Source organism: Ambystoma mexicanum, chromosome 4p (assembly GCF_040938575.1).
Source record: "Ambystoma mexicanum isolate Mex_15411 chromosome 4p, UKY_AmexF1_1, whole genome shotgun sequence".
Classification (NCBI taxonomy): domain Eukaryota; kingdom Metazoa; phylum Chordata; class Amphibia; order Caudata; family Ambystomatidae; genus Ambystoma; species Ambystoma mexicanum.
In genome coordinates, this window is record NC_090927.1 from 919,661,277 (window position 1) to 919,733,365 (window position 72,089).

Below are 72,089 nucleotides of genomic sequence, written 5' to 3' on the forward strand. Positions count from 1 at the left end.
ATTGGGGACAAAGTACCAGTGATTACATGAACCGGGCTCTCAGTAGCTGCTTTTAGCAAAAGTGTTTCTAATGGGTGCGCGGACTTCAGGAACCATAGTGTAATAGCTATTATTGTTGGTACTACCATACTTAGAGAACATAGGACCAATGTCCAAATCAGTACCTTATTCCTTTTACCATGCTTCTTCCCTAAATTTACAGTCTTTAAAACAATCATCTTTTCAGCAGGGGTGCAGGAGGAGGCTCAAACCGGTCTTGATTTGTTCTTCATCGTCCTTCTTCTTGCTGGCAAAGTGCGTCGCAAATGTCTCTCGTTCTTGATGCAAAAAGTTCAATGAAAATGTCATAGTTCAATTCTGCCAACCCTTTCACAGCCTAGATCACTTATCCCCTTCGAGCAAGATTAATTGTTCTTTCTCCCACTGCTCACACGATTTCTGAACAGTTCTTTATTGACAGAGTACTATGTGCATCCAGCTTGTCCCGCTCTGGTTTAGGACACATGTACTCTATCAGCCTTAGTACTTATGTGCGCCCAGCTTGTCCTGCTGTGGCTCCTGACACATGTACTTTATTATAAGCGCACCGAGGAGCCGTGAGTCTTGAATTGTCCGACTTGCACAACTCTCACACTTCTCTCCTCTACGCCCCTGGTTCCTACTCCGTCTGTGAGTAGAACCAAAGGCAAAAGAAAAGCACCAAAGATCTGTGGATCAATTTGCCTGCCGAGGCCGCAAATTATACCGTTTCACTCCTGGTATTGTATGATCCGTGAATAGTGCCATTGCACTACCAGTATCAGGCTCAGTGTCAGCCTGCGGCACAATGATGGGTAGCGATGAGCGCCGTGGCAATGATGTAGTTTCTTTCTCTGGCTTTGGTGCATTTGCAGAAGCTGGTGGGCGCCAAAGGGGTACACGCGTTGTTTCTGCTCGTGTTTGCAATGCAGAGTTTGTGTCGTTCGGCAGTGATGTTGTTTCTGCTGAGCAACGTTGGGGCACTTTTCGCCCTTTCCCCTTCCTGGCAGCCTCCTCAGGCTCTGTTTCAAGTTTCACTTCTCGCTTAGGCTTTGTTTCAACTTTCACTTCTCGCTCAGGCTGATGCTGTGGCAGTGGACCGGCAACAGTTTCTTTAGTTTCTGAGACCGTTTCCTTTCTCTGGTCGTCGGAAGTTGTCAGCAGTCCTGGGAATCTTTTGGCATGTGTCGCATGGATCCATGCCTTGCAGCCATCCACCCGTATGGCCGTCTGCGTCGCCAGCAACACTTGATAGGGGCCGCGCCCCCTGGGTGCTAAAGCTGTCTTCCACTCAAAGTTCTTAATCAGGACCCAGCTTCCAGGTTCCAGTGTGTGCCCCGCTCCGGTGTATCGCACTGGTCACGCCTCCTGCACCTGCTGATGAATCAAACGCAACTTCTGTATTAAAAGGCCACAGTACATGCTTAACACAGGATGCTCGACCTCACATAATCTTTTGTGCTGCGGTGCGCACCATACATTTGCTGGTCTCCCCATTATAATTTCATAGGGGGAGAGCCCAGTTTTAGCCTGCACAGACGTGCGCATGCACAATAGCGCTAGGGGGATTGCATCCACCCAACTCAACTTGCTCCCAGCACAGATCTTAGCTACCTTTGACTTTAAGATACCGTTATGTCTCTCAACAAGTCCGGCGGAACTCGGGTGCCTGGAACTGTGGAATCGTTTCTCTATCTGTAGACCTGCACAGATCTGTAGTACTACTGCGCCCATAGAATGTGGGCCGTTATCTGACCACAGGACACGGGGCAGCCCGAACCGGGAGAAATACTCCTTCAACATTACTTTTGCCGTTGCCATGGCAGTACAGTCTTTTAAAGGATATGCCTCCACCCACTTACTAAATGCACAAATCACCACTAACACATATTTGTAGTTCTGGCACCTTTCCATTTCTATGAAATCAAAATGGATCACCTCGAATGGCATAGAGGGTGGGCCAAAACTACCTACTGGAGTCACGGTTCCCTTCCCTACATTGTGTTGCAGGCATGTAATACAATTCTGCACTAGCCTTTCTGCATTCTTTTTTATGTGCTAATTTTTCCATACTGTGGAGAAATGCTGTACCATTTTCTTTGTGCAGATGTGGGTAGGGCTATGCGCCATTGTGACCACTGCGGTTACGTAACAATTTGGCAACATCCAGTTCTTGGTCTCTTTGTCCACCCAACATCCTTCCAAATCTAACTCAGCAGAGCCCTCAGCCCACCGCTGAATCTCTTCGGTCGTGGCCTCAGCCTGCATTTCTTTGACTGTGGAAACTCCATTCTCTATCATACAAGGTACTTCCTCTGTTTGTACTGTCATCATTCTAGTACTCAAATCAGTGGCTGTTTGTTTTGCAATCCTGTCTGCAAATGAGTTTCCCTCTCCCACTTTGCATGTTACTTTTTTATGTGCCTCGCATTGTACTATAGCTAAGCGCTTTCGAAACGTGAGTGCAGACAACAATCGTACAATCAAAGGACCATGCTGAATCCTGGCCCCATGTGATGTCAAGAAGCCCCTCTCAGCCCAGAGTCGGCCAAAGTTATGAACCACGCCAAAGGCGTACTGGCTGTCAGTATAAATATTCACGTTTAAATTCTCAGAGAGTTCACATGCTCGGGTCAGTGCTATTATTTCTTCGGCTTGTGCCAAATTGTAGGGGATTCTTCTGCTTTCTACAACACTCTCTAGGGTAGTAATTGCATATGCGCCGTTGATGTGCCATCAGGTAATTTAAAACAAGAGCTGTCACAAAACAACTCCCCATCTGGCTCTTTCTGTGGGATGTCGCTCAAGTCAACTCTTCCCTTTGTTTATTCTTCAGTGACCATTAAACAATCATGGGGTGGTGATTCGTTGTCACCAATTTCTGCTATGGGCAGTGGCATTAATTCGGCAGGATTCAATGCGCTACACCTCATAATTTGGATACGGGGTGCAAACAAGATGAGCTCATATCTTGTTAGTCTAGCAGAGGTGAGGTGTTGCGTCTGTGTTCTGTTTAATAGAACATCTATGGCATGTAGCACCATCAGAATTAAAGTATGCCCCAGTACCATTCCTTCCGTTTGTTTCACTGACGCAGCAGCCACTGCAACAGATCACAAACATTGTGGTAGTGCGCGCACTACAGGGTCCAGCGCGGAAGAATAATAGCCGCACGGCCTATTTCTTCCACCTTGTTCCTGTGTCAAAACCGCCAATGCACACCCTTCAATCTCGCTCACAAATAGTCTAAAGATCTTTTTATAGCTAGGAGTGCCTAAAACTGGCGCAGCACACAATGCAGCTTTCAATTGCTCAAACGCTTTCTGACATTCTCATCCCACTGTAAAGGCATCACTGCATCCTTTTTAGTTAATTTTATCATCGGCTTCACAATCAACGCAAAATTACTGATCCACTGCCGACAATAAGAGGCCATGCCTATTACAGCTCTCACTCCCTTTTGAGTTTTTGGAATAGGCATACTAGAAATACTTTCTATGCGTTCTGGTGTTAATCTTCTCCCTTCATTCGAAAGTAGGCAACCCAAATAAGACACCTCCTTCTGATTATACTGGAATTTCTTCAAACTTGCCTTGTGACCATGGGTCGCTAGGTGTGTCAATAGTAATATAGTACTTTCTTTGCAGATCTCTTTTGTGTCAGCAGCTAGTAACAGGTCATCTATGTACTGCAAGAGTACGCAACCTTCAGGTAATTCTAGCATGTCTAGCTGCTCTTTTAGCGCTCTGCTGTAAATACTTGGGCTTTCTGTGTATCCTTGTGGAATGCGTGTGAATGTGAATGATCGACCTCCTAGAGTGAACGCGAACAGATATCTACTGCTTTTATCCACTGGAATGCTAAAGAACGCGTTCTTCAAATCAACCACACTAAAGTATTCTGCCGGTATCATTGTCAGTATTGTTGTGACATCTGGGACCAAAGGGAATTGTGGGTCTACCACTTTGTTCAATGCGCGCAGATCAATTATGAAACGATATGGTACTTCATTGCCTCCTTTCTTGTAAACTGGAAGAATCGGGCTGTTGCACGTGCTACCTGCAATTTCTTCAACCACCCCCAATCTCACCAGATCAGTAACAATACTCTTTAATCCCTTCTCACCTTCAACAGAAATGTTATACTGGGGAATTCGTGGTAATGCAACACCTTCTTTCAAAGTTATTTTTGCTGGCTCTATTTTCAAGCATCCTACATCGTTATCATGCATTGCCCATAGACAGGTTGGTACTGTACTTAGCTCTTCTGGTAACGCTTTTGACATAAATTCCGTCACCGGTGCATCGTGAGGCCAAATCGTGAGAAACACCCCATCTGCCGTACAATGTATAACTGCCCCCAATTTTCTCAACAAGTTTAATCCTAGCAAGTTCTCCCCACAATTTTCTGTCAGAAGAAATGGACACTGTTCCGTAAATGGTCCTATTGTAATTGGGACAGCTTCGGACATGGGGTTAATTACTGGTGTACCTGCGAACCCTACAGAAACATTCTTCTGCCCCGACAGTGGGATCTCCGGAACCAAGTGGTGGTCTATCGAACACTTCTGTGCCCCTGTATCTACAAGGAAACGGTGCTCCTTATTCCCGACTCTCATTTCTACGTAGGGTCCTCTCTGATTCACGGGAATAGACACTGGTTCCGACCCCTGCCGTGGGCTGTCCTATTGCGAAAATAACACATCGTCCGATGTGTAGTCACCGCTGCTACTATAATACGTGTTTGGCTGTGTATCAAAAATATTCCCATTTCCCCCTCGGTACCCTCCACTCTGATAATTTCTCTGTTGGCCCTGCCCGCCCTGATTTTGGTTCGGAACACTTTGGTTCAATGTCTGGTTCTGTTGAGCTTGGTTTTGACCATAGGATTGGTTTTAATTACCTCCATTGGTATATCCCTGCTGCTGCTGCGTGCTATTTCTGCTGGGGCCATTTGACCCCTGATGTCCTCTATGAGGCCTTCTCTGGCCAAACCCACTTCTATTCTGTAGGTGCGGGCATTGCGCTCGCCAGTGTCCTTCCTCTTTACAGTACGCACATTGATTTAATCCCAATGACACCCCGTGCATATTATTCAAATTTCCCCTGCCTTGTGCATTTCCTCTACCTCTATTGTATCCAATTACCTGCTGCAGTAACACTCCTACTATCGTTTGCATCGCTTCTTTTCTCATCTCCAATGGGTACCCATTACACATCTCACTTACTTTCTTTACTGACGTTTTCTTATTTGACATCCATCTCATCGTTTCCCTCACCCATGCCTGCAATCTTTGTTTATCACCTATTTGTCCCGGTGCCGGCAAATGCTTTGTACCACCTGGAAAAACTGTCGGCCGTGATTTTTGCATATACAACCTCGACGCCTCCTTCCTACCTTTCTTAATACACTCCTGACTATATTCAGGTGTAGCAAACATTTCAGCATATCTATCTTCCATTTCATTTTTCAGTTCAATGAGTTTGTACACATGTTTTCTTACATCCTCATCTCTTTGCTCACTGCGTGCTAACTTATTCAAATCTAACAATCGTTGTGGCGGTAAATTCCCAAGTATCTTTTTCCATTCTCCCACCAAAAATTCCCCCATGGATTCCAACACTACCTGTCTCTCGTTGCTTCTTCGGTACCCATATAATGAGGCCAATGCTGCCATCCCATCATTTCCTTCTATGTACATTTCTGCCTCTTGCTGTAATTCAATCTTTCTTTCTTTGCTGATCGCGCAGCGAGTTACCTGTCCAAATCCTGTTCCTTCAGCCCCGCCTCTCGCTTGCCCGGTCTCAATTTCGACTTTGGGAGGGGCGGATGGTGCTGAATCTGTCTCTGGAGCGGGAGGTGCGGATGGGACAAGTTACACAGGTGGTATCTGTGAAGGGCCTTCCTGGGTGCTGGGAAATTGCGAGTCTCCGGTCTGCGCTTGTGGGATGGCTTGAGCTGTGGGTGGGGCGTGGGTTAATGCTTGCGTGAGGGGAAGTGCTTGGGCTGCGGGAGGGGGTATGAGAGCTACTGGTTGGGCCTGCGCAGTCACTACTGGCGTGTTTGGTTTCGATCCTAGTTTTGGGCCTTGACCCGTATGGGTTAACAAATGTTCCATTAATTTGTCTGCTATGTGTAGTTCCCGCTGCGGGTATATTCCTTCTATGTTCATTTGCTCATGTCTCCCTTCCCGTCTTAGACTTGCCGTCCACTCCTCCTCCTCCTTTTATTCTGCTACCTCAAGCTTTGATTAGTTCCTACGCGCATGCTTCTCTCTACTCCTAAGTCGGAGCATTGCTTCCCTCCTCCAATCTTTGATAGTCTCAAAAGCTGCGGGACGTGCTTTTTCCCTTATCAATACCCTTTCTAGGTTATCTATCCTCGCAATCTCAAAGCTACCATTAATCGGCCACTGATGGTCCTGTTGCTTTCTAGTTTGCCTATGCCAAATTTCACAAAACATTATTGCACCCAGACCATATTTTGCATACATGTCATAAGCCGGCATTCCACCAGGCGGTGCACTTTGGTCATTTTCCAAGGACTGTCTACCGCAGCGGAAAAGCCCCGCTAAAGTGGACAGTACTCTAGGCATGTTTTTAACCTTCCCCTTGGTTAATCAACCTTACTCTGGATGTTTGAATTTGCAAAATCAACCCTCAACCAATAATCAGGGTTTCGTTTGAATTGGGGAATGACTCACCTGATAAAACAAGTCACCTGTTTCCTGACGCAACCTCTCCCAACGTCGTGTCTGCACTTCTCTGGCTTCTGCCTCGTTTTGGGACTCTCGCCTCCTTTGCCCTCTGGCCCGGTACGTCGATCAGGGATCAGATGTGTGCAGATCTGCGGAAGGAATCTCTCCTCACTTCTACAGGGCGCCCCGTACACCTCTTCATCCCGGCTCGATTGTCCCGTCCTCGCCGTTCTCCGCCTTTACTCCGTTACAACGTATACGATGGGGCAAGTGGGGAAGGGTCCCTATTTGGGCGCCATCTTGAAGGGGGCCCTTAGGGGTCCCTCGCGATATGGAAACAAGGCAATAACCATACACGAAAGGATGGGCCAAACACGAGGTTCAAATTCCCAATGCTAGGGTTTATTGCAAGCAAAATAGTCCCAATTGGCCAACTGTGGTCTCACGCCCCGCGACGTGTATTCTAGACCTCGAGGGACGCAAGAGAGCGAATTACGTACATCAGTTACATATATACAAAATGCATATCATACAATCAGCTATGTCATGTTTAACACCCCCCTTTTATTGAGTTTCTTTGAACTCGGGATGATGATGGACATTGCCGACGAGTATGACAATTATGACACTTTTGTTGTCTATTCTAGTAACAATGTGCAATTTAGAAAGTGCGGAGGCATCAATAGTTGTTGAACAGAACACGGTGCTTCTGTTCTTGGAAGCAAGCTGCACACGGGGGAAGAGTCACATTCCAAGTTTTGCTATCTATGAGGTGCTATTCGTGTCCTGGGAGCCGACACGCTCTGAAGGGTTTTGTGAAGGAGGGCCATAAGAAGAACATAATTCAAGCCTTTAGCTGCTTTATTCTAACATATTCTGTCGCAGTATGAGACTGGCTGGCAGCTGTGAAATGATTAAATGCCCTGCAGCTCTCCCTCAAGGCTACGGTGAGGGAGCGTGGGCATTCCTTTCTGGGCGGCTCATGAGGAGTTTCAACGAACTCCTCAGTCCCCCAGCCTTGCCCTTTCATATTCAGACAACAATGTTAACAGTTGAGCAGAGTAAGTAGAATTCGCAAGAATTGCAAGCTGCAAAGCAGTTTAGACAGAAAGCAATGAGCAATGGTTAACAAGCAAAATGACGATTCTTGCTATGTTTAAAATGGCCGCTTGTTGGTCAAGCATAGCAGTCTGTATTTCTATAATTCTGTGCCTAAAATGGTTGGCCTTCGGCCATCAAGATACGTCTATCATCCAAATGAAGGGTATTCATTTTTCCAGATTGACACAGGCATGGTGAATCCACCTGCGCTTGTACAACAGGGAGTTGCACAGAATCACACGGTGCAACAGCAAACGCCAGGAGCACAGCAAAGCCCACAACCTCAAAATGTAGTGAGTCTTCCAAAAGGACAGTCTCAACAGTCGCCTATGCAACTGTCACAGACAGTGAGTACAGGACAGGTAACAAAAGGGACAGCCAGAGATCGGGCAGGACATAAGGGCTGGAGAAATGTTGTGTACAAGGGGGTTGTCCTGTCCTCAAAGTAGTTATAACTGCAATTATTTATTGCAGTACTTATTTCGCACCTTCTAAAGCATCCAGCAAAACAATTAGCAAGGTTGAGTCACTGGGAAAGGAATGATCCAACCACTTGGATTTAGCTACTGTTGCTTTTTTTAATTTAGCTAAACATGTAGGTTTCATATATTTTTTAGAAAAAGAAAAAGAAAACAATTAGATCAAAGTTACAAAGTGCTGGGACAATATGTGAAAAACATATGCTTGAAAACGCAAGAAAGCTAAGAAAACAGTGCAGCTTGCTATGCATAGTAGAAGAATAGTGCGGCAAGCGCCACTATACATAATCTATCTCAAACAAAGGACATTATTATAAGTGTATTTCTACTTTGCACAAGAAGCAGAATCAACCCAGGTTACTAAAGGCCACATGAGAAAAGCTTCATATTTAGCAAAAACGAGAAGAGACAGCTGAAACGAAACTCAGTAGAGGTAACTCGTGCCAGGAAAGCCAAGGTCGTACCAATAGAAGAGCCGAAACGTAGCTACATTTAATTGAAACTAAGAACAGAATATCCTGCCTCTGAAAGGTTGAGATATGAAGGCAGGTAGTGGGAGAAATGAGAATCAAATACACGAATTGATGGAAACGAGGCAAATTCACGGTGTCTGAAGCACATGACCAGCCGAGCAGGACGAGAACGAGACCTCACACCTACGCATGGCACAATGCCAGGTGAAGATATCAGAACTTTTCCAGACAGAAGATGAGTCTCGAGGCCAACCACAGTGAATTATTGACACATGGCTACTAAAGTGATGATTGATCGTAACAATGAATGGAGGAAGGCCGGGTAACTTAGGGGCACCTCGCACCTGGCTGACCATTTGCCGTGCTGCTAAGCAAAGTGGAAAAGTATGCATGGGGTTGGTGCCAACCCAATCACAATGGACCAAATAATCTAGGGTCCTATAGTCAGTAGAACCAACAGGACGTTGTACTTTTCGTGACGTTTGCAGTAGTCATTTTGGAGGAAGGGCTTAGATGCCCACCTGACAGTGTTTACCCAATCCCCTCACTCCGTTACCATATACAGATATAGTACCTATATTAAAGTTACCTTTTCCTAACCAATAGAATTGCATTGCAACTTTTGAGTGTTACACGTCAATGATGACGAGTTTTCAGTATAAATGCTATAACTTTTATGAAGTTAGTTGGAGTTGAAGTGAGAAGGAAGATCGCGCCACTGCTGACATTCATAACTCCCTGTTTTTTGTACTTGTCATTAAACAGACTCCGTTTGCCAAACTGTTGAGTTGTCCTTATTGGTTGGTGTTGGAGTATTTAATCTGCACCCTATCCATCTCACAGGTGCCACTATCTTGTCTTAAAGTTCTTCTGAGCAATACCCGACTCTATGGGCCAATTGGGGGTCTCGGAGCAGATATGCAAAAGCAAGTGGGGTTCTCGGAGTTTCTCTACTACCAGCCTATATCCTGGGTTATAGTCTCAACCAGAGTATTTAGCTCACCGGGAGTCTGGGATGGTTACAAGGTTAGAGACTTTTGGAGAGGGATTACCAGCATGATGAACAAAGTGGTGAAGGAGGAGTTGGATCATGATTTTGAGACATTGATTCTAGGAGAAGAAAGGTTTTTGGATGACTTAAATCATCATCAAGTGACCCGGATTCTAAAAGGAGCTTTGGTGGCCAAATAACTAATCTTGCGGAACTGGAAGTCGACTTTATTTTAACATGGAACACTTGGGTGGAATACATTTATTCAGTGTGCAAAGTTGGTTTTCAGAATGCAGAAGAAAGAAACCATGTTTCGGAAAGTTTGGGGGGCCTTTTTGATCTTGGACATGGACTGAGATTTTGCCACAGGCAGAAGTTGTCAAGAAAGATAAGTACATTTTTGTTATTCTATTTTTTTAAGGAAAAGCTTGTGTATGTATATATATTACTGTAATCTAGTAGGTTGAAATGTAGCCTGTATGTATATATTCCCTTTATTATTATTCTTTTTTTTACTTCTCACTTTCCCTCTCAACCTTTTTACTCAGATTTTAATAGTGGACATTGTATTCTGGTTTGCATTGGGGGAGGGGTGGATATGGGTCTTTTCATTGTAAGAATCTAAGATTGTTCCGATTGTATTTTGTTGAAATTATTGTGTTTATATACTTTTTTTGAAATTCAAATAAACTAGTTTCAAATCATCTTCAAATCCTGCTGCTGCATCAGCATCATCTACAAGGCTGCCACCCTGAAGTCCCCAAGCTGCCTCACTGAGAAACTCAGCATTTCGGGAAGCCTACGATCCACCAGAAGTAATGACACGTGCAGACTTTAACTCTACTGGAGCAGGAAGGAAAGAACCAGAAGACATGCCTTATCTGTCTATGCTCACAGACCCTGGCACTCCTGCCCATCAACACCAGCCTCCCCCCTTGCTTCTATTTTTCAGGAAGGAGCAGAAGACCCTCCATTTCAAGGAATGGCTCCTCCCTAATACCTACCAATCCCCACGTAGCTTGAGTCTGGGTGACACCCCCCCCCACACACCCCAGTTCCACCTCTGCTTGCTTGTAGAACCCTTGCTGCCAAATTGCAAACCCTCCCCCTCATCCAGTTTTAGCTTCCCTCACCATATTCTTCCCCCTATGACTTGTAAAGCACTTTTTTGCTTCAAAAAGCTAGATCTGTGCTGACAAAACACCATAATAATACAATATTAGTTTCCCGTTATACTTTTAAAGTCTAAAAGGATAATGGAAAAGTAGAAATCCAATAAAGGAAAACACTACAACACATGTGCAATAACCTCACTTTTTTAATTTATTTATTGGACATTTGTATAGTGCCTATAAGCATTTGTTTCCAGGACCAGCCTGTCAGCAATACACTGGCCCCTTGTTAGTCTTTCTGGCCCAGCTCTGTTGAGCCTTTGCTTATCATCACTACTTAGAGAATCAGGAAGGTGAGATAGGGGAAACTAGTTTAGTACCTAACTGGCCAGATTACACTGGGGACGTCAACAAGCGCCGGCATTTCCAGTGCTCGTGTTATTTGACCACATAGCAGGAAGTAGACATGGGAGGGAATTCCGGTGAGGGAATCTTTTCTGCTCCCTTTCTTCTGCTATTTCACTGACTACTCAGGCAATGAAAGAGGGAACTACCATGGTCTCACTCGCCACCCGGTCACCACCAGTTAGGTACTCTTAAGTAAAAGCATTCCGAGGGCGTCATAGCCTGTGCCCCAGTCAATGTGGCCATGAAAGCATGAGAAAGCAAAAACAGAAGCAGTCCTGGGCAATGCCGCAGGGCCGCCCAAGGTGAGGCAGAGTAAATTATGTTAGCATCCAGCAGGCTAGGAGAGGGGCAGCTCTGCCCCCATGCCTGCTCCTCTCCCCCACAAGAGCAGAGACACGCAGTCTCTGTCATACAAAGCCAAGGAAGGGTGAGGTGCGAACAAACGCCTCACCCTTCCTCCAAACAACAAGGTGCTAAGCAGCTACGGAAAACCAACAGGCACGCAGGGCCCAGGTTCAAAGACCTGCCCCCACCTCAGGGGGCCAGACATGTCGGCTATACGGCCGGGGGCTGGCATACAGCCCCCACTACTATACACATCAAAGACCCAGGGCTTCCCCGGGTCTTATAAATAAGAGCAGATTGCTCTAAGAGAACACAATCTGTTTGTGGACCCTGAACGGGGACCCAAACTGACAGGAGGTTTGCTGTTCACTCAGCGTCTTCCACACTTTGCTTCTTTAGCAGTCTTTAACAGTTCACTGCTTATGCAGCGTCTTTTCTCCCCTCCTTTGAACATTGTACTGTTCAGAAAACTTTCAAGTACAGGCGAACAGCGAGAAACCGCTCTGAAACAGAAGACACCCCGGGGAAAACGCGTGTAGAAGCAGGATCCAAGTCCTGCACGAACAAGCGTAGAGGAAAAACAAACAAAGCACCCAGATGCAGGCATCCATGTCTATTTCAGCTTTGCAGACCTAAAACCTCCAGCACCGTCCCAGAAACCGAAATCACCCCACTTGCTAGCAGCCATGGAAGCAACGGAGCACTACGGCTGGGCCTGGGTCAGAGAAAATATGTACGGCTTACCAAAAGAAGGGGTCCCCATACCAACCAGTCATGGGGACGAGACGACACAGGCAAAAAGAAGGAAGTCTGCGGAAGGCATGTGAAAAGCTAACAAAAAACTGTCTAAATTGTACGAGAACATGAGTGAGATGCAGCAATTATTACTAGAAATTAGGGGCAAACAAACACTTCACACAGCCGAGTCCAGGAATGCAGACCCCACCTCACCACTAGTACCAGATATCACAGTTACCACCCCCACACCAGCAGCAGCTGCAGCTGCAGCAGCACCAATGCCAGCAAAACCAATAATGCACGTGCCAACAACACCAACATCAGCCGTCACAGTTTTAACTACGCCAACTACGACAGCTCATGACACAATGGGTGCTTTAAAAGCATGGTCAGTCCCCATTAAAAATACCCCAGGACAGTCAGGAGCAAGCAACAACAACCCACCAGAGTCAGTTATGATTAGTAGTTCCCAATTAGATCAAAAACTTAAATCTTTTCAAGCAGAAATATTGAACAGATACAAAAGGTGTCTAGCATGGAACATTGACATAACAATCAAAGAAGCCATATGGGCGAAAGAGTTCATCGAGATCTTTTCGCTGATAGAAGCCCAACGCAAAGGGAAAGATGCTTTTAGGGACCCCAAAAAGATAGAGGAGAAAGCCATAGCCAGAAACGCCCAGGTAGAACAGAATTGGGACAACTGGCTACAGGCTTTCGCCATCTTGGCAACTATTTATGAAGAAAAATTCCCCCACGATGGCAGAAAATTATGGGCATACGTGGACAAAATCAGAGAAGTAAAAATCGCTCAAAAAGGGAAAACCTGGCTAGCATATGACATTAGATTCAGGTGAAGCATGTCAGAGAAGCCAGCCATAGAATGGGACGAGGTCCAGAACAACTTATACATGTTAAACGCAGAGCCTCCTTCAGAAGAAGAGATTGCGCAGATAAGCCCCAGACAATGAAAACCACAAAAAGGGGGAGCAGCCCTTTCAGAAGAACCAGCCATGGGGGGCTAAAGCTAATACCCACAGGCAGAACAAAAATCATTCTCAGAAATCCAACACCCCTTGTAAAAACTTTGGGAAAAACCAGTGCACATGGGGAAAAGAATGCTGGTACAAACACACGTGCACAAACTGGAACAGTGACCATGCAGCAAGTAACTGCACCAGACTACCAGCCAAAAATACAAAAGAGTAGCATCAGAAGCATCCCGCCAACCCCATGCCTAACCCCGGGCTGCTCACCCATCAACCCAGACAATTTTAGAGAGGCCCTCAGGAATTATCCAGACAAAGAAACCAGCGAAACAATCCGGCAGGGTTTCACCAGGGGTTTTGTCATCCCGTTCAAGGGCATCGGGTTGTTGAATGTTCCAAACAACCTGAAGTCAGCCAGGGATAACCCACAAATGGTTGAAAGCAAAATTGAGAAGGAATTACTATTAGGCAGGATCGCGGGACCTTGGGACCGCATGCCTCTCAAAGAGTACATAATATCGCCTCTAGGACTGGTCCCCAAAAAAGAACCTGGGAAAATGAGGTTAATTCATCACCTATCGTATCCCAAAGGCCAATCACTAAACAGCGGCATTCCGCACACGGAATCCGTGGTATCATACACACACTTTCAAGAAGCGGTAAGACTCATACAGGAATGCGGCATGAACGCCCTGATGGCCAAACTGGACATCAAATCCACTTTCAGATTACTGCTAGTTCATCCAGACTCACAGCGATGGCTAGGTTTCACTTTCAAAACCAAATTTTATGTAGACAGGTGCCTCCCCATGGGATGCGCAGTATCTTGCGCCCTATTTGAACAATTCAGTTCCTTTTTTCAATGGCCTTTCAAAGACAGAGACCAGGGTCCAGGATAGTACACTGCCTCAATGATTTCATGGTAATGGGGCCAGCAAACTCTGAAGAATGCAACAGAGCCCTGGCGACGTTAGAAGAAATGGCCGCGCAATGGGGCATCCCCATGGCAGCCGAAAAAACGACCAAGCCAGCCACCAACATAATCTTTCTAGGCATTGAAATAGACTCCGCAGAGGGCCTATGCAAAATTCCAGAAACAAAAATAGCAGAACTCCTGGAAAAAATACAAAGCTTAACAACAAAAGACAAAGGCACAGTGAAAGAAATCCAGTATCTAGCTGGAAGCCTCAACTTCGCAGCCCAAATTATCCCTCAGGGGAGGGTATTCTCCAGAAGTCTGGAACTAAAATCAAATCTTACTTCAAACCCCACCTACACATCCAACTAGGCACAGAGGTGAAACAAGATCTGGACATTTGGGGAAATTTCCTTAAAGATTTCAACGGGACAGAACTTTGGCGTATGCCATTGAACACATCGACAACAAGGGTCCTTTTCACCGATGCAGCCGGGAGAAAGGGATTTGGAGCCATACTAGACACAAAATGGGTGGCAGGGCACTGGCCCATAACATGGCAAATGGCAGGGTGGACAAGAAACATCACCCTCCTAGAAATATTTCCTATCTGGCTTACTTTACACATCTGGGGCAGGCAGCTAGCGAACACGGAACTCTTGGTCTGGACAGACAACATGGCCGTGGTAGGCTCCATAAACAGAAGATTCACTAAATGCCCTTTAGTGCTGAAAGTTCTACGAGCCATTACAGCGGTCACACTGCAAGAAAACATTGTGGTCAAAGCAAAGCACATTGCAGGAGGAGACAATAATATTGCAGATGCTTTATCTCGCTTTCAGTGGCCAAGATTCCGGGAGCTAGCACAGCACGCCCACGAGCAGATGACGCCAAAACCAGAAGAATGCTGGGAAATAATGGGAACCAAAAAATAACGGCATCAACGCCAGCGCCAAAGAGCAATGGCCGGGTTGCCCAACAAGAACCAGGCACCTCAAAAACGGGTGCCAACAAAATAACAGCATCAACGCCAGCGCCAAAGAGCAATGGCTGGGTTGCCCAACAAGAACCAGGCACCTCAAAAAGGGGTGCCAACAAAATACCGACATCAACGCCAGTGAGCCCAGGCCGTGATGTCCAACATGATACAGGCACCTTTAAAACGGGTGCCAACAACTCGCTCCCCATAGAAAGTTCAAATCCTGGCCCAGGGTTCTTAATAGCGATGGCAGAGAGAGCACTGGCAAGCACTACTGCAACTCAGTACAGTAAGTGATTACAAACGGTGTTTAGAGCCACAGGGTTAAACCATGTCAAGTTAATAACGATTAAAGACATAGAAATATTCTTAAAATGGGCGCATGAGCAGGGTTTTAAGAGGGACTGGGCAAAAAGCCACCTAGTAGCAATCTCATATTTCTCAAAATTATGTGGTGACTTAGATCCCACCCAGAACGCCCTCATTTCCTAAGCTATGAAAGGATGGGCCAGAGTGGAAGGGTCCCAGATAGACTCTCGCCGCCCCCTCGATTTCGACAAACTGGTAAAAATAGAAGACCAGTTGGAAGCCATATGCTGGCACCCATATGAGATTGCACTATTCAAAACAGCATTTTTTCTGGCCTACTTCGGGGCTTTCCGGGTGGGAGAGCTCATCGCCTCTAGCACCAAGGCCACAAACGGTTTAGGCGTCATAGAAGTCAGGGTCAGACAAGACAGCGTAAACATAGAAATCCAAAAAACAAAAACTGGGGCCAAAAGAACCATTAACATTTGTTGCATCGACGATGCAACAAACTGCCCAGTATGTATCACCAACCTTTATTATGCACAAAGGCCCCAGGTTGGGGGGAGGTTTTTAATCCACCGAGATGCCTCGGCACTAAGCCGCTACCAATTTAAAGGGGTGCTGATGAAAGCGATCGTCAACGCCGGATGGGACCCAAAGGACTTTGGTACCCACTCCTTCAGAATAAGTGCTACCACCTCGGCGTGGCAGGGAGGCCTGGCACCAGCACAGCTAAAAAACATAGGGGGATGGAAGTCAGATTGCTACAAAAGATACATCAGACCACAGCTAATATAGTCATCCCCGTTTCGTTTTCTTCCTCTCACCCCCCCCCCTGCAGAACCAACAGGCGACGGAAAGACCTCGCTCAACTCAGCATAGATTGTCGGCCACTCATTCGTCTTCAGGACAGGCCGATGGGTGGAAGAAACTAAAGAAGGTCCGCTGTTTAAAAATACCATCGCTTCATGGTGAGTTACAGGGGACTACGGTGAGCCGACATCCACGAAACACTAGCAGAGCTGGTCGCATACAGAGACCCGCCTGAATTTCTCATAATACACTTGGGGGGCAATGACCTGGTGAAATCAGGAAGGAGAAACTTATTTGAGGAAATCTGCTCCTCCTTGGCTGGCATTTCCCACAACTGGAAGGAAACGGAAATATATTTTTCGGCCATCCTTCCCAGAAAGAAATGGCTGGGGGCACACTGTTACAAATCCATAGACATTGCTAGAAGAAAACTCAACATGGGAATAGAGAAATTCTGTGCAGAAAAAGGGCTGGGTTTCATAAAACACCAGACCATTACCCCGGGTGATCCGGATCTTTTTCACAAAGACGGCACCCACTTATCAATCCAAGACATGGAACATTTCTTTCGGGAAATCTCGGCAACTCTCACATCTAGAGGCTGTTACTAGGAGATACTTTTGGGGGAACATGGCCAGCCGGTAACCTGCCCGTGTGTGGCGGCACGGGCCAGAGGGGGTAACCTCAGGACCCGGTGCCCAAAAGTATGATATTATTATGATATGTGATTGTTTATCTGCATAACCATATCTATACAATAAAATCCTACGGCCTTTTATTGCCAACACTTGACAAAATGTTGTGAGACAAATCATTTCGGGTGAGGGTCGGGGTTCGGCTTACAATGATGCATGCATATGGGTTCGTCAGTTATGGGCAATGCCGCAGGGCCGCCCAAGGCGAGGCAGAGTAAATGATGTTACCATCCGGCAGGCTAGGAGAGGGGCAGCTCCGCCCCCACGCCTGCTCCTCCCCCCCACAGGCGCAGAGACACGCAGTCTCTGTCACACAAAGCCAAGGAAGGGTGAGGTGCAAACAAACACCTCACCCTTCCTCCAAACAACAGTGTGCTCAGCAGCTACGAAAAACCAACAGGCACGCAGGGCCCAGGTTCAAAGACCTGCCCCCTCCTCAGGGGGCCAGATATGTCGGCTATCCGGCCGAGGGCTGGCGCACAGCCCCCACTACTATACACATCAAAGACCCAGGGCTTCCCCGGGTCTTATAAATAAGAGCAGATTGCTCTAAGAGAACACAATCTGTTTGTGGACCCTGAACGGGGACCCAAACTGACAGGAGGTTCGCTGTTCACTCAGCGTCTTCCACACTTTGCTTCTTTACCACAAAACCCTCCCACCCTACAAATAAGGGAGAAGAACAAAGCAAAGAAGTACAGGGCACTGTACGGTGTCCACAATGAGTCGTGGGACATGAGAAGGCGGCACGGGCCAGAGGGGGTAACCTCGGGACTCGGTGCCCAAAAGTATGACATTATTATGATATGTGATTATTTATCTGCATAACCATATCTGTACAATAAAATCCTACGGCCTTTTATTGCTAACACTTGACAAGTGTTGTGAGACAAATCATTTCAGGGTGAGTGTCGGGGTTCGGCCTACAATGATGCATGCATATGAGTTCATCAGTTATGCTGGGGAATCATGGCCACGGCTTGGAGCCATTGTAACTCGCACACAGGTTGAGGGCCTGTGTTTCCCTCCACGAGTGATAGTTATTTCTATCTGGAATGTAATATTTTCCTTTGTAAACCCCTTTCATAGTTCATTGCTGTAGAGAGCGGCAACTAGCAGTAAGCTTGCTGGTCGTCGGCGAACGCTATGAGTAAAAAGACGGCTATATTCGAGGCACCATTCAGGGTCGATATTTGCCTCGAATGTTACAGATAAAACATGTTTTAAAGGCAATTTGGCTCAAAGCATCCAGGAAACCTTTTCAGATAGCTAGACTTCTGCAATAGTTGTTCAATGCCCTTCAAACTTAAATTGTCTTTGAAAGATGCAGGTGGTGATGTGGTACACCTGACAGATGAGGCACCTGGAGAGCTCGAGACAGCTCTCATACATCATCACTGGGCCGTGTGTTTCACACATGGACGCGCGTTGTACGGAAGGCTTCGATGACGTTTGTCTGAGAGCATGAGCAGTGGACCCCGCCTTGCTCCTCTCACAGGGCCTATGTGGGATTGGCTCACAATATACAGTCACTCCTAAATTCAACGTTCGCACAATTATTACCGAGCAAGGCTATGAATAGAGACTCGGGGTTTTAACAGCGCTTAGGCGAGGCAATGTGTACGTCTGTTGTGTTCGTATATTGTTATAAGTTTAAGATGACGCTTTCGAGAACAGGATGGCCAAGCGGAAAACGCAGTGCCAGGGGGCGTGCTATGCCAACTGGCTGCAGCAGTCAGCATCCAGCACACCCTGAAAATACTGCCCCTGCTGGTCGTGTGCTAGGCTTTTAACTGACTAGATTTTCCTCACTAAACAAAACTGCTACACACCCAGGGTTGTCAAAATGGCTCCTTAAAAGTCGTTTAGGATAAATATTGTAGCAAACCTGACCATTTCCATATTCCTACAAAGCATATACTTTCCCTCTTAAACATTTGGCTTTTGTTCCCCACCTCCTTTCTCGTCTGTCGGCAGAATGCCAAAACACATGTCATGAACGTGTATAGAGAATATCTGTATGAAATGGTTACCGGAAACCAGCGCCAGGAAATACCACAAATCCACACCACATTTATTTCCGGTAGAATATTTCACCCAAGGCTTGTCCTGTGGAGAAGAGTTAGGCCACATTTCTGAGCATCCTAGAATAGGACAAGGGCAGGGTCTCATCACAAGTGTTTAACATGTTTGAGCCACAGGCACTGCTGCTCCATTACACCTACATGTTAAAGAGAAGCGGAAAGCAGTAACCCAGAAATGTACTTTCTGCAAGATTATTTTCCACATAAACAATGTTTCACATTACCACATAGGCTGTACTAAATGCAATTAAATAAAATATGAATGAATGAATTAACTACACTTTATTTTGATTATTAAAACCACTTTAAAATGCATAGCAAATTACAAACAAAATTAGAAAGCAGTATAACAACGACTAAAAACATGTAACACATTATAATTTCCTTTAAAATACAATGCATCACATAAGTGATATTACCGTCAGCAAGGGAAAGCAAATATGTTATGGCTCTTATAATGAGCTTACAATTATAAGCCCTAAATAGTGGTACATGGCATTTGCTTCTTAAGCCTTTAGGAATTGAACAAAAGAAATAAGAAATGTGTCTTATCATCCACTGATGAAGCGTCACATAGAAAAGTTGATGGATGACTGAAGTGTCTGTTAGAATTCCAACTAGCAACTACAAAGGCCAGTGCAAGGTGATCAAGCAAACAGCCTTCATACATGACTCATGAAACCATCTACAACACTGATCCATATGATTGTGCAATTCATGATCAATATGAAGTTTAAGTGAGAGCTAGACACACTCTAGATTATTTCCGTCTGGAGCTTTGACACTAATGCATCCAGAAGGAATGTCTTCATATCCACTGAAGTTTTAAGAAGAAGAATAAGTGAGTAAAAGCCAATGCAGCAAATTCATGTCACAGGTATTGCAGCCACAGACTACAATGCAGATCGAGAGCAAGCAACTCATGTATAATCCAAGGCCGAGAAGTCTTCACAGGCATTGAGGAGAATACACACACACACACACACACACACACACACGCACAGCCATAACACACACATGCACACACACAGACATGCACGCACGCACACACACACACAACACACACACACACACACACACACACACACACACACACACACACACACACGCACAGCCATAACACACACATGCACACACACAGACATGCACGCACGCACACACACACACAACACACAAAACACACACACACACACACACACACACACACACACGCACAGCCATAACACACACATGCACACACACAGACATGCACGCACGCACACACACACACAACACACAAAACACACACACACAAACACACCCATAACAAACACACTCTCTCTCTCTAGCTCTCTCTCTCTCGCTCTCTTCGTTCTGGCCACCATGCTGACCTCTCCCAAACTCCATTAATATCATTATTGCATTTCAGGCATATGGAGTGCCAGATCAACATTTAGGGCCAGATTCATGGAATATTTGCCAGGGTCAAAGTGACTTTGCACTGCTGAAAAGTGACTTTGCACTGCAGAAATTGAACCGTGCAAAGTGTATTTTTGCCGTATAAAGTCTCAGCAAAGTCATTTTGTACTGCAGAACTGCAGAAATTGACTATGCGCTGACTTTGCCTGGACTTTGCATGGCAAAAATACACTTTGCACGGTTCAGTGAATAAGGGTTTGTGTCGGCAGAGCAAAGTCACTTTTCAGCAGTGCAAAGTCAATTTGAACCGGGCAAATATTCTATGAATCGGGCCCTTCGCCTCTTCCTAAATAGGGCAGAGCCAGGATTAAAGCATGGAAAAAGGCATTGCGTGAGTTTATCTGACCCCCCCACACACACACTTACAATACGATTCATTGCACAGTGCATAAAAATCACATGGAAAGTTCAAATGGGAGTTTCTGCATGAGTTCCACACCATGCCGTGGACATAAATCGTGTCCAATGGGATCAGTGTTCTAAGTGCAGCAAAGTGACTTGATTCCTGCAGACTGTGTTTGGTCTTCCTGCATAGGAAAAAGCAGGCCCACTACACATGAATGAGTGGTACACTGGCTGCCACTATGCTTGTCATGGTGGCTGCCATTACACATTTTTGCTGTTGACATGCCAGCACAGTGGATGTCAGTCAAGATTGTTGGCACGTAGGGCAGAAAGAAGCAGAATCCGAATCTGACAGGTTCTCATGCAATTAATGGATGCATGAAGTGAATCACCCGAATCCGGGTGAAGGAGACCAACAATGAATTGACCCAGATTCTTCTGGATCATTAGAAGGAGGCTGTAAGAGATCCTGGAGTGAATAAAGTGAGCTCTTAATTTGACTTCACATCACCATACTTTCTCAAGCTCCCTATTTCATTGATGCCACTCCCGATTGAAGAGTCCGCAATGTGCCCTGTTGAATATGTATTTTGTAGGTGGTGAGTGACATATTGATTACACTTTGGACGCACATGACACTTTAAGGGAGTTGAAACTTAATCCAGATATTTGCCTGCATTTTTTATGTTTTCAAACTCACATTCTTAAAGATATCTATACTGGCAGGACTCAGAGATATTGCTCTTTGGAGTTTTGGGAAAAAATAGCTTTGTATACATAAAATGTACAAGTTGATCCACTTATTTTAGATGCGCCATCCAAAAAACAGCTGGAAGTCAATAAAGCAGTTTCTAGCTAATCAAAATGCAAATTGTCACCTCCTGGTCAGTGGCTTAGTAGACTAATGCATCTACTACAGCAAGGGTCTGCAACTTTCTCCAGAGTTTTTTTGGACGACAACTCCCATAATCCATTGCCAGCATAGCCCACTGTGAGGAATCATGTGCGTCATAGTGCAAACCATCTGGAGATCCAGAGGTTGCACACCTTCTGTTAAACGGGCAATCATATTGCACCTCCGTTCGATATATATTGGCCTAAGCCTAGTCGCTCTGCAAAGAAAACCGCGTTGCAAAGTTCTGATTTTAGATCGACTTCGCCGCCATTTTAGAATCATCCATCATTTTGATTTCTGTTCGTATGTAAATCCTCTGTCCTAAAATGGTGGACTGTGTTTAACTTGCAGCCGAGCCTTCCCGAACTTTGAGCCCTCGTTAATGGTTAGACTGTCCGAGGGCAGACTGTCTAGGCTAGGTAATGCGACCTTGCACCAAGTTTGGCTTGTTGTCCCAGGATTGTCTGCACTAATAAGCTTCATCCATGAATACACATCGAGGACAATGTTATGTAAATGTCGAGCGTGGACAATGGCAGAACTACATTGTGAAGGGATATGTACTAAGGCTCACTGCTAAATCCAGGAATTCACTTCGCCATTGTAACTTGTTGGAAACACAAACATATGTAATCCATGTACATATTATTGTATGAGCTGTATGTAAACTCAGCACAAACTCTAGACCGCAGATCATTAACCTCTAGAGGGGCTGGACAATATTGCAGGATATGTATAACTAATGCGAATGTTTAGATGTCCAGAACCTCTCCCTCCCCACTGTGACGGGCTGGTACTCATTGCGGGGTGTCGAGAGCCAGATAGATATCTGTATCAGATCTGTGTTTCTTTGTAACTGCGCAGTATTAAAGATCTGTGAATCTTTATAGCCCATGTTTGGTGTATTTCCTTTTGTGGTACTCAGCCTCGATATTTCCTTGCTTTTACACTTCCACTATGGGGGTCTGAGATTGGCCTCATTGTTACATGTTCAAATCTAGGCAGAAGCACACAGCCATTCATCGATCCAAAATGGGTGCAGTGAGAACCATTGCTCAGGGCAGTATAACACATCTGAGCCAAGATGCCACAGAGGGGATGAACCTGTACTCTGCAAATGCAACAGCTATGGTATGTCACAACGTACACCATATACAGGTCAGGCATAAGTCAATGCACCATAGGCACTAATGTTATAAACCAAAGAAATTAAAAAGCAACTAACAAATAACAGACCTTCATCCTAAACTAAATACATCTACATAGTGCTCACATAGGCAATGTAGGATTGAATGTGGTCTATGGGTAGTTTCGCTGGGTACAGTCACACTGTTCCTAATGCACTGCATTTGATTCAGACAATTAACCCACAGCATACAAATGTATACGTCTGGGGATCCAAAGTGTATTGTAGAAAAAGGTTTTTTTAATGTGATTACACTAAACTGCGGTGAGACAATAGATTGCTCACTTGACAGCCCTTTTGTCTGACACCTCTGCCACCTTCCCCACCCATCCCACCGCCTTTTGGCTGAAAAACCACTGGATTGCTGCCATGCCCATTAGATATTACTCGCCTCCTCAGTGTATACTGCCCTGAGCTGATTGCACCTTGCGCTCTTACCCCCTCCTCCAATAACAAGAACCGATGGGCCGCTCCTTACCTAACCCACTGCCATCCTTCAACCACCATACCGTCAGGTTGTTCATCAAAACACGTCTAGATAGTTCAGGGAGAGCACGTTTTCTGACTCTCATTGATGTATTTATTATTGATTTGTAAAGGCACTGGCCGTGAAGCATAGTCAATGAGTAAAACTGTGCTAGCGTTGTTCTTCGTGGGACTTCTAGGTAAAGGTGACTGGAGTGGCTGGCGCCAGGCACATCTTGGATTACATAAAAAAGCATGGACATGCCCACAGGGTGGGGCTTCCCAAGCCACCGGAGGAAGTGCCCCACCACGAGAACGGGTAATGTGGCTAATGAGGAAAAAGCCATGAATGATATCAGCTTGGGTCGAATTGAGGAAGTTGGATGTGTGGTGAAAATAGGGAAAGGTGAATACTGAACCTTAAGTTAAACTGTATGTGTGCAAAAAGACACATTGGTTGTCTTCGGCCCTGTGTGTCCTCAAAATGTTTGATAAAGTTAGTAACATTTTCATAGAGGACTAGACTTCAGGGGAAGGGGTGGAATGGCTACCACTTCCATGGGGCCTGCCCTTCCACAGTGTGCCACGTGAGTCATGCACGATGTGCTGGTAGGCATGGCAATTATGGTTACATTAATAAGATGTGAGAACCTGGACATATAATGGTATTTCCTTGTACCGGATGCCAATACCTAGATCATGAGGCACAGACCTGAAAATATGATAGCACAGTGCACAGTAAACACAGTAAATTGATAGCATCTTGCAAAGCTGCAATGATCTTTCAACCCACAAGCAACACTTTTATTAAAAGCAGCAGTCATCTTAACACTAACATCATTCTGACTTTTCGGGCCATTTGTATAGCTCTGGACAGCAAAAAATAAATGCAATGCCCTACGTGCTGCCACAGGTCTATCCAGGCACGACCACATCACTGAGCTACAAGAGACACTCTCACTGGTTTCCGATCCGCGAGAGGATCAAATTCAAAACTTTATCCATCATGCACAAATGCCTCTCCAACACTGCCCCAGTTTACCGCTCCGAACGGGTGGAAAGATGCACCCCTGTGCACCCACTTTGATCTGCAAACTACCACCTTGTCAAAGTCCCCAGCTTCAAACGCAAATTCCGCTGGAGGATTGAGCTTCCTCGTCATAGCCGCTAAACTATGGAACAGCCTCCCCATTGACTTGAGAAAGGAGCCATCATACTGCACTTTCAGAAAAAACCTAAAGACCTGGCTGTTCACTTAAAGAACCACCAACCAAAATGTTCATCTCAATATACTGTAACTATAATACTTGACTCTCCATGTAGCCCCCAACATCTTTCCCATCCCATCTTCTTCTGGTGTTATTTTTTTCTTGATCTTTCAATGTAACGAGCGCACAGATGCCTAAGTGCTCAGCGTGCTGTAACAAATGCAAAAATAAATAAATACGTTGATGTACTGCACCTGATTCACTACACTGCGATCACTGTTATTTGTTAAATTCTGGAATGGCATCACAAAGTCTGCATGCAGTCTTTATGGAAAACGGGCCAGACTTCATGGAAACTATCCTGTGAAAACAATGAAAATCCTACAAAGAGATTGTGAATTCCATTGTAAGGACTCTGTCAAGTCTTAAACACCAAGTCTCAGCATCCACTTCATTATACAACAATGATATCCTGAGTGTGCAGATCACCTGGAAGGCCCTAAAGTAACAGCAAAACTGCCTATGCCAGCTCTGTGCAGTGCTAATTCCTGGTAGGCAATTCCCCTACATTTTTATGAAAAATGCTTATTGTAAAAACATTGAAACACCATCAAGATTGTTTGACCTACACACTGTGCCTGATCTCAAACTCCAAATATGTTTTCGTCTTTGAACTCCACTCACATGCACAAGAATACACACAAACCTGAATCCACCTTGATCAAATGTTCCTGCAAAGGTCAAGCTCTGAAGGCACATCTCTGGTGTGCAAAGCTCTCACCACGACCTACTGCGTCAATTCAACACTCACCCAGATTTAATAACCAATCACCATCACTCATTCTCAACTGATCTACTCAACTGAGCTTCTACTCTATAAAAAACTGCCAGCACCCTCTTTGCTGCTACCATTCTCAACAAAGATGCTCTCCATTTCCTTGGACATCACATCAAACCTAATGTCTCATCATTCACATAATCATACTCTCTTTCCTCTGCCGTTTCCCCTTAACAACTTCCCAGCTACAAATCCGTCCACCTCTCACATCTCCATGCAGAAACTGAGCCCTTCTCATCAACACTAAATGTGCTGTAAAAAATAGACACTTCATCGATGATCTACTTACTCATTGTCGTGCAGTCAGTCTTGCTATTCATAAGAAGCCTGGATCACTGACACCTCATCTTTAATGTCAACTGATCTCCTTCTTTCGGGCTCCAGATTTCTACAAAACAGTCTCAGTGGAGGCGTTGCCAACCTCTGTAATGTTCTTCTCAACATAAGACCACATGACTTTCCACCTTTCCCAATGTCTGAATCGTTACTGTTGAAATGCAAACTAGCACTATCCTGTTCATGTGACATCCTTCTTATCCACAGATCTCCAGCAACTTGCCAAACTTCCCTTCAAGCCATGTCAATAGCTTCCAATTGAATGAATGCCATCAGACTCAAGTTAAACTCAGTGAAACCAAGATCTTCTCTTTCAACTTGGGTCTACTATTCTTGATTCCCAAAATATGGCCTCTATCTTTGGAATCTTTCTCCATCCCAGTGCAAAAGGTATTCTACCTGGGATGCGTCATTGACTCAGCATTAACCTGCAATGACCAAATCAGTTCAGTAGCCAGAAACAGTTTCTTCTCCCTCAGAACACTACACCATATCATCGATTGCTACCAAATCAATCACAAAGTCCCCATTGTGAACACTTTTACATCCTATTGCCTACATTCACTGCAATCGAAATTACCTGCCCCACCCCCCCAAATCACAAATCCACAGACTCAAATAATCCAGAGTGGTCTGGCCATCTCAACTTTGGCCTTCAACAGCACAAGCATGCCCCCACTGCAACTAGTACACTCTATTTGCTACCCATACATCAAAGAACTAAATTCAAAGCCCTTTGCCAGATACACTATGTCTATCGTGACATCAGCCCTATGCTCTTCTTCGGAAAACTCCACAATCACATGTCATCTTTATCACTGAGATCATCTAACAAAATACTTCTTGTTCCTATGAAAACTGACCTCATGAGAAAAGGTGCTAACACATTCACAGTAAGCCAGCAATATTTGAAAATCTCTCCCAGCTGGTTCCATGTGATTTTATCACACATCTTTTCAAGACTGATTTTCATATTGTGTATGCTTTCCCCTACCAATCCTCCACCCGTTCCCCACCTTATATTGGCTTACTCTACACAATTCAGAAGACCACCTAGCTTTCAGAAAGGCACTAAAAACATGGTTGTATCCACCTTCATTCTCTCTATCTGAGCAACGTCTCTAACGGTAATAACCAGCGCCAAGATATGATATAATATGATAGTTTATTTATACAGCACCTATACACAATGTGTTTCAAAGCGCTTCAAGGCAAGGGAGGTAACAAGGGAAAATACAATGACATTCGTACAGGCCATGAACAGCAAGGACGTGAAATTAACTATCATACTCGGCCTGACCACCTTTCAGATAGTGCAAGAGCTAAAACATAGATAAAGAAGGGATGGGGAGAGTGGGAAGGAAATAAAAACAGACATGCGACTACCGTACTAGGCCTGACAACATTTCTGGTACAGCCGGAGAAAACAAAAGGTGATGGAGAGGGGTGTAGAAAGGGAGGGGAGGAACAAAACAAGCGACTATCGTACTAGGCCTGATGACATTTCAGATAGTGCTGGGGGGGAAAACTAAGGGGAGGGGGGACGAGACAGACGAGGTTGCTATCATACTAGGTCCAAGGAAATTCTGATAGAGTAAGTACGTAGAAGAAAGTAAGGGGAGGAGGGGAGGAGATAGGAAAAGGGAGAAAGGGAGTGGAGGAGAAAACAGAGAGTAAGCAGTCAAAAAGAGTGGAGAAGTAAGAGGGGAGAGCGAATTCAATTGCAGAAGTCAGTAGTAACACATAATGTTGCAAGCCTGGATACAAGATGAAGATGGGAACAGCATGATTCAGGGCCACCATGAGAAAGGGTGACACACCATGAATCAATGAATTCCATAAGAGTCAAATCCAGCATTGGCCACAAGACGGTGGTGGTGAAACCAGAATGTATCAGGACAGACTCCTGCAGAAGTACGCTGGAGGCAGCAGGGTGGAAGAATCAAGCAAAACAGGGAACACCTGTGTGCAAGAAGGGGGGCACACAAGGGAACATCACGGGGGAAGCAAAGGTGTGGGATGGCCTGTGGGAACTGAGGGAGTAACACATGTTGGTGCATGCTTACGTGCTATCTGAGCAGGGGGTCAGCCCTTGGATCCTCCTGGTCCAAACCGGTCCAAACAGGAATTGCCCTTTTCCTTGTCTGCCCTTCGCTTTGGACGCCTGGGCAAGAGACGCCCTTGATCTAAGAGTTAAGAGCAGGAAGGAAGAGGCAGGGATAAGAAGGTGGGTGGGGTTTAGGCCAGGTGACCTATATCCACTTGCACCTGCTTCCCATCTGCAAAGGAAAAGAGGCCGGAGGGCTCCTTAAGATAGCCTAAGGCGAACATTGCACTTTATAAGACCTTAAATACAGAAATCAGTAGATAACTGACAAATGATGGTCGTACCTGGGCATCTAATGGCAGAAACTAGAAAATGTGTGAGTACCTGGCAATATCTGGCAAATGGCATCAATGCGACTGACATAGGAGAGCAATACCTGGCAATTCAGAAAACATGTGTACATTACGAAGCCAAAACAATTTGCTTCGTCAAAACTTGCTTATATATGTTATAACTTCGACGAGCAAGAATCCACTAATCTTTATAGGTATATGCATGAAGAAGTGTGTGTGCGCGCGGGTGCATGCCTGCGTGCCTATGGTCCAATACATTTCAGAAGTACTTCTTGCATGGGTGCTAAAATTGATCTTTATTTTGTCTTGGACTATTTGCCCGTTTGGTTAAATAATGTTAAACACTCTTTGAAGCGATATATGATTTCCCTGGCAAAAATGAAAGCACATCTTGCATTTATAATGATCGGTGGAAACTTGGCCTTCAATTGTTTGTCGTTTGCCAGCATTGTATTCCATGAATTCCACTTTTGTATTTAAAGATAAGGAACACGTTAATTGATGGTTTACTAATTTCTATGGCATTTGAAAGTACGTTTAAAAAACAAAGTAAGTCTCTTCTTATGCAACAACAGAAAGGGCGTATGCATTCCGGGGATTTGAATTCAGACCCTCAATCATTGAGTGATGGTTCAGGCCAGAGACACCGCCAATGTTTGTTGTTTTGTTCAGTTTCAGCTGCCAAGTAGATTCAGCGACTTCACACGTGGGAACATTATCTTCCAAACGTTCTCTTTAATATCTCGTTAGATATTAAACCTACAGCCTCGCTCATATTTCGGCTTTTATCCTCTAGCTGGTGAGCGTGCCTTCAGCACTGTGCATTGTTTCGCCTCGGCTCTAATTATCACTTTGCAGTATCTGCTGTCACTGAAATAGCCTCCATTCTGTCTTCGTATTGTTTTCGGGTGCCAAGCAGGAGTGTTTTCACCTTTTATCTCCTCAACAAGAGAAGCTGTTGTTTTAGTTGAAGAATGTTTTCCTTTGTTTATTTGGTTGTCTGTCTATTTTATTTTTAAAAATCCCTCTTGGTGGCCTTGATCAGCTGTTTTGGAAGTGTTTTTTTCCTAAAAGTTGTACTTCTTCTAACTTTAGTTTGTTTATGCATTCTTTGAGGGTCCTTCGACTCTTTCATGAATTGGTTCATTTATTTGTATATTTATCATTTTGTAGAGAGGCAGATGTACACGTCCCCTGGAAAGCCCCCCGCCCCCACCTCCGTCATACTGGAGTAACAGCAAGAGGGCACAGTGTGTGACACCTGGTATCATCCCAATACCACTTTGAGGGTATGAGAGACGGCATGCACTCAGACAACCATACCAAACGTACCCTCAAACTTCAATGGTAGACATGAGTCTGCAGACACAACTGGACATAGAAGAGCTATAAGTGGACATCATAAAGAGAGAGGATGCATAGACTCACTGAATCTGATGAATAGATGTCCAAAGAATGAAGATATAACATACACGTGAGTATGAAGAAAACGATATGCACATGGAAGATAAGTGATATGAGATGTAGTAGAAGTCTATACGCAGAAGCGCAAGGTACATAGGACAATGTAGAAGCTTGCTCAAGTTGGAAATATAACACGAGTAAAGCAGCCATGTTAAGAAAGTGGATGTCGGCATCATATAATTGCAAGCAAGAAATCTTGAGGAGAGAGACAAAGGCTGCAGAGCTGACAGGTGCCGGAACACAGATTTGCGCAAGAACAAAGGGTAGTTGCTTGGCTCAGGATCAAGGATGCCATAGTAAGAAGTAACTGCAAGGAACAAAAGGAATCAAAGAGGGTAAGCCACATACGTAAGGCATATTTCTCTCAGATTAAGTAAAGGAGTGAATATTTGTAAGTGCCAAGCGATGGACAACGAAAGATGCAGAAAGCATATGGAGGACGGAACAACCAAGTCTCCAGAGGCCAAGAGGAGTAATAGCACCTTATATAATTGAATTAATAGCACTAAATAAAAGTTCAGAATGGACAAATATGGTATCCTAACACGTGGTGCAGGACTGGAAAACAAGGCCTATTAATAAAGCTGCAGGCGAAGATAGCAATGTACTTTCACTCCCTTTAAAGTTCTGAAGAAGAGAATGGCCAGCAAGGTCAACTACAAACGAGAGGCTTTGGCTTAGGGCCTAACTGATGAAAGATGGTGGGCTAATTAGCTGAGAAAGGCAATTGTTTGACGTTGTGGCCCTGCACTTGGGCTTTGTTGCTTACGTGCTGCTAACCAGTCGAATGTCCAGGTTTGGAAGAGAGTGCCAACAAATCATGAGAGCCTCAGTAATGGTGTGCTATACATTTTTGCAGAAGCCTATGCGCTGCTGGCATTATGCTATTATCTGTATTTTATGAAGTTAGAGGGCTTTAAGGTGTGCCTACCAGATAAAAGGGCAGCCAAAGTTGAAACTAATACCTATGTGAACTATAGGCTTATATGTTCCCCTAACCAATCCTTTCATCCAATATGTTTTACTGTTTGTCACGTAGGAAGACATCATAGCTGACGTGCATTGAGGTATAAAGTCTTTTGTGTAATGGAAATGCAATGAGAGTGTGTGAGCTATAATCTGTGTGTTTGCCAGGTTTCCCTACTTTATTAAACAGAGAATAAAGGAGTATTTTGCCATATTCTTTGAGTCTGTCTGGTTATTTGGGCCTGAGATCATTTATTTGGTAATCCCATTCGGCACTTGGAACACTCCAGGTGCTATTGCACAATTGAATCAATTGGTCCATAAACAGGTGCAGGAAACTGTGCATTGGGATGTAGTCAAGACGGACTTGAGCGTGGAGGCTAATTTTAAGCAAGACAGTATTTTTCGAAAAAGAGGTGGTTTTTGAAAATCTAAACTAGCTAATGTTATGTTATTGGGCATTTTTATAGAGCCTTTCACCATTGGAATGGTTTCAAAACGCTGTGGGTTGAACGCCCTCAGGAACCATAGTCCAGATCAGTGGAGAGAGTGGTGTAGTAAATATTGCTTGGGTGCACTCGGTATGTGTGCAGCCGAGGCAGAATAAGTGGTAAATGCATGTGAAATTTGAGTACCTCTGCCCCTGAATTTGGAACAAAAAACACCAAATGACAAGTGCAACGATAACCCAGGAGTGTCTACAATATTATTCTGTCTTCCCAGAGGAAAGATATCCATATGATTTTCAGACTGGTGCCACACATGGAGAATCCACCACCAAAATGCTAGGCAATTCTCCTCTGAACATGAGTATCAACAGCATACAACCTGTCTTTACCTATCACACTCATTCTGAGTCATAACTATGATTGCAGCATGTATTAAATACCATAAGATCATTAGGTGGTACACCTCCAAGCAATACCTCCTGTGTTTAACTCCACCCAAAATATGGAGGCAAACACATTCCTCCCATTGCCTAACAGCTTCTAAAAAATATTTTATTTTTTGCTGTGTGTTTGTGTATTCCTTTGACGTATGGACAAAAAAATGTGGGGTTCCCAAAAGGTGTGGGCATCTCAGAGCTGGTTGTTCTTCTGTGACACAAGGAGGGAGTAATGGTGTGAGTCTTTGCATGCCACCCCATTTACTGTTAGAATAATTCTACCTAAGGCGAGAACTAAATTTATGATTTTAACTGGCTGTTTTAATTAATGGGGTTGAATAAATTGAGTTAATTCAGGAAATTAGGGAGACACTTTTGCAAAGAATGGAAATGGATCATTGTTTGACATTGGATAAGTCCCATATATTTCAGCCCTAAGTAGGAGAATTGTATCCCAACCCAACCTCATATATGTCTATGTTTTGACTCATAGGTGTTACAAAAGGATATCTATTGTATCCACAAAATAATGCTATGCTCAAGAAGACAGGAGGGTGATATTCTCCAATGTGTACAACTATGTAAGTGCTTTGACCATGTCTCCACCCTCTCCACATTCTACTGGGCAGGCATTGTTGGCCCACTTCACAGCAAGATGCGCCATTGGCCAATTCATGCTGTCATTCAGATAGCACCAAGTCTTTTTTACTGTAAATCTTTCATGGTGTTATTTGTAAAGCCAGGTTTTTACCAAATGATTTAACCATAACATGCAGGGGGTGTTTTGGTAAGGTCAGATGGGTATAGTGGTGGGTGGGAAGTGGGTTTGGGTGGTGGTTTAGAGTGAGGTGGTGGTCCCTCCCACCCCACATATAACTATTCAGCTATATCAAGTATGTGGCTTGGAAGCCAATTCTCTTGATGGAATTCAACTACTCCTAACTCCTGGCTGTCTCATTAACACGATTTATAAAGTACTAAGGGCTACGGAAGTGTTACAGGTTGACTCTTTTGGGTGAAACAATCTCCTTTTTCATGTTTGCCTCTGTAGTTGATTAATTTTCTTTTCTTTTAGGATGGCCTTTAGTGATAACAACACATGCACAGAGATATAGACAGGATCTCAGCCCAATATAAGGAATTCCATTTTGTTCTTATTTATGATAATTGCAAATTATACTTGAAAAGTGTTGCGAAGCATAAGAGTGCAAGACACTGGTATTGAATTCACCTGATTGCATAATAATAAGAGTGACTGTGAAACGACCTGATCTCATACTTTCAGAATATGACTGTCATGTTTTAATAAATTACTTCATAGTGAAAGGTGTGTCACAGGTTGCCGTAATAACTTGCAGAGACTTCTGGAAAATTCAAGCTTTGTTTGACTTGGGGGGCGTTTCAACAACAGCTTAAGGCGAGAAGGTGCAGATTGTTGAATGCAAACCATAGTCAGATTATTCAATGTAACGCACTGGGCAGGAAAAGAGGAGGGGGCTCGCTAATGGCCATTTTCCGCTCTCTCTTGTCTAGTGTGGGATGTTCCCTCCCTAGCCCAGGTGTCTCTCAACCCCAGGATGGTCTTGAGTGATTGGTAACCTCTACTGTTTAAAATCTGTCTATTTTTGCCATGATGGCCTAACAGCAAATGCCTTATTTACCTAAACTCCCTCTGGGAACAATCTTGGTCATTCCTGCTCAAAAGGTGGTACAACCTAAGGGTTCGTGTCTTCCAGATAATCAGGCCCCAGTAGGCCTCATCCTTCTGTGCTCAGATGGCCCTCTCTCTATGTCTCTTTCTCACTCTCCCTTGTCTGCTGCTTCTCTCCTCCTTCGTACTCCACCCACTGTCTCTCCTCGCACTCCTCGACAACTCCGTCCCTAACCCTCCGATGTTCCTCTTACTACCGCCTACCTCCACTCCAGCCTCTGATCTTACTCACTATTACTCTCCGCTCTCGACACTACTACTGATCTCTCCTCTGCACACAACTGCTACTCTCCCCTTTCTGCACTTCTCACTGCGCCCTTCTTTTCACCCCCTACTCTCAGATATGGTGCTCTCCTCCCCCTTGCAGGGATATACTGCCCTGCTCACTTTTCCACTATACTCAATATCACTTCCTTCCACACCCCACTGCTATACTCCTTGCTACCATCCTTATGCTCTCCCAACACTCACTCCTTTCCACTCTACCTGCAACCCTCACTCCCCTACTCCTATCTTCCACTCTTCTCTCACTACCACCCTCACCTTCACAAACCATCTCTCCCATTTGCTGCTTCACTCTCACAAACTGGTGCCATTCTCCTAAACGAATATCTCACCTTGCACACTGCATGAGTATTCTGCCGCTTTGTTCCTCTGCACTGTCCTTCCTCCACCTGGCCTCTTGGGCGTCTTCCACCTCCTCTGACCTTACCCAAATGGCCCACACTCTGCCTTTCTTTCTTTCTTCCTTCCTCCTTTTATACCGTAGTTCTTGTGGTTCGGTCTCACCCTCCCCCTGCCATTGGCTGCAGCGTCACCTCCTTCAAGAACCAATCTGTGGCTGTCTTTTCTCCAGGGGCTATTCTTCACAGGTGAGATGCTTTAAAAAACCCTGCAAGCCCCATCCCTGTTTCCAGCACAGTTTTTGTAACAGTCTGAAACTGCTGCACTCCTATTTCTCTGGGATGATGTGAGTTTGAAAGTTTATTTTTCTGCTACCAGGGTGAGTTATTTGCTTTTCTTTAGTGCTGGTTGATGTCTGGTTGTGGTGTCGGTTCACAGTCTGTATTAGTTGGAGCATTTTGGGTTTTCCACTCATTTGGTTCCAGTCCAGGATTTCTTGGTTGCTGTCAAGTGTCTTCTAGGAGTTGTGGTCCTGAAAAAAAGGAAAAAGCACAATTGACAGAAAAGGTTCTGAGGGGCATTTTGAGAATGAGGGTGACACCATTAACACCAGGTATGGTACATGAAGTGGTTTCAGAGACTGGGGTCCCCCATCTCCCACTTCCCCCTGACAGGGTTATTACATTTGAATTCTGTCGCTGATAGATGTGAATTCTTGTATACTATAGCCTTGAGAAATCAGATTAACTTAAACATACAATGGGCAGATTTTTGCTCAGAGATGAAAGCAATACATAACCACGATTGATTTATTTGAAAACTGACATCATACCACATACATGCTTCACAAGACTCACTTAAACCACAGCATCGATGCAAACATCTTGATGTTTAAAGCAATTATTCCGAAGCAGTGATGTAGTGTGAGTTGAGGTGCAATGTATGGTAGGGTGGAATTCGTTTGAGTTATGGAAAAGGTTTATTTGGCTTATTGTTTGAACCTTCGACTTGCCATTACCAACATTTTCAGGCTTTACTTTTTCACGTTAATATTGAGATTCCCAAAGTTTTTAGACTTTACCTTTTTATTAGTGGAGTATTTTTTCCCTGATTTCCTATTTTTTTTAAATGTGTGTGTTTGACTCTGTGTCTGCATTTGTGTGTTTGTTTTTGTTTGTTTGTGTGTGTAGTGTGTGAGTGTTTTAGTGTGTGGGGGCCTTGTGTAGAATGGGGCGTTTTTCTGGCACATGTGTTTCATATGTTCTGCCCTTTTTTGTGTATATAGAATTCACATATTTTCTATAACTTCCATGCATTGGGTGTACCTTTGCATACTTTAGGTCTTCAAGTGTGTGTGTGTTGTGTGTGCACATGCATATTCTAAAACGGCATAAGTGCAGGGACGTCATTTAGGGGTCACCAGGGAACACACTTGCGACCCCTGGTGTCTCCCTTGCTACTCCTGTGGTCACACTCGCTACTTCTAAAAGAAAAACGAAAAAAAGTTTTGTTTTTTTTACGATTTGAAGCTCTTGGGCTGCAGCCAATGCCATGTGGCTAATTGAGTTATTTGTCTATCTGGAATTCCATACAATAATTGCTAGACTCATTAAACGTTTATTTCAGGCACACTTCAGGGGGTGAGTCACTGATTTAGTCTGTTCTTAAACACCTCAAATTCACAATGCAGACAAAATCCTCCAAAAAAACATTTAGAGTAGAATAAGCATCCATTTCGGACTATGTATTTTGATTTTCCCCAGTTGCAGTTATCGCATGTTTTTTTGTGCCGATACAGATGTTGATTTATTCTTGTATGAAATGTATATCACGTTACAGGGATATTGTAACCATATTTTTCATAGTGTACTTAGAAACAATGCTATGTGATGCCACTTCCTGTTTTGTCAAGGGGTAAAGGTCCTGTTCCATCGCTTCCCGTGATGTCACTTCGGGGTGGGGTCAAATGATATCTCGTCCTGTGATGTCATCAGAGGTCAAGAGTCATGTGATGTCACCTACGCTACCCCTGGTATTTTGGTGAAATTAGGTCACTGCATATGTGTCCTTTATCGGTGCGGAATTACACACAAATTCAGATTTAAAAAAATATATAACTCTAATTCGGCTCGCTTGATTTTCTAGCTGTTCATGGCATGCACCAATACCAGGTAAAAGCTCAAGTCTAGAAAAGTGAATTGTGCAATGTAGCGATATGCTTCCTAAACCATTTTTTTTGGGGGGGGGCTTCATGAAACCCTTAATGAAAATAACACCTTTAATTCAAGCCTTTTTTTTTACTATGTAAATATTTATCAAATTCCACCAAATTTGAATTTGTGAAATGTGTAGCTGCATTTGAATGCTTGTTATTTGACCATTCTAAATACACTCTGATTTACCAGAATCTTTATGAAAAATCCATGGGCAGAGTGTTGATTCGGCCTCTACAGTCAGAATTCACATTTGGAATCTGCAGGTCATTTCGAGCAGATAGTTCAGGGAGTTTACATGTGCCCATGGTAAGACTGAAGGCATGTCTCTACACAGGGAAGCATATATATATATATATATATTTTTTTTTTTAAAGCACGTTAACAGTTATGGTTAACCCTTTGTTGTAAAATCCTTTGGAAAATAGTGAAACATCACCAATTGAAGGGGTGTTATAGTTGCAACACAAAACCTAAATACCACTGAAATGTGCCTAACCTGTATTAGTCATGCACTGCGCATGCCATCTCACACAAAGTCACATGTGACATACACACACTCACAGTTCCCAGAGGAAAAGAAAATCAGCAGAGCAAAACCATTGTCACCAGAGAATGCTAATGTTGAATGTTTGTTTTGTTTTGAGGGCCAACTCAAAACCAGCCCAAATGAACTATAAAAACGATTTGGAAGGAACCCCCAGGGGAGTGAAAGCACACTCTCTAAATACAGCTGTTATGTTATCTCTGATAGGAGCACGTCCCACTGTGAGCTCTAGTGTTACTGCACATCTCTAAAGCAGAGGAGGAGACTTGTTCCAGAGGGACGCCTTGTGGCAGCTTGTTGATCTGCACTCATGTTCATCAGGGACGCGTTCTTCAAGCGCGAGACCATGGTACTGCACACTGGTATACAGGCTGTGCCTTGCTGATTAGCAACCTTTTGTTAAAGCGCGTGGTGCTCCCATCCCTTTTCATGTTATGTCCCTACTCCGCCGCTATGAGGTTCCCACAGATCCTCCCTAAGGTGGTGAACACCAAGAAGGCATTAATATGCTACCTTGTTAACCTGTTGCAGGGCAGAGACTCAGGTCCATGCCCAGTCAACATATCCACTGAGCCCTGGGCAATATGGAAGCCTCAATGGGCTCAATGGATGGCAGAGGTGCTTGGTCATAGGTCATGCCCAGTGGGGGCATTGGGGCTCTTGGACGATCCTTGTGCAGGAAAGAGGGCCATGTTACAGGCAGCATAGTGGCCCTGCAGTGGACATATGTTTTAGCTAGGAGATAGCAGGCAACATGACACGCCCAGTGGATGCAATGGCTGGCCTGGGTGTTGGCCAAGGTAGAGAAATGGGCCATGCCGATTCGGCTATGTAGTTATGAAAGCGTACATGATCTAAGACAAATCTGTGTCATAATGGTAACAGTGTAACCACAACAGAACCAAAACTTGTCCCCTGCTAAGTACTGCTCTTGGTGCCACACATGGCATCATGACAACTGACGGGGATTAAACGTGCAAAGGAAAAACAGTTGTACCTTTGACTGGTTATAGTTGATTTGAATTTAATTTGTGACCAACACAAAAAGACCAGAAGGTCTATACACATTATTTTAAAAGAGCCATTTCCCATATCAATGAGCACAATGTAAGAGGTCATGTGGAGTGTCAGTTACCTAGTTATGGTTAATTACCATAACTCGAGCCAGTCGTTGACATGTGTGTAAATGTACATCTCCTGCACTGCTATGAAGAAAGTTTCCTTGGCTACTTTCCACACGCCCTGTGCATTGCACCAACGTAGTTCTCCCTGTCCTTACATTCGGCGAGCGCCTCGCTTTCCCTGCCTCTGTGACAATCTTTCCCTCACGAGTCACTGCTCCGTCTTTTCATCCCTCTTCCTTTTATACCGGAGGGACCAGGTGCGGCCTTATGTGTGATGCAAAGCACTCTGGGACATTATAAACATACAGATATCTAAAATGGTAAGAGTGATCTCGTGAAACACACACACACATTCAATTTAGTTGTTAGGGCATGGAAGATGTTTTGTTCCCCTGGTTTACTAGTGCAAAATATATTGATGTATGAAAAAAGATTGAAAAGCAGATTTTCAAAGTGTGTGGGGGGATCTTGGGAGTGCATGGCGTAGGATGACAGAAGCTGCAAATGTGGTGTTGTATATCTCCATATGGTGACATTATTGGTGCATTTGAGGTAATACTTGACACATCCACTGGCTTTGCCCTTGCTTGTTTATCTTGAGATAGGTGCAGTCCTTTGGCTTAAACAGGAATAGAAAAGTATTTTTACATGCTCTAGAATTTCCCAAATACTGCATTTCCGCATTACTTTACCACTCACCAGCGTTACATTCAAAATAGGCATCAGGGCTGGCCTTAGGGCTGGGCTGGCCAGGCGACCGGTCAGGGCACCCTGCCATTTCTTGTGAGTATTTTAAGACTGCTGTATGTGCAATGCTGATAACCACATGCATCAGAGTGAGCCCTATGAATTTGGAGGGTTTCCCCTATGGAGCATTTTGAAAATTGTAGTAGATCTCGTAGGATTACCTTTTTCAATAGCACTTGAATATCCGAGTTATTACTCCATCACTTTACTTCCACGCAGGGGAGTTTCTAGGTCTGGAAAAGACCCAGGGCTAAGCTAATGTTGGAACTGTTCGGACTGGGACCTAGCTAGTCTTTTGGCTGTAGCTCCTGAGATTCTATCCGGGGCTACAACCAAAAGATCAGGGGCTGTAGCCCCCTTAGCCCCCCCCCCTAGCAACGCCCCTGCTTCCACGGAAGAGATCGAGGTAAAATAATACATTCACCCTGAACTCTCTACTTGTGTATCCAAAAGATTCATTAAATTGCAAAAGGAGCAGGAGAACATGAGCATCGAGAATTCTCACATTCTCACCCGCTTTTGATGATGTACAATGCCCAGAAGACAGAAGAGTCATTACAGAGCCACTTCACCTGGCAGTACAGACCTTTAAGGGCATAAGTTCAGCAAGGGCAGTTGACAAGGAATGTAAAATGCTGTCACCTACAGTAACGGTCTGCCTTGGACGCATCTGTGATGACATTCCTCTTTGTAGTAGTCTGTTTTCAGTGTTGATGACAGTGACGTAAAAGCACAGGGAATCCACTACACTGAAAACAACTGATTCCCGGGGTAAGTTTAATGTTACATTTTTTCTTCTGAAAAGGTCTGCAGCCCCAGAGTTTTCCCAAGTGTTTTTGTTAATGGGGGTAAGTGGGTGGGGCACACAGTTCACTGCCTGCTCTCAATACCGGCGCTGTATCAGGTTCTCTACAACTGTAATGTACATTTTATAAATTGAGAATAAAAAACAAAACAAAAAGCAAATGGTAGCATGTATTGGAAGTGTTCTTCCTACAGTAAAAAGGCAAAACCCACAATCATGTCCCCGAACTAACTGGGAGAAGGCAGTCTTTGCTCATAGAAATGGATGGGATACAAGGTACCAGGGAACTTTGAGCCAAAATAAGGGCATGTCCCAAGATGGCATTTCGAGAATGTGTGTGACTATGCAGCTGGGGATAACACTGTGTTTCCGTTCAATAGATTCTTCCCAAGTTGTCCTACTGACTGGAGAGCAGTACATTATTGTCATGTAGCTACTTTGAAGATGTCCAGTGTGATACAGGCCAGCATGTGCTTTTGATGTATTAGTTCAACAAAGCTGTTGCTCACAATGTAAATTTAATATCTTCTCGGTCTGTCCTCTGCATAATACATTCATTGGTTTACCGTGCAGTTGTTATCTACCGACTTCTGTTTATTTCACAGAGACAGCCTGTGAACAGCCTATATAATTGTCTACTGTACTCAGTGAAAACGCCGTTGAGCAGTACAACATGCAGGCTCCTTGGAATGCTAATAGCTGAGCTGCCATTCATCATGTGTTAGATAAAACGTGGTTTATTTCTTTTTTAATTAAATGTCTGTTTTTTTGCAAACCTTTTACAGTTTACATTTCCATGAAGACATCATAAAATACATGATACATCAACACTTGGCCCATACAAGACATTCCTTTAAAACCTACCCACCATAGCAACTTCAAATTCAAATTAACCCTTTAAAGTGTATTGCACAAGCAAGCTGCAAGCAAGCTCGATTTATCACCTATTAAAAACACATCCCACCACTTGGAGCAGACAGGGTCAGGACCTGTTTCGTACACAATTCCAGAAACTGAGCCCTCACCTCTGTTAAGGCTCTGCAAGCAACCACTAAATGATGTAACGTTACACCCTTCTCTCCACAATGTCTACAATTAGAATTTGACTCCAAAATCTGAACCCTGGAGAATTGGACTACTCTGGTTGGAAGAATATTTAACCGAAATCTCAAAAACAAATCACGGTAATGGGGCGAAGGAAATGTGGACAAGTAAGAAGGCAGCTGATCAATTGCTCTCCTTTCCTGGGCACGTTTCAGCGATTGCTTATATTTACTTCCAGCATCTTGTGTTGCTATCCAATCCTGGACCTGCAATTTAAACTTGTCCCTCACCCGGTTTTCAGTTATCATGTCACTCGTAATATCGCAGAACTCTAGAGAGCCCACGCATATTTTTTCCCAGATGTCCAACAACCAGTCTGATTTATCATTATAAGTATTCCTCAAAAGGTCGAAGGGAGGCAGATGGTCAGATACAATGCACTTTCTTAGAAAGGAAATCGTTTTCCACAAGGCAATTGACTCCATAGACTGTAAGCCCAATTCATATCCAATGGAGGCAACTGGCAATGAATTTGCTAACCTCAAAACCTTTCCTCCAAAAACAGCCCTCCAGTCTCCCCCATGCTCGCCAGGACAAGTTTAACATCACCTCAGCCCCATATGTCAGTATCTGAACCACATGTTGCCTATAAAAGGCTAGAATGGGTAGGATTGTGTAGGTCCCATACCACCTATGCAGCACCACCCCCTGGGCCGCCAGCCTCTTCGACTTACATCTGAGCATCATGTAACTAGCCCTTTCATCAAAGTTTCTGTTTATCAGGACCCCCAAGCATATGTTTGTATCTACTTTTACCAATTCCTGACATACAACCCAGGAGTATCCCCCCTTATGCTTCCTCTGTGCAAATGATAGGATTCAAACTTTAGATATTTGGCGTTCACTCGCAGATTATTTTCCTTGATGTAAGCGAGAAATTGATTTAACCTACGTTGAAGCCCTATTAGGGTTTGATCTATAATCACAAAATCATCTGCATATAAAATCCAGGGGATATACAATTCATATAGTGTGGGGGGGATTCTCTCATATCCGATATATATATATATAGATTGAACAGAATCAGTGCAAGGGGGCACCGCTTCTTTAACATCCCGATACGTACCAAACTGTTTTCTGGGCTTAGCATCCCCTGTCAACTTGACCTGAATAGAGGTTTCAGAGTATAAAACATTAATAGCTGCCCCAAATCAAGAAGAAGCTTAGCCCACAACCTTCTCCTGGCCTTGCGCGTCCTTCCATTCTCTACCCATCTCCACATGTGCTTTCGCCTTGCAGCTCTGCAGCTCAGCCTCTGCTTCTCCTGGCCTTGTGAGTCCTTCCCCTCTCTGCCCGTCCCCACATGTGCCCCCCTGCAATTGAAATCTCTGCTTCTCCCTGCCGTTTGCATCCTTTCCCCCTCTACCCATCTCCACATGCACTTTCCCCCCGACAATTTATGCTCTGCTTCTCCCGGTCTTCCGAGTCCTTCCTCTCTCTACCTGTCTCCATGTGCGCTTCCCCCAACGCAACTTATGCTCCTCTTCCCCACGCTCCTTGGGTCCTCCTCCCTTCTTTTCCTCAATTTCCAGCCCCCCCCAGCTGTTGACTATTTATTGCAGATTTATTGTATTGTTTGCATTTCTCTTCTTACTCCTCTATGTCTCCCAGGGTTACTAGTGTTCTGCATGGGAGAGTGGGAATGGCGTATTATCTAGAAAGCATTGGGGAGTATAAAATAGGACGACTGACGAATGATGTGTCTATTTGTATGGCTGAGTTGGTGGCGATTGCATTGGTGATTGACAGGGTGTATGAGTTGAGGTATGAGAAAGTGGTGGTGTTCTCAGATTCATTGAGTGGGTTACAGGCGATTGTGGCAGGGGATGGTGATAGGAAGGATGTGATTTTGGACATTAGGATGAAGATTGATCGGTGTGTGCGTGGGGGTATGGATTTGGAGTTGGCGTGGGTTCCCAGTCACAGTGGCATTTTGGGAAATGAGTTGGTGGATCTGGCGACGGGTGAGGGTATGAGGAGGGGAGCGATTGATGTGAGGTTGCCTTTGAGTGTGGATGAGGTGAAGGCTGTGATGATGAGACGGGTCCTGGATGAATGGCAGGAGAGGTGGGTGAATGGGGTGAAGGGCAGGTGGATGTTCGGTGTTCGTGGGAAAGTGTCGGTGAAGGTGGATGCAGGGAGTTTAGAATGTAGGAGGGGGGAGGAGGTGATGCTGAATCGGTTGAGGATAGGTCATGTGGGGCTGAACGACTGTCTATTTCGAATAGGGAAGCGTGAATCAAGGGACTGTGCGGTGTGTGGGGTACCTGAAACGGTGGGACATTTTTTGATTAGGTGTGAAAGACATGTTACGGAGAGAGAATTGATGAGGGTTCGGTTGAATGCGTTGGGAGTGGCTGAGCTGAGTGAGAGGATTATACTGGGAGGTGATGGGGAGAGAGGCAGGAGGAGGAGTAGTGTGATGTTGGATTTTGTGAGACAGACGGGGAGGTGGGAGGAGTTGTGAGCTTAAATGGAGCCAAATAATAATTAGTGGGTACGGTGCACATCATCCTATAGGATGGGGAAGCGCCTGCGTGGGTCCGCCCACGCTTCCGATAATTAAGAAGAAGAAGAAGAAGAAGTGTTCTGCATATTTTGTACTGTATTTGTACTTCCCCTCTCACTCTCGTGTTTGCTCCCTCAGTGGTCTCTATTGTATTATCACACATTATTATTATTGCACCTTCTCTTTTGCCCCCCACTAACTGCGATTCATGTTGTTACGGTACCCTGTGCTCACTGTACCCGTCCTCCTCTTGTGCTTTATTCCTTTGTGTGCCCCTAGTGTGTGACCCCCAAACCCCTCCTCCTGATTGGGCTGCCTCCTCCTCTTTGCTCTCTGCCTCACACCCCTCCATGGTGCTCTCAGTCTCTCCTATCTTCTCCAACTGCTATTCTATCTCCTATCCTATCCTTCTCACTAAGTCTGGTCTGAAAAGCTCAAAAGGGACATCCTGGTCTCCAACCCAGGCCTCCCTATCGCTGATACCTACACCAGTGCTTCCTCCAGACAGACCCTCACTGACATCCCCTTTGTCGTTCCCTATCCAGGCCTATGGACTACCCTTATGGTCTCTGTTCTCTCACCTTTTTCCTCCTCTCCCATTTATGGTGGCCCTCGGTGGGAGGTCCTCCTGGCCGCCTTCCACTCCTCCAAGACCATCATTAATGTTTATCTGAATGGCACTGTCTGAGTCCAGGGCCCTCAGCCCAATCTCCTCCTTTTCAATAGATGCTTCCCGCATCTTATCAACTTCCTTTCTTCTCCTGCTACTCATAGCTAAACCTCTCTGGCACCTCTGCCACCCTCTTCTGCCACCTCTCTGGCACCCTCCATAAGTTCTCTGGCTGCTCTGCCTCCTACTGCCTCTGCCAACTCTCTGGCACCCTCTTCTACCCCTCTGACTACTCTGCCTTCTCCTTCTTCCTCCTCTGCCCACTCTCGGTCACCTCTAACACCTCTGCAGGGCGTACCTCATGCCTGCACCCCTCCACGGAGATCTTTCAAACATGGCAATCTGCTCCATGTTGTTACTCTTAACTCTCGCTCTGCCGATACATATGTGGCGATACATATGTTGATTCATTCTTGTATGAAATGTATATCACGTTACAGGGATATTGTAACCATATTTTTCATAGTGTACTTAGAAACAATGCTATGTGATGCCACTTCCTGTTTTGTCAAGGGGTAAAGGTCCTGTTCCATCGCTTCCCGTGATGTCACTTCGGGGTGGGGTCAAATGATATCTCGTCCTGTGATGACATCAGAGGTCAAGAGTCATGTGATGTCACCTACGCTACCCCTGGCATTTTGGTGAAATTAGGTCACTGCATATGTGTCCTTTATCGGTGCGGAATTACACACAAATTCAGATTAAAAAAAATATATATCTCCAATTCGGCTTGCTTGATTTTCTAGCTGTTCATGGCATGCACCAATACCAGGTAAAAGCTAAAGTCTAGAAAAGTGAATTGTGCAATGTAGCGATATGCTTCCTAAACCATTTTTTTTTGGGGCGGGGCTTCATGAAACCCTTAATGAAAATAACACCTTCAATTCAAGCCTTTTTTTTTACTATGTAAATATTTATCAAATTCCACCAAATTTGAATTTGTGAAATGTGTGGCTGCATTTGAATGCAGCCACACATGTTTGTTATTTGACCATTCTAAATACACTCTGATTTACCAGAATCTTTATGAAAAATCCATGGGCAGAGTGTTGATTCGGCCTCTACAGTTAGAATTCACATTTGGAATCTGCAGGTCATTTCGAGCAGATAGTTCAGGGAGTTTACATGTGCCCAGGGTAAGACTGAAGGCATGTCTCTACACAGGGAAGCATATATATATATATATTTTTTTTTTTTTAAAGCACGTTAACAGTTATGGTTAACCCTTTGTTGTAAAATCCTTTGGAAAATAGTGAAACATCACCAATTGAAGGGGTGTTATAGTTGCAACACAAATCCTAAATACCACTGAAATGTGCCTAACCTGTACTAGTCATGCACTGCGCATGCCATCTCACACAAAGTCACATGTGACATACACACACTCACAGTTCCCAGAGGAAAAGAAAATCAGCAGAGCAAAACCATTGTCACCAGAGAATGCTAATGTTGAATGTTTGTTTTGTTTTGAGGGCCAACTCAAAACCAGCCCAAATGAACTATAAAAACGATTTGGAAGGTAGCCCCAGGGGAGTGAAAGCACACTCTCTAAATACAGCTGTTATGTTATCTCTGATAGGAGCACGTCCCACTGTGAGCTCTAGTGTTACTGCACATCTCTAAAGCAGAGGAGGAGACTTGTTCCAGAGGGACGCCTTGTGGCAGCTTGTTGATCTGCACTCATGTTCATCAGGGACGCGTTCTTCAAGCGCGAGACCATGGTACTGCACACTGGTATACAGGCTGTGCCTTGCTGATTAGCAACCTTTTGTTAAAGTGTGTGGTGCTCCCATCCCTTTTCATGTTATGTCCCTACTCCGCCGCTATGAGGTTCCCACAGATCCTCCCTAAGGTGGTGAACACCAAGAAGGCATTAATATGCTACCTTGTTAACCTGTTGCAGGGCAGAGACTCAGGTCCATGCCCAGTCAACATATCCACTGAGCCCTGGGCAATATGGAAGCCTCAATGGGCTCAATGGATGGCAGAGGTGCTTGGTCATAGGTCATGCCCAGTGGGGGCATTGGGGCTCTTGGACGATCCTTGTGCAGGAAAGAGGGCCATGTTACAGGCAGCATAGTGGCCCTGCAGTGGACATATGTTTTAGCTAGGAGATAGCAGGCAACAGGACACGCCCAGTGGATGCAATGGCTGGCCTGGGTGTTGGCCAAGGTAGAGAAATGGGCCATGCCGATTGGGCTATGTAGTTATGAAAGCGTACATGATCTAAGACAAATCTGTGTCATAATGGTAACAGTGTAACCACAACAGAACCAAAACGTGTCCCCTGCTAAGTACTGCTCTTGGTGCCACACATGGCATCATGACAACTGACGGGGATTAAACGTGCAAAGGAAAAACAGTTGTACCTTTGACTGGTTATAGTTGATTTGAATTTAATTTGTGACCAACACAAAAAGACCAGAAGGTCTATACACATTATTTTAAAAGAGCCATTTCCCATATCAATGAGCACAATGGAAGAGGTCATGTGGAGTGTCAGTTACCTAGTTATGGTTAATTACCATAACTCGAGCCAGTCGTTGACATGTGTGTAAATGTACATCTCCTGCACTGCTATGAAGAAAGTTTCCTTGGCTACTTTCCACACGCCCTGTGCATTGCACCAACGTAGTTCTCCCTGTCCTTACATTCTGCGAGCGCCTCGCTTTCCCTGCCTCTGTGACAATCTTTCCCTCACGAGTCACTGCTCCCTCTTTTCCTCCCTCTTCCTTTTATACCGAAGGGACCAGGTGCGGCCTTATGTGTGATGCAAAGCACTCTGGGACATTATAAACATACAGATATCTAAAATGGTAAGAGTGATCTCGTGAAACACACACACACATTCAATTTAGTTGTTAGGGCATGGAAGATGTTTTGTTCCCCTGGTTTACTAGTGCAAAATATATTGATGTATGAAAAAAGATTGAAAAGCAGATTTTCAAAGTGTGTGGGGGGAATTTGGGAGTGCATGGTGTAGGATGACAGAAGCTGCAAATGTGGTGTTGTATATCTCCATATGGTGACATTATTGGTGCATTTGAGGTAATACTTGACACATCCACTGGCTTTGCCCTTGCTTGTTTATCTTGAGGTAGGTGCAGTCCTTTGGCTTAAACAGGAATAGAAAAGTATTTTTACATGCTCTAGAATTTCCCAAATACTGCATTTCCGCATTACTTTACCACTCACCAGCGTTACATTCAAAATAGGCATCAGGGCTGGCCTTAGGGCTGGGCTGGCCAGGCGACCGGCCAGGGCACCCTGCCATTTCTTGTGAGTATTTTAAGACTGCTGTATGTGCAATGCTGATAACCACATGTATCAGAGTGAGCCCTATGAATTTGGAGGGTTTCCCCTATGGAGCATTTTGAAAATTGTAGTAGATCTCGTAGGATTACCTTTTTCAATAGCATTTGAATATCCGAGTTATTACTCCATCACTTTACTTCCACGCAGGGGAGTTTGTAGGTCTGGAAAAGACCTGGGGCTAAGCTAATGTTGGAACTGTCGGGACTCGGGGCTAGCTAGTCTTTTGGCTGTAGCTCCTGAGATTCTATCCGGGGCTACAACCAAAAGATCAGGGGCTATAGCCCCCTTAGCCCCCCCCTAGCAACGCCCCTGCTTCCACGGAAGAGATCGAGGTAAAATAATATATTCACCCTGAACTCTCTACTTGTGTATCCAAAAGATTCATTAAATTGCAAAAGGAGCAGGAGAACATGAGCATCGAGAATTCTCACATTCTCACCCGCTTTTGATGATGTACAATGCCCAGAAGACAGAAGAGTCATTACAGAGCCACTTCACCTGGCAGTACAGACCTTTAAGGGCATAAGTTCAGCAAGGGCAGTTGACAAGGAATGTAAAATGCTGTCACCTACAGTAACGGTCTGCCTTGGACGCATCTGTGATGACATTCCTCTTTGTAGTAGTCTGTTTTCAGTGTTGATGACAGTGACGTAAAAGCACAGGGAATCCACTACACTGAAAACAACTGATTCCCAGGGTAAGTTTAATGTTACATTTTTTCTTCTGAAAAGGTCTGCAGCCCCAGAGTTTTCCCAAGTGTTTTTGTTAATGGGGGTAAGTGGGTGGGGCACACAGTTCACTGCCTGCTCTCAATACCGGCGCTGTATCAGGTTCTCTACAACTGTAATGTACATTTTATAAATTAAGAATAAAAAACAAAACAAAAAGCAAATGGTAGCATGTATTGGAAGTGTTCTTCCTATAGTAAAAAGGCAAAACCCACAATCATGTCCCCGAACTAACTGGGAGAAGGCAGTCTTTGCTCATAGAAATGGATGGAATACAAGGTACCAGGGAACTTTGAGCCAAAATAAGGGCATGTCCCAAGATGGCATTTCGAAAATGTGTGTGACTATGCAGCTGGGGATAACACTGTGTTTCCGTTCAATAGATTCTTCCCAAGTTGTCCTACTGACTGGAGGGCAGTACATTATTGTCATGTAGCTACTTTGAAGATTTCCAGTGTGATACAGGCCAGCATGTGCTTTTGATGTATTAGTTCAACAAAGCTGTTGCTCACAATGTATATTTAATATCTTCTCGATCTGTCCTCTGCATAATACATTCATTGGTTTACCGTGCAGTTGTTCTCTACCGACTTCTGTTTATTTCACAGAGACAGCCTGTGAACAGCCTATATAATTGTCTACTGTACTCAGTGAAAACGCCGTTGAGCAGTACAACATGCAGGCTCCTTGGAATGCTAATAGCTGAGCTGCCGTTCATCATGTGTTAGATAAAACGTGGTTTATTTCTTTTTTAATTAAATGTCTGTTTTTTTGCAAACCTTTTACAGTTTACATTTCCATGAAGACATCATAAAATACATGATACATCAACACTTGGCCCATACAAGACATTCCTTTAAAACCTACCCACCATAGCAACTTCAAATTCAAATTAACCCTTTAAAGTGTATTGCACAAGCAAGCTGCAAGCAAGCTCGATTTATCACCTATTAAAAACACATCCCACCACTTGGAGCAGAGAGGGTCAGGACCTGTTTCGTACACAATTCCAGAAACCGAGCCCTCACCTCTGTTAAGGCTCTGCAAGCAACCACTAAATGATGTAACGTTACACCCTTCTCTCCACAATGTCTATGTGTGTATTTCATGGACTGCTGTTCATTTATTTATGTTTGCTTAATGTGAAAATAAAAATTTGAATCCACAATGTCTACAATTAGAATTTGACTCCAAAATCTGAACCCTGGAGAATTGGACTACTCTGGTTGGAAGAAAATTTAACCGAAATCTCAAAAACAAATCACGGTAATGGGGCGAAGGAAATGTGGACAAGTAAGAAGGCAGCTGATCAATCGCTCTCCTTTCCCGGGCACGTTTCAGCGATTGCTTATATTTACTTCCAGCATCTTGTGTTGTTATCCAATCCTGGACCTGCAATTTAAACTTGACCCTCACCGGGTTTTCAATTATCATGTCACTCGTAATATCGCAGAACTCTAGAGAGCCCACGCATATTTTTTCCCAGATGTCCAACAACCAGTCTGATTTATCATTATAAGTATTCCTCAAAAGGTCGAAGGGAGGCAGATGGTCAGATACAATGCACTTTCTTAGAAAGGAAATAGTTTTCCACAAGGCAATTGACTCCATAGACTGTAAGCCCAATTCATATCCAATGGGGGCAACTGGCAATGAATTTGCTAACCTCAAAACCTTTCCTCCAAAAACAGCCCTCCAGTCTCCCCCATGCTCGCCAGGACAAGTTTAACATCACCTCAGCCCCATATGTCAGTATCTGAACCACATGTTGCCTATAAAAGGCTAGAATGGGTAGGATTGTGTAGGTCCCATACCACCTATGCAGCACCACCCCCTGGGCCGCCAGCCTCTTCGACTTACATCTGAGCATCATGTAACTAGCCCTTTCATCAAAGTTTCTGTTTATCAGGACCCCCAAGCATATGTTTGTATCTACTTTTACCAATTCCTGACACACAACCCAGGAGTATCCCCCCTTATGCTTCCTCTGTGCAGATGATAGGATTCAAACTTTAGATTTTTGGCGTTCACTCGCAGATTATTTTCCTTGATGTAAGTGAGAAATTGATTTAACCTACGTTGAAGCCCTATTAGGGTTTGATCTATAATCACGAAATCATCTGCATATAAAATCCAGGGGATATACGATTCATATAGTGTGGGGGGATTCTCCCATATCCGATATATATATAGATTGAACAGAATCAGTGCAAGGGGGCACCCCTTCTTTAAAATCCCGATACGTACCAAACTGTTTTCTGGGCTTAGCATCCCCTGTCAACCTGACCTGAATAGAGGTTTCAGAGTATAAAACATTAATAGCTGCCCCAAATCAAGAGGGCAGACCCAGCTAAGAAGCTTAGCCCACAACCTTCTCCTGGCCTTGCACGTCCTTCCATTCTCTACCCATCTCCACATGTGCTTTCCCCCTGCAGCTCAGCCTCTGCTTCTCCTGGCCTTGTGAGTCCTTCCCCTCTCTGCCCGTCCCCGCATGTTCCCCCCCCCCGCAATTGAAAGCTCTGCTTCTCCCCGCCGTTTGCATCCTTTCCCCCTCTACCCATCTCCACATGCACTTTCCCCCCGACAATTTATGCTCTGCTTCTCCTGGTCTTCCGAGTCCTTCCTCTCTCTACCCGTCTCCATGTGCGCTTCCCCCAACGCAACTTATGCTCCTCTTCCCCACGCTCCTTGGGTCCTTCTCCCTTCTTTTCCTCAATTTCCAGCCCCCCCCAGCTGTTGACTATTTATTGCAGATTTATTGTATTGTTTGCATTTCTCTTCTTACTCCTCTATGTCTCCCAGGGTTACTAGTGTTCTGCATATTTTGTACTGTATTTGTACTTCCCCTCTCACTCTCGTGTTCGCCCCCTCAGTGGTCTCTATTGTATTATCACACATTATTATTATTGCACCTTCTCTTTTGCCCCCCCACTAACTGCGATTCATGAGCTGCTAGGGGGGGGCTAAGGGGGCTATAGCCCCTGATCTTTTTTGTTACGGTACTCTGTGCTCACTGTACCCGTCCTCCTCTTGTGCTTTATTCCTTTGTGTGCCCCTAGTATGTGACCCCCAATTCCCTCCTCCTGATTGGGCTGCCTCCTCCTCTTTGCTCTCTGCCTCACACCCCTCCATGGTGCTCTCAGTCTCTCCTATCTTCTCCAACTGCTATTCTATCTCCTATCCTATCCTTCTCACTAAGTCTGGTCTGAAAAGCTCAAAAGGGACATCCTGGTCTCCAACCCAGGCCTCCCTATCGCTGATACCTACACCAGTGCTTCCTCCAGACAGACCCTCACTGACATCCCCTTTGTCGTTCCCTATCCAGGCCTATGGACTACCCTTATGGTCTCTGTTCTCTCACCTTTTTCCTCCTCTCCCATTTATGGTGGCCCTCGGTGGGAGGTCCTCCTGGCCACCTTCCACTCCTCCAAGACCATCATTAATGTTTATCTGAATGGCACTGTCTGAGTCCAGGGCCCTCAGCCCAATCTCCTCCTTTTCAATAGATGCTTCCCGCATCTTATCAATTTCCTTCCTTCTCCTGCTACTCATAGCTAAACCTCTCTGGCACGTCTGCCACCCTCTTCTGCCACCTCTCTGGCACCCTCCATAAGTTCTCTGGCTGCTCTGCCTCCTACTGCCTCTGCCACCTCTCTGGCACCCTCTTCTACCCCTCTGACTACTCTGCCTTCTCCTTCTTCCTCCTCTGCCCACTCTCGGTCACCTCTAACACCTCTGCAGGGCGTACCTCATGCCTGCACCCCTCCACGGAGGTCTTTCAAACATGGCAATCTGCTCCATGTCGTTACTCTTAACTCTCGCTCTGCTGTCAAACAATCCTCTGACATCTGCCAACTCCTCGAAGATCTTGATCTGGATGTCTGCGATTTCACCGAGACATGGTTCCAAAGCCAACCGCCCAGGAGGTGGATTAGCCCTGATCTTCCCGGAGTGGATCCCTGCATCTATCATTCCTATGCAGGACTCCTCCTCCTATGAATGCCTGGTCTGCAGGATCTCTATCTCTCCTGGCCTCTCTCTTAAGGTGGCCACCATGTGCAGGCCACCTGTCCAAGTTGTCCTTTTCCTCTTTGAGTGGGCCGACCTCTCCTCCAACCTCCTCGCCTCTCAACTTCTCCTCCTCGGAGACCTCAACATCCACTTGGATACTTCTATCCCCTCCTGTGGGCTCTTTCACAATCTCTGCAACTCTCTCTCTCTCTCTCTCTCTCTCTCTCTCTCTCTATTCTTCCCTCTGGCCCAGCACACTCTGCCTGGGCACACTCTGGATGTTATTATCTCGTCAGACTCCCCCCTCTCAAACCCTCTCACCACTTCTCTCTCTTGAACTGACCACTTTCTTCTCTCCTCTCACCTGTCCTCCAGGTAAAGCCGACCCCAGCGCTGCCACCCACCTTCTTGCTCATCTGGCCCATGAAGCATGTGTCAGTGGAGGCTTTCACTGCTACTTTCTCTCCTCCTCCTACTCCTGAGGCTGACACACACTCGGACACAGCACTCTCCAACCTGCTTCTCTCAATCTCTAACACTCTTGATGTCCTTGCCCCTGTCATGAGTATCCGCCTGAATCCAACATCCAAGTGCAACTCTTGGTATGAGTCCGAGCTCTCCACCCTTAAACGGAAGTGTAGGGTGGCTGAGAGGAGTGGAGGGCATCAGGCTCATTTTGCTGCCTGCTCCAAAGGCAATATAAACTCTATGTCATGTCCAAGAAGAGAGCTAACATCCAAGCCTGCGTCTCTGCGATCTTTAACAACTCGGCCAAACTTTTCAAAATCTGCAAGGAGCTGGCCAATTCTACTGCAGTCTCCACCTCTCCTGTTCCCTCCCAGGCCCTTTGCATGGCACTGGCTTCTCACTTCACCACTGAAACTCAAGGGATCCTGTCTACTCGCTCCTCTTCGTCTCCCTCTACCACTCCTTGCCCCTCTCCGACCGTCTCTCCTCCTCCTTCCTACTCCTTCCCCGCGGTCACTCCCGACAATGTATCTAGACAAGTCTGATCTATGAAAGTCTTGTCAAAGCAGGTGCTCCCCTGCTGCCCCAGAACCATCAAGGACCACATCGACACCCTTGCTGGAGTCTTGGTCGATTTCTGCAATCACTCTTTTGCCACTGGAACCTTCCTTTCCCCCCTAAAGCACTCCCTTGTGCACCCCATCCTCAAGAAGCCCCCTGCCGATCTTTCCCCTCTGCAAAACTACCGTCTGATCTCTCCTTTCCTGGCAAGCTACTGGAAAAGCTGGCCCTCTCCCAGCTTACTCTCCATACTGAATCTGTTGGTTGTCTCCATGACCACCAGTCTCGCTTTAGAGCAGCCAGAAGCACGGAAACTGCTCTCCTGAACACCCGTGAAGACTTGCTCTCTAATATCGATGCTAACCTTCCTTCTGTCCTCATTCTCCTTGATATATCCTCTGATTTCGATATGGTCAACCACACCATCCTGATCAATCGTCTCTGTGACAACCTGTGCATGACAAGTCAGGCCCTAGCCTGGTTGAGCGCCTTTCTCTTCGATCGGCCATCCCAGGTCCAACTTGGATCCTTTCCCTCTACCACCTCTATCTCTACATGTGGTGTTCCCCAGGGCTCTAAGATCTCACTCTGGCTCTTCAACCATTACTTGGCACCTCTAGCCCACCTAATCTCTACCTTCTGTTCTAACGTTCAGTGTTATGCAGATAACATGCAGCTCTCCTTCAGGCTCCCCTCAGCCTCCTCTGCTCTCTCGCTCATACCTGACTGTCTATCTATGATTTAGGAATGGTGTGCCTCAAAAAAACTAATCTCTGCCTAAATGCCATTAAGACTGAGATCCATCTCATTGTGACCCCTGCTCCTGCTTTCGCTCTTTCACTCTGGCTATCTACCCTGTGCCCTCTACCCTCAAATTCTTGTGAAGTGAAGTACCTTGGCGTCATATTCGATTCTACCCTCTCCTTCTTTCCTCACTTCTCTGACATATCTAAGAAGTCACATTACCAGCTGCACCTCCTCAGAGGTATTCTTCCTTTTCTCACTTTCCCCCAGAAGCTCACTGTGTCCAGAGCCCTGGTTCTCTCTAGGCTGGGCTACTGCAACAACCTCTTTCTAAATCTGCCTACCTCTAATCTTCGCCTCTTGCAACTAATCCAGAACAGGACTGCAAGACTTGTCCTTGACCTGAAGCCCACAGATCATATCTTTCCAGCCCTGCAATCTCTCCACTGGCTCCCGGTGGCTGCAAGGATCAAGTTCAAGACCCTCTGCATCGTCCACAAGGCTTTCTGGGGTAGCGGACCACACTACATCCAACTCTTTCTTACTATGCATCTTACTTCTCCAGCCCTCTGCTCATCCACCTCCAACTCTCTGAGGGGCAGGTGCTTCTCCAGGCAGACAGTGGGGGGTAGATCTCTGTCCTCGGCTGGGGCCTCCCTCTGGAAAAGCCTCCCTGCCTCTCTCAAACTTGAGCAGGACCACCTAAGGTTCCAGAAGCAACTCAAGACCTTCCTCTTCACTTCCTCTTTCTCTCTCTCTCTCTCTCTCTCTCTCTCTCTCTCTCTCTCTCTCTCTCTCTCTCTCTCTCTGTCTCTCTCTCTCTCCCTCCCTCTGTCTCTCTCTCTTTCTCTCTCTCTCTCTCCCCTGCGGATGTTCCTGTATGCTGCCCTAACTGGTTACCTGGCCACCCATGGAACCTCACAGGCACCAGATGGTATCCACAACCTTACAGTCCCCTGCCTTCTTGCACTTACTTGAGCCACCACCCTTGCAGCACTTCCTGTGTTTTTGTCACTGCACCCTCCCTGCCCCCTCACACTTCTCCTCTCCCCTCCCCCTCGCACTTGCACAATCTGAATGATACAAGGTCTAGTAACATTGTTTGTTTTGTCCTCCCTGACTTATCATATCATACCATCATAACCTCTGCATGCATACACTATCGAAAGCTTCTTCTATATCTATAAAAGCCAAGTAGATATTAGTCTTCCTTCTAATAGATCTTAGCTTCAGAAAGTTCAGCAGGAAGAGGTTTAAGGGAGTACCCACCCCCTTCACAAATCCAGTTTGGCGGGGTCCAAGTGACCAGTTCTTACTGCCCAAGCATTAAGATCTAGCAATAAGATGGATGCAAAGATGGATGCAAAGAGTTTTCCCTGAGTGTCCAGAAGGGTGATTGGGGGATAGTTCCTTGGGTTCTCCATATCACCCTTCATGAAAATCGGGAACAACAATGCTTCCCTCGATGAGAAGGGAACCTGTCTGATTTCCAAAACCAGATTGAAGAGCCTAACTATGAAATCAGCCCAAGGGCCAACAGCCTCTTTTAGTGTGAAATTTGCGAGTCCATCCTGCCCTGCGCCTCTTGAGGAGCTCAACTTTCGAATACATGTTTCAATATTGTTTTTATCAAATTTAAAAGACAATTTTTTAGCAGTATTAGGATGGAACATATGCATCTTGCCTGCCTTCCGAGAAAACAAACCCGCAAAATGCTCCTCCCCTCTTTCTTCTGGAACTAGATTAGCCATAACTGAGGACTGAGATCTTCCTACTTTATTTATTAGTTCCCATATAATTCTGGTATTATTTTTTACAAATGGCCTTTAACATGTGCTCTGCATCAAACTGTGCTCTTATTGCTCTAGATGCGATTAGCCAATTACGATATTGTTGCTTTCATTTTTTTCATCAACTGCCATGAGAGACTGTTTCCCATTCGACCAAGATTTCTTAAATCAGACAGCAAAGATTTCTTTGCCTTCACCACTTCATTGTTGTACTTGAGGATTAAAATTCTTCCCTTGAGCCCACGCTCTTCAATATAACCAGCCAGTATCCAAGTATAGTCTATTCCAACCTTGGTCTCACAAACATTTTCGTCAAACTTGTCAATAGTGTTAAGGGTTTTGGATTTTTGGGCAATTGTCTTGGATTTATAAGTTTTAGGTAATTAATTGTAATGAATTTTGAATTGTGAAAAGAACAAATGTGAACTAAAACACACAATAAATAAATAATAATACCCAACAAAAATATTTGTCAAACTTAGCTGTAATCATTGGAATCTCTCCCAGTTTTATACTCACTCTAGTCCCCCCCCCCCCAAGTCGCCTCTAATGGCAACTCCAACATATCATTTGATTGAAAGGGAGATACTTTCCAAATAATTTCCAATAGCTTGTGATCACTCACAAACATCTCGAGCACCCGGAAGTATTCAATTGAAAACAGTACATTGGCTGAAACAAAGCAATAATCCAGGTGGGCTTGCTGCCTCCCTCCTTCACCAGTTCCAGGCACCCGGGATATCTCCCTTAGTTTGGCCATTTAACATGAACAAACCACAAGCCACAGATTCATTCAACCAGGACAATGCGCTCTGTTCCAACAGAGACTCCTTCAACAAAAGTCCCAAGAGATCCAAGTACTTCAAATTAAGATCCCCACATATAACAATATGAGGATCCACCAGTGCTATAAGGCCTCCATCTATCAGATTAATTACTGAGTCAATTAAGACTTCCTGAGCACACATATCCACACTCCCGTATAGTTCACAAGCGCCATTGTCATGTGACCCTGCCCCTCTAGCTTCTTTCTCTCCAAGATCACTATCTGAGAGAAGAGGTTCGGCTAAAGAACATTTTTGACTACTAAACCCCTCCACATCTTTATGAGGGTCAATAAGACAGAATAAGATCTTCCTGGCCAACCTTTATGGGCTGAATTCAGATAGCATTCATACCCATCGCATATTGGCTTCAACCTTAACCAAGTCTCTTGAAGACATATAATATCATACCGACCAAGTCCAAGGTTTTTGTTATTGAACAGTTCAACAAAACCTCGTCAATTCCAGGATCCTATTCAGAGGGTCTTCATTAGCTCATCCGCATGGCATTAGGGTTGCCTAGGCTCGGCCAGCGAGGTTGCTGGTCATGACCATTCTTGTGCTTTGAATACCACTGAGTTATTATCACGGTCCTTTGCAGTTACATGATTTCGTTCTGGAACTCCATTGATCATGACTGTAATCGATTTATAATTAGTGTTTAATGGTTTAAAGTGATCAGGGCCAGATTCGCTTTTTTCCTTAGATGATTCCTCAACCTCGCTCCTCATTTTTCACATGTGCCGGGCTGCGGGCATCCTCTCCTCTTGATTCTTGTTCGGCTTGGGGTAGTCTCCTGAGTCACAACCTAAAGAAAGCAAATCAGAGCTAATTTCTATCAGATTGAACTTTATTAGAGCCACATTTAAATGGAGGATTATCCAGTCCAGTCGCTTTTCATTGACAAATTGGGCCACACAAATGTCTTCTGAATTAATAATTCTTAATTTTGGAATATGGTGGAACAACTTCATCGCATTTCTCCAATTCAGAATTAAATTATCATCAGCTCACAGGAGACGCTCCAGGATAATTAAATCGTCCTTCCACAAACCTACAGAAGGATTACTCTGTGCCTTCGAACAGGGTTTTTGAATTGGAAACTTAAGGTTTGGTCTCTCACTCAATTTTAAAATGTCATAGCTACACTTAATTGGCACCTGAATCGACAAAGCCAGCCTTTTTTTCTCTCAACGTACAAAACCATGATGTATCAGTCCGTTTATCATCAAAAGACCCCTTTTGCCTTATGTTGATTGGGGAGCTAGCATTCACTTGAGAGACCTGCTAGGCCACACTGCAATCCTTACCATCGAGTCGGCCCATTCTCAACTCGTCCAAGCCATCCTCGTCTTCATACATAATAATTATTTCAAGCAGGTAAGTTAGACCTAGTTCTGCTGCCAGAGGTATGTCATGGTTGCCCTCTGAATGTACAAAGTCGATAGAAGGTGTGTCTATTGCAGTTCCATCACTATCCGATGTTATATTAGAGCCCCTTTACACCTTTCCCAATTGACCTTTACAGGCCGAATCATGGAATCAATGTGCGCCGAAAATGGCAGCGCAAGCATGAAAATCGTAGCGCTAGCATGAAAATCGCAGCGCAAGCTTGCCAAAGCCACGCAAATCGATTCATGGAAGTCAGTGCACGTGTAAATCCTGGGATGTGCGCTAAAATCGTGGGTGGCACACGCGGGCGCACACGTCATCAAACGGCATGCGCTACATGCACAGCGAAAGCACACATAGCGCAGCGCACACAACAAAAGTGGGTGGAACACAGGGCGTAACACGCGGAATGGGGAACAACGCGTGAAAATGTGGGCGTTACGGGGGAAGTACTGGAGGTAAATGCTCGCAATGCCCACACCCGCGCCTACAACATGTATTCATAAAATGGAACAGGGGAAACACGTGCGCCAAAAAAGACACGCTATCCAGAAACACGTACGCCAGCAGGAAGCAGGCGTGCGTGGCCCCGCGCAGCATAAAAGTGCACACAAACAACAAACAAGCTCAGACGCTACGATGAATATACCGTTCCTCGCAGCAGCGGTCGTGGGACACCGCAGGAGGAGGAGGATAGCCAGGCCCCAAATTTTTACACCCAGCACCAGCCTTTTTGGGATGCCTGATGACCAGGTGTATGGGAGGTCCAGGTTTCCACCACACATAATACTCGACCTGGTGAGTGAGTGGGAGGATGACTTCACATCACCCACCCTGTGCTCCCAAGCACTGAGCCCCTTGGAAAAGGTGCTCAATGTACTGCACTTCTTGTCCACTGGTTCATTTCAGCGGACAAGTGCCATAGTTGGGGGGGTGTCACAGGCCACGCAGTCACGCTGCCTACACCAGGTGTTGGCCATCATGACTGCACGCTCCTCAGTCCGCAGGCACATATACATGCCCAGAACACCTGCAGAAAGGCAGGCTGCCGTCCAGGACTTTTACAGGGTGGCACACTTCCACAAAGTGCTAGGTGCCATTGATTGCACCCATGTGGCTCTACGTCCTCCCAGGGCAACTGAGCACATCTATAGAAACCACAAGCACTGGCATTCCATCAACGTGCAGGTAGTATGTGATGCCAAGGGAATCATTACCTCAGTATATGCCAACCATCCAGGGTCCACCCATGATAGTTTCATTTTCAGAATGTCACCCCTAAACCGGGACCTAGAAGCTGGGCGGCATGGCGATACATGGCTGCTTGGTGAGTATAAATGCCTCTGCACATGCATGCATGTCAGATACTGAGTAATGTGACAACCCCACTAATGATACCCATCATCACCTCTGCAGGGGACAGTGCCTACCCTCTGAGCACCCACATGATGACGCCAATTCGGAACACTACCGCACCACCTGAGGTAAGATACAACACAGCCCATATTGCAACCCGGGGCATGGTGTAGCGCAAATTCGGGGTGCTCAAGTCACGTTTTCGCTCCCTTGACCGCTCTGGTGGGCAGCTGCTATACGCGCCCCCAGTAGTGTGCAGTATCATAGTGGCAGCATGTGTCCTGCACAACGTTGCAACCTGCCGGGGCCTGCGGGTGGACATGGTGGTGCCCCCACATCCCCAACCACATGCACGGCCACTGTGCATGGGAGGTGAAAGGGCACGTGGTGAGGCAGCCCGTACACAGCTGGTGGCTTATTACTTCACCTAAAATCCTACCCCTGTTGAGTGCACACAGCCCTGGCACATACCAGCTGACAATCAATGATGATGACATAAGGGACAGTCAAGTGTCACAACCATACCAGCCTGAGATTGGTCACCTGGAAGTCTTACATTTTGTGCATCCCCACCTACTTAAAGACAACCAATGCTGTGTGACAAAAAGACACACATTCATGCTGCATGAATGACTACCCCCTTGAAAAATACAACATGAAAATAGTGCCATGTCACCCAACCCATCCCCATCTCAGCTACCCAACACACCATGGCATGTCATGCAATGTGAAAGCAACAAAATGAATGCACAACACATGGCACAAGTGTCACAAAGTGCACTGTCCCAAATGTAAACAGGACACAGACAATATGCTCCCAGTAATCAATAAGAAACAGCACACATGAACAAATACTTACCAGCAAAACAGAACAGCAACACAGGATGAAACAGTGTCAACATATGACAGTACAAAATCAAAGTAGTGCAAGTCTCACAACCTGACTAAGCCAGCACATCAACCCCTTCCAACTGCAGAGTGTTGCTGTCAGGCAAATGTGTCAGTGTACTGCATACAACATGAACTGCATCTGCATAAGGAGAGGGCCTTGTGAAGACATGAAGAAGGTACATGTGAATAAGGAGAAAGACATGGATGCACAAGTACATATCAATGCACCATGCAGTGTTCAATCTAACAACAATCCCCAGTAGGGATGTACACACAGTTTTGACTACAGACTGCCCACACAGCTCATGGGAGCCCAATGTCACTGTGTAAGTTACTGTCACTTGGACATGCCCTTTGCAAGCCCATGGAAAGGGGAAGCAGGAGGGGTGTGTGCCAGGAACCCAAGCATCTAACCCAAAGACAGGACAAGCATGCATGGGCCCAGCTGGAATACACATTGGATGCCCACGGGAGCCACACAAGGCAACACACTGTAAAAAAATAAAAAAATAAAAAATGGCCATTTGTGGACCGGGGGGGGGGAGGGGGCACCCAGGAGGTTTGAGGACAGGGTGCACCCCAACATCCACCTGCGTAGATGTTGTGAAAAAAAAATACCTCCATGGGCTCATGGCCTGCACGGCAACGTTACTGTGGGAGAACTGCTGTTGCTCTCTTCACCCTCGGTTGCTAAATCAGGAGGTGGCCATGCTATGGGAGGCAGCCCACGCAAAGCCCTGGTATGGTCCTCCATGGCAGCAAGCATGCGGGCGTGGAAAGTTTCGTTCTTTAGGATGATGGTGCGGAGATCCCCATGCAGCACCTCACGGTTAGCCCGCATTTCTAGCTGCATGGCCTCGCATGATGCCTGGATCTCCGCACGGGTTGCCTGGAGCTCTGCTGAGAGTGAACGTGTGAGCTGCTCCAGCTGCTGTTCTGACCTAAAATTTCGGGAAGCTTAAGTTCACCCAGAGTCTCCCTGAGGAAATGTTGTGCTAACCTCAGGGCTTCCCTGTGGCCCTGTGACTCTACAGATATGGCTTTGTGCACAGTCTCCAGTGCCGCCCGTCGGTCCCTGTTGGACGCCAACATGTCCTCCCTGTGTGATTGGCAAATGGAGTCTGTTGCCTGCTGTTGGAGCTCCATCTGTCTTTCAGGGGGAGAATGGAAGTGGCCACCCTATCCATTGCCTAAGCCATCATTTCACACAATGCTCCCTGTTGTGCTGCTATACCATACATGAAGTTTTCCAATACAGTATTGCCTGGTGGCGCACGGCCACCACATCGGCAGGCACCACACCTGTTTGGAGCAAGGCGATCTGCACCTTGCTGTGCTGGCACTGCCTGATGCTGCAGGACTGCATTCCCCCTTTGATCTGCTGGCCCAGGAACAGGATCAAATGTTGTGGAGTGTGACCCTGCACCCGTTACCTCCAAAGGCGGAGTTACCGACACTGACATCCCTATAGAGGGGCCTACCCCTGGTGCAGGTGGGTTGGACAGAACAGCATCCCTGTTAGAAACACTCACCTGCGACAGCACATATGTCTCACTGTCCGATTCAACACCTGAATCATAGAGGTCTGGGGAGGTGCACCCAGAGACACCCGTGGACAGTATGGTCTGCAGGAGGATTGGGTTTTCACCCATCACCACCCCACATCCTCCACTGGTGCCCGTTTGTGGCCGAGATTCCTCCTGGGTCTGCACCATCTCCTCCACCTCAACAGCATCAAGTGCGTCATTATCTGCAAAAAAATAACAGACAACAAATGGAAACAGGCATGAGCACCATAGCATGCACATAGGCCTGACAAGCCAGAGATCCAGTACATGAATTACACATGTCCCACATGACTATAACCCTGGCATGCATGCACTGTCAATGAGTTGGAAGGGGAGGCAAAAAGCAGACACTGATGTCTCCAAGATGGAAAAGCAACACATTTGCTGCATGCTGGATAGCCCTGGCATCACATATTAGCCTGTGAGTGGCATGTCAATACACATACATGACACATGCCAGCACACAGATGGCACGTAGCATAGCCATGGTACTTTTGACAAGTACAGCCATATGTTAGTGAATGAGTACTGTCACCCATCCATGTGAGATTGACATGATGAGATGAAAAATGCAAAATAGTGTGACAAAATACGCATGTGCCACACACTGCAACACATCCAGTGTACAATTATACAGTGATGGCAGGCAGATGGATACATCAATGGTTGGTCACTTCAACATGACAGGAAACAACAGTCATGTTCCACATTCAAATAGGCCCCAAAAATTAATGTGAGGAGGCCCTTACTCAATCAGCCTGAATGGTCAAATCATTCCCATAACAAGGTAATAAATGTGGGCCATTGTGGGGTGTAATCTATGACAGAAGCATGTCACATATGTGGCATTAGGGCAGAAAAATGCGTTGCAAAAATGGGAGGATTGAAACAATCAGGCTGAATGAACACTGAAAATTTTGAACAATGTTGTTGCAAGATGACAGTTCAAGGGCAACTGCAGTAATATGGTGCTAATTGGCTACTGTGGTCAGAAGGGATACTGTCATACCCAAATCCACGGCCGGTGAATGGTTTGGAGGAAGCACATGGGTGACCCATACCAATCAGGTCACCTGGCACTCAATCAGAACACATCACCCAAGCAACATACACATGGATTACACACATATGCATGGGCACTCACCGACAATGCTTCATAATCTGGTAGGTCTCCCACGCCTTGGATCTGTTCCTCTGTGATGAAGGGTCCAGCAACAGACTCATGTTCAGTGAGTTGGTCGTCCTCGGTGGAGACCCACCGCCAGTCACCAGAGTAGAGGCATGATTGGAAGCCAGCTTGTTCTTTGCTCTGGTCATTCCACCTCTAGTAGCAATTATCAGATGTGCGCCTCACAAATCCAAGGGCACTAATGTGGTCCGCAATGGTCTGCCAGTGGGCCCTACGTTGAGCAGGCGTAGTCTTGCAGCCTGCAGTCACCACAAGTACATCAAGTTCAGCGTCATTGAGTGTGTAGCCTTGTCTGGGGTCTCAGCCTGTAGTGCAAGAGCACCCTTCTTCTTCTTGGAAGGTGGTGCGGATCCTGAGTGGCTTACGCCGCTCTGGTTAGTAGGGGCAGAAGCGCAGGTGGACTGGGTACTTGAAGTTTGCGAATGCACAATGACCAAAGGTCTTGGTGCAGGCATTGGCTGCAGGGTGATGTTGGCAGTGCCAACGTCATTGTGATGGACCTGGACCGACACTGTCCCAGCTGGGAGACTCGTAGCTGGGGTGGATTGAGCTGCAGCTGCCCCTGCAGCCTCCTCACCCTGGCTACTTGGGGCAGCAGATGACATTGTTGCCCCAGATCCACGTGGCCTGGTGACAGGAACTTTCACCGCCACACGTGGCTTAGACTTGGTGACCTGGAAGTCAGCCTGGGAGTCCTCCTGTGCCGGTTCAGTTGACAAAATGGGCCGGTTCAACAAGGGTTGAGCTGGGATGGTGTCAGCTACATTTCCCACAACCTTTGGGGGGGCATAGGTGGACCCGATTGGTCCTCCACACACTGGGCTCTAGGGGCACCCTACAAATCCTGGCCACGTCCCCTACCGCGCCCACCACGCCAACCTCTTTGATTTCGGCCACCTTTGCCTCCCTTACTGCTTGGTCACCTCCCTACCATGGCACTGATGTTGTTGTGCGTATGGGAGTTGCAGTAAACAATTGTCCTGGGCAATTGGGGTGAAAGGGGAAGGGTACTAGATGGACTTCTTACCCTAGTGCTCCAGCAAGGCTGTCTGTGACCCCTGGGGGAAGATGCCGGGTCACGCAATGCACCCCAAAAACAAAAGTACACGTGCATGCAACCCCTGGTAGACCACGTGCACTACGCTGTGGCACCCAGAAACAGAATAAAATGTGCACGCATGTTACACGCAGCCTACAATGACCACTGAAGGGGTACGCGACACACGGGGGCAACCACAGTTGGAAAATATGTGCCCAACTCACCGTCTGCCTTGAAAAAGAACATGAAAAAGACGCGCTTGTGCGTGTTGGCAACACCCCCACCAAAAGAAGAATAGAACGCAGTCTGAGGAAACAGGGAGTACGAACTGGAAACATTGTGAAGTAATCGTGTGTGAACCGACAAGAAGTACAAGTATCACCCGCTCGCTCTCCACAAAAAGCACGTACAAGAAAATAGCATCATACTCATACCTTTTAAGCCAACCCACACGTGCAAGGTCACATACATGCTTACGCGCTGAGGCCCTTTCCTCCAATTTTACGCTGACATGCACTTTTTTCAGGTGCCAAATCACTCCGTATCAAGCTGTTCACGCAACAACACACAGAAGACCACGCTCCTGCCCAGAAGGCCATATTTCTGCCCCCCAGAGCCCTGAGCACACTCCCACCTGCCATCTGCTGCTGACTGCCTGCCTGCTGCCCATGTGCCCTGCTATTTGGTGCCTGCATGTCAGCCAAGGGTGCAGTTGCTGTGACCACCCCTGCTGGAACTGAAGACTCCCGACTGGGATACCATCGCTCCACAGCCCAGCCCCAGTACCCAGTTGCCCACCCACACCTGCCTCTAGGGTTTCCATGTCAGACACTACACCATCTGGCAACACTGGCAACCCCCATGCAGAGAGGCAGAGGGCCACCAGCTTCAGTGCCAGGGTAGTTGGTGTCCTGGTGGAGCAAGTCCTGGAGCAGTATGATGCCCTCTTTGGAAGTTCACGCACCGACAATGAACGACGGAAGAGGATCTGGATGGACATCGTGACTGCCATCAACGAGGAGGGGATGGCAGTCCGCGAGATCAAACATGTCCGGAAGCGCTGGGAGGACTTCAGGTCCAGGACCCTCAACAAGGCCCGGTGCCTCTTGAAGGCAGCGCATGCCAAGGGGTTTCAGGTCCACCTGATCGACAACCAGATGAGGGTCCTGGAACGCATACGCCCAGCGCTCCACGTCCAGGTCCTTGAGGGGCAGACCCGTCTGGAGTCGAGCGGTAAGTGTACATGCATACTGATCGGACGCTGTGCGTGTTGTGTGCCAGGAGTGTGCAGGTTGCACATATGTCTTTGTAGGGACATGTATGGCTGCATATGTACAGGGACGTGAACCTGCCACATGTGATTCCTATCAAGTGTGAGACACATCGATGGTGTATGTGTTGGTAAGCATGCTGTGCAAATGTATGTGTGGGTGCCCACATGTAATGACTTATGAGTATGTACTGTGGGATGGTTGTGGTGTCACACATGGATGCTGGTTCATGCTGCAAGTGTGCAACTGTGATGCAAAGTGGATGCATGTGACACTGACATGTAGAAGGCTGAATGCAAGATGTGACATGGATGGGGATCTCATCATTGCGACAGTTGGTGGAGAAGTACACATGCATGTAAGTCTGGTGGCGTGTGTGCATGTGTTGTGCACTCTCTGTGTTTCATGTGACGTCAGACTCACCTTCGGCTGATCCTGCTGTTGTTTGTGTATGGATGGTGTTGCCTGGTGCAATATTCCTGTTGATTTGCTCATGTGTGTGAGTTGAAATGACATGTGTGTTTGGGAGTGTGATGCCATGTCTGTAGTTTTACACCGCCACTCATGTGCAACTGTCATGTGTGTATCAGTCCATTGTACAGTGCCCTGATGCCTGTGTTCTATCTCTCGCTGTCTGCAGCGTCAAGTGATGAAGAGGGCGGAGAGGGTGCTGTGGAGCAAAGCGGCAGGGATCACACCACCATCCGGAGACGCAAGGCCCCGCTCCCCTCCCACGTTGTCATCTCGTCGGGGAGTGAGGAGTCTGGTGCCGCGTCCCAGGCTGCAGCTGCCGAGGGTATGTCCAAGAGTCGGAGGTCAGAGATGGACTCCTCGGCAGCAGAAGGGTCATCTGAGACCCCACAGGGACCGACGGAGGAAGATGGCATGGAGTCATCCAGGTTGGTGGGGGGTTTGGTGGAGGAGGAGGCCGTGGAAGGGACACACACGGGGTCTGGAGGTGTGGATTCCACTGGTGCTAGTGGTGCAGTGCAGGGGCAGGGACAGGAGGCAGCACAGGCCACCGCGGAGGTGCCTGTGTGTAATCCTGTCCCCGATCCTGTGTTTGAATCATCCTGCACCAGCAGGGATGCCTACGTCCAGACCCGTTTTCAGGAAGGGGATGAGCGCACAACAACTGGCCTTCCTCTCCCTGCGGATGTGGCAATCCGGGACCGGGTTGAGCCTGTCCTGTCTGGGATGGTGTTGCGTCAACGGGGCATGCAAGGTGACCTGCAGTGTTTTCGTGAAGACACTGCACGTCATCTTGGATGCCTCATTGACCGTGTTGACCTACTGGGATGGGTAACCAGGGCTGGATTCCTCCGTATGCTGGACCTTATTCCGACCCCCTCCTCACCTGAACCCCCTATGCGCCAGTCATCCTCCATGCCATCTTCCCACCCATGTATCACCTGGGTACCCTGTGGAGCTGCCTCTGACCCAGCAGCCAGGCTGGTGGAGGACACATCCCTACCACAGTCGGGAGTCGGACGTCCAGCAGGGGTGGCACCACGACAACTGCACCCCAGCCAGAGGAGGACGTGCAGGCAGCAAGAGCCAGGGCACAGGCACAGCAGCAGCAGCAGCAACAAGGTGGGAGAGATGATGGCTCGGGGCCATCAACATCGGAGGGGCAGGCATCGGCCAGAGGGCAGGAGGACCCAGGATTGGAAGTGTCTTCTGTGTGGCAGCGGTTGGGCCAGGCCATAGGTGCGGAGCAGAGGTGGGTGGAAGAGGCACGCCTCACAATGGTCAGGGCGGAGAACTCCATGCGGAGGGCACTGAGGCGGGCCGAGTGCCTCGAGGCTATTCGCAGGGAGTTGGAGTCCAACATGGCACCATCCCTGCGAACCCTCGGGGCCATGGAAGAGGACCGCCTCCAGGACATTGAGCAGGAGTTCGATGATGCCCTGGCCCGAGACATCGGAAAGTGAGCCGTCGGACTAGCCCGCCGCCATTGTAAATAGTTTTTATTGTTAGGTTTCATTTTAGTTTTGCTTTATTTTAGGGTGATTGGACTATGCCCCACACTTTTGTATATAGTTATTTCTTAGGTAGTTTCTTTGATAGGTTTCAGTTATTTTGTTAGGTTCATGGACCCTTTGAAAATTGCTTGTACATAGTTGGACATTGGATTAATTTGTACATTTTCTTTGGATTTCACCATGGAGCAATGGAATTTGATTTTTACGTTTCCTTTGGATTTGTTTTGGTGGACAGAGAGTTTGGACCATTTTTCTTTAGGATTTCTTTGGATTGGATATACATTTCCTTTTTCATATTTTTGGACATGCATTTCATTTCATGTTTGTATTATTTTTTGGCTTTCATTTCATTACATTCATTTTGTTCATAATACATTTTGATATTTTAATTCCATGTGTCGGATTCGCTCATTGGGTTCATGCATGTTAATATGTGGGTTTACACGATCTATGGCAAACAGTGTGTGTGTGTGTGACGGATATGTGTTGATGTACATGGTTGACTTTTTATTAGTGTCCTGACATAGTGTCACTGCCGCCGGCGACTGGCGTTTGTGGCGAAGGTGGAAACAGGGACGCCATTGAAGTGTTCCGTTAAGTTCCTTCTCCGTCTACTAGACACGGTCTAGTTGTTTTCCAAGATGGCCGCCGCCGTTTGTTTATCTCACTCGGCTGCCGGCGGCTCTGCGCATTGCAGCTGAGTTCATTCTCGCCCCGTTGCTTGCGCTAGTTTCCCTCTGACAGTTCTTGTCCTTCTATTACGCCTTGCCCAGCGTTCTGTTTTGTATCCTCCTCCTCCCGTTTCCGTTAGGCTCTCCCCCTCTTTTTTTGTTTCCTGCTTGCCTTCTCCCTTGTTTTTTTCCCCGTGCTGCTTCCCCCGCTGCCATTCTTCGCTCTTGGATTCCCTCTGACTCCCGGATTCTCCCGTTCTCGCTTGTCCTCCACGCAGTGGGGTACTTACCTGTATCCCGCCTCATCCAACAACTGATCTGCAGAGACACGCCGACCTCACTGTTCCTGGGTATCGGCGGAGGACTAATTCTACCTGCTACAGATCAGACGACTTCCATTGACTTCACGACGGCCTCGGATCCAGGGTTTTTTTGCCATCCAGTGGCTTTTTCCCCTCTGGCTGTCGCGGAGGGGAGTCACCGTTGGGTTTTCTCTGTCTTGGAGTCACGGTGGCTTCCTTCCGAGGTAGACCTTATCTTCAAAAAAAGGAGAAGCCTTACATAGGACTTACCCGCCGAAAGAAACTGGACTATTCAGGTGAGGAGGAGGTAATTTGGGGAATGTTGTAACTCGAGTGAAGACAAAGACATTGCTGATCATCTAGCGGATCCCGTAGCCCTTAGAGCCAGTTCTGATACATAGGCATGTCGGTGTGAGGTGGATTGGTGAAATCATTGCATGTCAAGACTGGGGTGGCGTGCTGTGGTATTTTGGTGCACATGAGACCCATGATTGTGCAGCTTCCTGTCGTGTTGCAGGGGGACATGAGTCGGGGCCTGAACCTCACTGCTGGGTGGATGGGGGTGCTGGGGGACATGAGTCGGGGCCTGCTGGCAGGTGCCCCTCACTGCTGGGTGGATGGGGGTGCTGGGGGACATGAGTCGGGCCTGACCCTCACTACTGGGTGGATGGGGGTGCTGGGGGACATGAGTCGGGGCCTGTCCCTCACTGCTGGGTGGATGGGGGTGCTGGGAGACATGAGTCGGGCCTCACTGATGGGTGGATAGGGGTGCTGGGGGACATGAGTCGGGGTCTGACCCTCACTGCTGGGTGGATGGGGGTGCTGGGGGACATGAGTCGGAGCCTGCTGGCAGGTGCCCCTCACTGCTGGGTGGATGAGGGTGCTGGGGGACATGGTTCGGGGCCTGCTGGCAGGTGCCCCTCACTGCTGGGTGGATGGGGGTGCTGGGGGACATGGGTCGGTGCCTGACCCTCACTGCTGGGTGGATGGGGGTACTGGGGGACATGAGTTGGGCCCTGCTGGCAGGTGCCCCTCACTGCTGGGTGGATGGGGGTGCTGGGGGACATGAGTCGGGCCTGACCCTCACTGCTGGGTGGATGGGGGTGCTGGGGGACATGAGTCGGGCCTGCTGACAGGTGCCCCTCACTGCTGGGTGGATGGGGGTGCTGGGGGACATGAGTCGGGGCATGCTGGCAGGTGCCCCTCACTGCTGGGTGGATGGGAGTGCTGGGGGACATGAGTCTGGGCCTGACCCTCACTGCTGGGTGGATGGGGGTGCTGGGGGACATGAGTCAGTGCTCACTTGTGCATGGTGACATGTGGGCTGGCTGGGGGGCTTCGCCAGGGTGGATGGGCTGCCTGTGGGGCATGGCCAGGGTTGCAGTGTGTACCCCTGTGTTGGGGTCTGCCTGCAGGCCCTGGGGAGGGGGGCGAGGGCACACCTGGGAGGACACGCACTGCCAATTCGTTGGGGCACACCCGTAATACACGTACTACCCGTTCGCACAAGGCCAATCGCCTGTAAAACTTTCCGCACACCCCAAAAATACACATACCCTGCTTGCACAAGGCCAATCGCGTGTGGAAGTTCCCGTGCACCCCAGAAATACATGTACCCCGCTCGCACAGGGCCAATAGTGTGTGTAACTTCCTGCGAACCCCCGAAATACACGTACTCCGCTCGCACAGGGCCAATCGCGTGTGAAACTTCCCGCGCACCACAGAAATACACGTACCCTGCTCGCACAATGCCAATCGCGTGTGAAACATCTCCTGCACACCCCAGAAATACACGTACCCCATTGGCACAAGGCCAATCGCGCGTGGAAGTTCCCACGAACCCCAGAAATACACGTACCCTGCTCGCACAGGGCCAATCGCGTGTGAAACATCCTGCGCACCCCCGAAATACACGTACCCCACTCGCACAGGGCTAATCGCGTGTGAAACTTCCTGTGCACCCCCTGAAATACACGTACCCCGCTCGCACAGGGCCAATCGCGTCTGTAACTTCCCACGCACCCCCAAAATACACGTGCCCTGCTCGCACAAGGCCAATCACGTGTGGAAGTTCCCGCGCACCCCAGAAATACACGTACCCCGCTTGCACAGGGCCAATCGCGTGTGTAACTTCCCTCGCACCCCCAATATACACATACACCGCTCGCACAAGGCCAATCGCGTGTTAAACTTCCCGTGCAGCGGGGTACGTGTATTCGGAGGGGTGCGCGGGGAGTTTTACAGATGTTTTCGTGGTTGGGGGGCTGTATGCTGGTCCACTGGCCTGTGCGCTATGTACGGGATTTGTGCGCTGTTCATGGCGCACAGGGAGGGGTTTGGGGCATAACTGGCGCTGCTGCAGGGTCACTGCACTACTCTGCCCCACGGCTGGTTATGGATGTTGAAAAATGTTCGCGCACGCGGCTGGCGCAGACTTCCGCACGCACACACTGTGCGCCAGCCGCGTGCGCCACTTGTGCGCTGAATTCTATGAATTACCACCTTGGTCTTTCCATAACCTGTATAGAAGTGGAAGCCCTCTCTTTAGATGACTCCAAATCATTATATAGCACATCTATGATTTGCCTTACTGGAGCGTTCTCTGTTCAAACGCTGGGCCTGTGTGGCCAATGGTTCCCATGTCAGGTAGTGCCAACCTACCATTGTTATCAGTTTGAGTGTACGTTGATGTGAGTCTACCTTTGAACCCATCATCTTGTAGAGGTTTAATAGGAACCTGGGCATCCACCTGGCAAGCAGGGCCTCCCAGAGGATTTTTGTACTGAGTCTGCTTCCACTTGCAGTCTTCCAATAAGGCGGCCATCAATGTGTTTTTGTCAAAGTCTTCTCTTCGGGCCAAATCACATAGTCTGTTTTGCAACTTAACTGAGGTTTATACCTCCTTGTACAATCTAGCATGCACATTGTTCACAAAGCTTTCCAAATAGACCATTTTAGAGTGCCATTGCATTAAAAGTTGCCTGGTCTTTGAGAAAATCATTCAATGACTCATGTGGTTTAGAGAAGGGAGCCAGTGAGATCAACAATGCTGGCATTATATTATTCTGTAGTTGGGCCACTGCCACAGCTGAAAGGAAAACTTCTTGCCTCCTGTCATCCAGGTGGAAAACCGACTTGTTTCTCGACTCTTCCAAGGACAGGGAAGAGGAATCACAGTCTGACCTCCGAATTACCCCTGTCCCAGTGGACAGATGTTTCACTTGTGATGAAGAATGGAGATGCATTGGAGCAGTCGATCGAAGTTGATCAGAACCTGATCTCAAGACAGATCTAGTTTGTGATCCTATTGATTCGTCCTCATTTCGAAATAGCCTTTCGCCAACTGCACTCCTACTTAGAGTCTTATCCCGAGGACTCTCATTAAGTCTTTTCTGAGTTGCAATTTTCGTAAGTTAGTTCAAGGATACCTCTTGAGAGGCGAGCCACCAACAAAGGGGGCTGTCCTTCTGAATCGCCAGAAGCCATCAAAGGATTGTTGCCCACAGCTGAAGGGGGGTTAGAGGGCACCAAAGGCAAAGAAGTAGTAGGCGTAGTAAACAGACGTTCCAATGAGTTACATTCATCCTGTGTAGGTTCCATTTCCAATGTATCCTCTTCCATCATCGAATCTGCTTCAGAAACCTGAAAGTCCTTCTGTGTATGGGGAGGTTCCTGCTCAAGATTTATGGTATTTGCCATGACAAAGGAGGAGGGAGTGCGGGGACCAGTATCGTTTGAACTACCTAAAAGTTCTGGCGTTTGTCGAGGAGATTAAAGGTTAAGGGAACATGAGCAAGGTATGGGCTTCATAGATTCCGAACTGGAATGCTGAGCATCAAATTGAACTCCCCCTTTAAGGGATCTCCCATCCAAGTTTGCAGATGAGGCTACCGGCCACCAAGGACAGGTGCAGCACTTGAAGAGAAGTCACCATGAGACAAAGGGGGCGTGATGGCCTGAGCGATGGCCTGAGCACCTGCATACAAGCCTCCCCTTCCTCATTAAAGCCTTCATTAAATTCCTGTTCTATAGCCATGTCTGGCCCCATCATATCGGAAATTCGATCAGTGAGGATTGGGGGTACATGATGGGTTTCCAGCCCCAACCACCGCCATTGATCTTAAAAGATATAATCGGTCTCCCAGTGGTCAGTAATCCGAGTTCTCTCCTCCAGCAAAAGCGCGGTTAGAGAACCGAGTTAGGGAATCGGGGGAGAAGATTGCCGACCTCACCAAACAGTGCCTCCTTCGCCAGAAAGAGCTCTCAGCCCCCCACCCCCTTTTCCATGCCTTGCTAAGGTAGCGAAATTCACAATCCAAAGTTCAATGTTCACAAG